Here is a 72089-nt window from a genome sequence, read left to right as displayed (position 1 = left end):
ATTTGTATCTTGAAAATGTCAAAGTATGGGTTTAGTTAAATGGTGTCATTGGTATGTTACAAGTAATATATATATATATATATATATATATATATATATATATATATATATATATATATATATATATATATATATATAGAAATACTTAATATGTAGAGTATGTTGTTGTATGAAAAAAATTAAAAATTGAATAAAAGAGTGTTTTGTGCCATTTGTGTCAATTTTTCTTAGTTCTTCAAATTACATATCCATTCCTCATAAAATTATAATTTAGTCAACAATTTTTACTACCAATAGTTATAAAAAAAAAAATTCTTTTTTTTATCCCTTTCAATCCCTAATGTAAATAACTTTCTAATTTATTCACTTTAGTCCCTGATTAGGATTTTTCTGTTTTATTCACTTTAGTCACTGATTAGGATTTTTCTGATTTATTCACTTTAGTCCCTGATTATGATCTTTCTGTTTTATTCACTTTAGTCCATGCTTTTAGGAACTTTCATTCTATTCATTTTGGTCCCTGATTTAATACTTTTTGATATTCACTTTGATCCACGTAAGCAGTGGCGGATGTAGCCCGGCGCCCGTGGGGGCGCCAGCCCCCACGGTGCCGGCACTGCCCCTAGAAACATATAGACCTAAAATTTTTTGTCCCCCCTTAAAAAAGTTGCAGACAGCGTATTCCTTCTCGACAGAGAATGAAACCTAATCTCCTTCTCTGTCGAGAAGAAGATGGCCTAGGTGCCCAGCCCATGGGCTGGGCACTTTTTTTTTTAAATTAGGCCCTTAACCAAAACGACGTCGTTTTGGTAAGGGCCTAATTTGAAAAAAAGTAAAATATGTTATACAGCTAAACCGTAACTTTCCTTCTCTTTTTCTTTTTATCACAATTACTTTTCTAATCCTTTTTTTTCTATTATTTTGTTCTCCTTCCCCTTTTATTTTCTTCTTCTCATTCTCTCTTCTTATCATAAGATTTATTGTAGTTTAAATTAATTTAGAAGTTTTGTTTGATGTGTTTAAATACAGGGGATTTTAATTTAAGAGTTTTTTTGCTTGAGATTTTAATTTAGGGGTTTTAATGTACGAAATTTTGGTTTGGAGATTTAATTTAGCTAGTATTGTTTCAATATTTTAGAGTAATTGAATTGGTTTAAAATGTATGTTTTGAGGCTAAAATGGTACAAAAAAAAAAACAAACTTTTAAGGTACTAGGAGCTGAAAAAAATTTGCCAGCCTTTACGGGCTGGATTTACCGTCAACCATAAGCCTAAATTAGCCCCCCCAGGAACGAATTCCTGGATCCGCCACTGCATCTAAGTATATTTCTATTATTGACATGTTTAAATCAATTAATCTTAGGTGAATTATTTTTTAGCATTATTTTCCACAAGTTAGTATTTTATTTAACTATTATAAGTTACTAATGTGTGTTTTGTGGAGTTTCGAGACAAACGGAGTTGAAAAAGAATGAGAAATAAATTGAGTAAAGTAGCAGGTCCTTCTGACAGACATTCTGTCTGTGAATTCCGTCAGAAAACGGAAATAGACCATTCCAAGACTTCTGTTACGAATCTGTGACAAAACCCTTCCGTCAGAAATGCAGAAACTCTCTTTTTCTCACTATTCTCTTAATTATTTGCTTCTAACCCGGATTTTGCAGGTTTTATTAAATAATTAGATATGATTAAAGACCTGGGGATGTCCGGATGTATTTGTAATTTAATTAATTAATTTGTACCCATTTTGTATAATTGTTTGACTTGATTTGATGGTTTTCATTTATTCGTGCTATTTTTCATACAAAACAAAACAAGCTTTTCTTAAAAGATTTTTAAACATAAAGGAATAGTGTGATTAGCCTGGTAAGACTCGGAATGTTAAGTAGGAGGCCGGTGGGTTCACCGGGCGTTTTGGGGGTGCCTAATATCTTCTTCCGAGAGGATATTAGCCTTCCCCAAAATGTACCAAATTTCCCGAACCCGCTTGCTTCCTGCAAGGAATCTCGGTAATATTTTCCCAAACCTTGTTTGGGTGGCGACTCTCATTCTCCGGTGCCGACCCTGTCGAAAATGCATCGTGATCTCAATTGGACCTCGAGCCCAAAACAGTCGTGTCGTCAACGGTTCTCCCCGTCGCTTGCGATGAGGCGCTGAATCTACAGTGGCGACTCTGCTAGGGACAGAGAAATTGATTCCGATTACATTCTGGATGTGTTACTTGAACTAATTATATTTATTCCTTTTTGTATGCATAGCATGAGCATTAGATACAACCCGGTGGGAATTGGCATTAAGCACTTTGACAATCCAATCGATAGTTAAAGGCTAGCTTAGTGTGAATTTCCCTTTGTAAGAAATTTCAAACTATCTCACTCCATTCGATAGGGGAAGTTTGGGTTTGTTGCAAGGTCCCCATGTTCCAAACAGAGCCCACATATAGCAGCTTAGTAATTATCCTTAGGAAGTATGACCCGTTAAGAGTTTTTGGTGTGAAGTATGTTTGGCTTTTTAAACTTCCTTGTTGTGGTTTGTGTCATTACCCAAAAAATTATTTAACCTTTTTCAATAGGAAAAAGGAAGGATGTTCTAGTTTAGTACAACCCATCGAAGTAAGGCCAAAGTTATGTTTTTAGGTATAGTACATGTTTTACCCAAAAACCTTAAACCAATGTGACTAAAATAGTTTGAATTACATTGTAAGAATGATATAATGTAAGTGTCAATAGTTTGGTAGCATAAACCTGAAGTTCCATATGTTAGTCTCTAAGATAGTGGACTTTGAATTTGTAGAAAGCCGAATAGACAAATTTTGACATATTTCACATTCAACCCAAAAGTCTTAGAGACCCCGAAAGAGATTTAACCTCTTTTATAATCAGGAGAATCGTCGATTCAATGGGATGAATTTGAATCATGTCAAAACAATGTAGATTCAACTTTCTCATATTTAAAGTAAACGATTTTAAAGATACTACACGTGAAATCAAGGTCAACACAAACTGTTTTCAAATACTCTATCTCGAGGCTTATGATGCAATTTAGGCCATTTTAGTTAATTTGTGTTTGGAAATGAGGGAAGATATGGCCTATTCTTATTGAACATATTTTTGTTCTTCCTTAGACATGAGTTTTGCTACGCCTATCTAATAATTTTTAGGATGACATAGTCCATACCAAGGAAGAAAGGGTTTCGTTTCTGTTTATGATGGTGTTTGTTATACCCAAAAATTTTGCCTAATAAAAAGAGGCTTCTCATCCCCTAAGTTGGAACAAAAGGCAAAGTCTAAGGTTGACATAGACTATCTTAAGAGAAACGAACGTATTCTTTGTGGTAGCTTTATCCCATGTCAAGAAAATTAAAAAAAAAGTTAAAGATATCAGCTCTATCCAAACATCCTCCTCAGATGTCGAATGGGATAACCTATTGCGAAGAACACGACTTGCTTAAAATGACTCATCCTATGTTTCAATCCCCGAGATCCGTTTGAAGGAAGCTTAAAATTCCTAACGTGGATGTGAATGTGTCTCGTGGGTTAGGCCTAGAATGGTGCCTTTTAAGCAACGACCTTATCCTTTAGCATAACCCATACAAGGGATATCCTAATGGTTTGAACAAAGTCATAAATGAGTGATGAATGTTTACATCAATTTTTCAAGAGTCAGGCATGCCGACAGTTTCGTGCATCCCATGTTGATGCAACACGAACCAGAACCAAAATCCTAAGGAAGAGACTTAAGCCAAACGTGTGCGGGAGGAATAAGGTTGGAAGAGGATCTTTTGTGCTATGTGCTACATGTGTTTGAACTAACAGTTTGCTTGTTTTGTTTTTCTTATTTTGTTCTTACTAATCCTTTTATGTTTCACATTTTACCTTTTTTTTGTGAATATTGAAAAAGAAAAAAAAAGCACACACCACGAATCATGCATAAATCATACATCCACATGTAGAATGCACAAATAGGTAGCTCTTGTATTTAGCTTGTACATGCATTGAATCATCAAAATTCACAACGTCTAGATTGTCTCACTCATGCATCTTTCCTTTCCATTGTCTAGATCATAGTCATGGCTCAAACTAGTGCTTTAGACCATAATCTCGAGACTGAAGTGCAAAAGGCCTTAATGACTTGCCTCTTTTCTGATGAGTTCAAGCATGCCCTTAACATCCAAAAGGCTTCTGAGAATGATATGACTGGTGAAGCAACTAGCCAATTTGGGGAATTAAGGAAGGAAGTTCAGAGTTCCAAGGGGGCAACTAGAGATCATGACATCCGAGAAGCAATTAAACAAGTCCTCCCTGATATTCTTGCTTCCAGCGAATTCAAGATTGAGCTGAAGAAGCTGGTACGAGTGGTCCTGAATGAGTCATTGGTCACTGAGACTCCCAAAGCCACTACTATGGAACCCATTTTCCAGCTCATATCGCAGTCTGCACCACCAAAGCTCACTTCACGAGGATCTACCTTGCATTTACCTACTCCTCAACAACAAGAAGTTCCACCTAATCGGAGTAGTAAGTTCAAGTTCGATCTTCATCACACCCTCAGCCCGTTGAAGTGAAAAGGAAATTCTCCACTTTTACTCAACCTTTGTCTAAAGTGTTTAGGAGCCTACAAATGCATGATTTGCTCCATCCCTTACCAGCTAGTGATGACTTAGCCCTTTCCCAAATGAAATGTAACGGATACTGCAATTTCCACCAAAAACATGGTCATGATACAAATAATTATTTGAGGTTGAAGCATGAGATTCAAGATCTTATTGGTGCAGGAAGGATAAGTGATCCAAATTCTCCTCGTAGGTGAATCCTTCAGCAACACCTAGAACAGTGGAAAAGGGGAATGAATCGAACTGAGCTGAGGAAGAAGTTCTCGTGATCGAGGACACTAATGAAGTAGAGGCACCTAAAGCTCCTTGAAGCAACATGAGAATGGAGGCTTACAATTTTGAGTCTTTTGTCTTTCCTATTCTTAAATAAGACATTATGAACATGTTCTTTTAATTTCAATAAAATTTTGTTTTTGCTTACTCATACGGTATTGATAAGTTTGTGCATTTTCATCCACACCACATATCAGCATTTGGCATTCACTCAATTAAAACACTTCCCTCTTTTTCATGGCACGGATGAAAGTCCCAAAAAAATATACTTATTGCTCAGAACCTAATTGTTGAAGAGAGAAAATTAATGGTGAAAAAAAAAGAAAAAAAATCATGAGAAATTATTTGCTTGGTGTTACATTGACATGTCGGGAATAGGTTCCAGAGCACAGGGTTTCTGGCATTATATAGAGAAAGCAAGCACAGACATGGATGATACCAGAAAGGGAAAAAAGATCAAAAGGCAGTTATGAACTAGATAATAACCAAGTGGTGGCCGGCCAACATTGCCCCAATACCGAAGAAGGAATGAAAGTTCAGAAGGTGTGTAAACTATGGAGACTCGGAAAAAGCTTTCATGAGAGGAAATTTCTCTATGCTCAATACAGGGGTGGTGATACACAATGCTTCCCTTAATATGATGCAACTCTATCAGCAAGTTTTTGAGATTAAGATGGTTGGAGCAGACAAGTATAGAATGGCTTTCATGACAGAATGGAGTACATACTACTATGAAGTCATGATGAAGCCGCCCACCAGTAGACAGTAATGACATTACCTATGACTTGTTTCACAAACAAGTAAAAGCGCATGTGGCTTGCATGATAGATTGCCGACCAGAGTGTAGCACTTCATTGATGTAGACAAGTCCCTGCCAGAAGAGAGAGGATAATCAATATGCTTGTATGTCTTAAGTGTAACTACTGAGAAGATTCTGAGTCATGTAATCAGTTTGAAAAGGGTATAGCTCGGGCCTAAAAGAAATCAAGACGAGTCAACGGGTGCCATCTCCCAAGGCAGAGAACGAGGCCAAAGGTTTCCTATACAGAACACCATATATCCAACTCACGACGATAGGTGCACCTTTTCTTCAAACTATTCGGAAGGAATCAACTAGTGGAAGGGGAAGGACATTGTCAACATCAGTAGGGAGTACTTGATCTATTCTCCATATTGCAGCCTCCAAGGTCAAAGAATCCCTTATTACTATCCAGCCGTTAAGGAAGAGTTTGTGGGGGCAACATTTCCCTAAGAAGAGAAAGGGCATGAAATGTACAAAGTACTATCTTGATGGTGCAGTAGAAGCAATAAAAAAGAACATCAAGAGCATCCTCAAAAGGACGGACAAGTCTTACTAGAATGGCGAGAGCAACTGCCACTTTATGGAGGTACATAACAACAATGTGAACTCTTTTTAGGGGCAATTCTATTTCCCTAGTCTATTGAGCAGAACGAGGGTTTCCTATCAAAATGAAGAAAAGATCTCTTGAAAGTAGAATCAGTAGAAAAGCAGTGACTTCTAAACCAGCATGATCAGTTAGTCTGGATTGATGAAAAGCAAGTGATGATGCTTTACCGCACCGCATTGTACCAAAAGAGGGTGACAAAAGTTTCTTAGAATGAAGTAGAAAAGCCTTATGGAAGTCAGAGACTTTGTGCTGAAACTGGGCGGACAAACACATATAGACCAAGGTTAGCAAGTTCAAACCAAAATGGGAAAGCTCAACTATTTGTGAAGAAGATTCTGATCGAGGAGCAGTCGAGTCGGCAACCATGAATGGTAACAACTTCACAAAACTGACGAACCTAGACAAGCTCAAGAAATAATTCTCATAAAAAAATAAAAAAAAAAGAAAAGAAAAGATCCCGATAGGTTGAAAACCCTTAAAGGGCGACCTATGCAACATTTAGGGACTTCCTAGTGGGTGAAAACCCCCAAAAGGGCACTCATTTGAAAATTCCGGGAATAAAAGTGAGAAAATAAAATAGCTAGAACGTGAAAACCTGAAAGGGCACGTTTTGGTTATAGTGATTAGGAATCTGAGCAATAAACAATTCAATGTATATTTGCCAAGTGTTTTGTTTGAGTTGGATAGTTAGAAGCTATATATATGATGAAATGTTTGAATCAATAAATATCACATCAAAAAAAACGCATAAAAGAGACTACCCCTTTTTTCCCATGTTCCCTGGAGCTTGGTCTCTCTGCTCCTCTATTGTCCTCTCAAGAGTCGACTTTGACTGAAACATTTTGCCTTTGGAATCGTCAAGAGTAGTGAACTCTGGTCCAAACTAAGGAATATATCGAGTTCTTTGCTCCTCATCGGTGTACACGGACTAGCCAGTATGGTGTGCAACAAGGGTTCACTCCCGATGGTGGTGTTCTATAACATAAGTGCATATAGAGGCTTCACCTCAAAACATTTCAGGAGTGACCACTCACATGAACCTTTGGTTATCACCCAAGCTGAAATCTCCAACAAGGACACGTCCACATGATCTAATCATCCACCAGCCTGTTCAAGAGGCTTCTCCATTGGTCAAGAGACTGAGAACCAATTCACATTCGATGCCGAGTACGGAAATCAACAACAAAGTGGTTATCGAGTCCATGCACTAAAAAAATACCCAATGTCTCTCACATCCATGAAATAAAAGAGTTGGATTGAAAACCTCAAAAGAGGTGGTCCAAAAAAAAGGAGAGATAGAGAAAAAAAATCTGTGAGAAGTTTAAAAGCTGAATGGAAAACCCTTAGGGGCAGTTCAGGCAAAAGGAGAGTTAGAGAAGAATAGAGAGATCCCGTTGAGTTGAAAACCTGAAAAGGGCAACTCAGGCAAAAATTAGGGGGAAAAGATGAACAAGTCGACACTTCCTGACAAAAGATATGAGCCCCATCAAGCTAAAACTTTACCCATTGAGCTTCTCATGCCAGGCATGTCTATCCTCATCATTTGTAGACAGTCTAAGCTCTCACAAACTGGGCATGTCGCTGAAATATCATTCCTTGATCCTAAAGGCATCACAACTCTCGAGTCTGAAAAGGAAAATCTATGATATCATTTCATTCATTCATTCATACATACACACACATCACCCAGTGTATCAACACAGAGTAAAATACACGTGTAGCACATATATACATTCATACTCAAACATTTATGCATACATGTATACACACATTTGCATATACCCATGGATTAGGACACACCCACTCACGTGCATCACTACACATAGTCATGTGTCATTTGATTCGATGTCAATAGGCATGCTTGAAATTCCAGTCTGATGTAAAGGAGAATTGCCACCAAAAGGAGAATTGTCTAAACTAGAAAATGGTTGATGGGATACTCAATTTATCCCTAGAAATAGGGGCAACAATGTCCCAAAAGACAATGTTCAACACATTTTTCAAGTTGTTTTGCAGATTGTCCCGACCTGGAGGTACACCAAAGGAATATCTTCTGAAGCAAGAAACCCATGGCCATTGAATGAGATCATCAATTGAAGGTCGTTAAATGAGAACATCAACTCAAGGTCATTGAAGAGATGGATTGGATCACTCCTCGAGGAAACAAATCCCAAATTTGAGAATGCTTGGATAAGCACGAGCTATGATGAATTCAGAACGACCTTAAAACTCCATATAAGTATTCTGTTTTCTTTATAATCCATTTTTATAACTTTTTCAGAAGCCGATAGTCGTCCCGAAGGGAAGCTAGGCTAAAGATAATCTAACTCCCATGAAGTGGGGCATGGTTTGTTCTCTATATGTAGAAAATCTTGTCCAAAGTGAAATGGTAAAAAATGTCAACATATAGACATAATTTCCCAAATAGCGACCTAGAGAAAAGTCGGCTAACATGAAGAGTTCCGATCAATTATTCAATAAATCCAGATGGCTCTCGAAGTGAGAGCAGGATTTTATAGCTCACAAGAAGATTGCTGGATAAGAGCAATTAATTGATGAGGTAGGCCATTGAAGAGACCTACAATCTAGGATCGCTCAAGAGATCCAAAAACTACAGGTCGTTGAAGAGACCTACAACCTGAGATCGTCGAAGGGATCCACAATTATAGGTCGCTGAAGAGACCTACAATCTAGGATCGTTCAAGAGATCCAAAACTACATGTCGTTCAAGAGGCCTACAAACTGAGATCGTTGAAGAGATCAACCACAACAGGTCTGATAACAAGCAGAGAAATTCTGATCAACTTCCGTCCCTGTGGGGGCGTCGTTGGGTTCGACGGGGGGAAGCTCCGATGCCAAAGTCAGTAAGGTGAATCAAAGGAACAAACTGAATTGACAATGGATGTGAGAATGTGTACCTTGATAGCCTAGGGATGTAGGCTATATATAGCTAGGAAGTCGTAACCTTCAGCAACTAGAAAGTCTCCATTAATGCTCCATTAATGGCGGTTACAGGTTATCTTTAACCTGGCGGTTAGCTAATTAGTAGCTCATTAATGGTCTTTATGGCCGAGTCGGCGTTCAGCCGTTACAGTGACGAATCAGGTGAATGAGGAGATTCGCCTCCTAGGTTCGCCAGCGGATCCCTTCAAACTGGATCAAGGAGATTCGCCCGCCGGATCTTCTTTGGGGATCTGTACACGGCGTTTCTCCAGGTGAATATCCCTTTCGGTCCTTGGGATAATATCTCAATGTTATCAAGGTCGTTCAAGAGACCTACAAACTAAGATCGTTGAAGAAATCAACCATATCAGGTCATTCAAGAGACCTACAAACTGAGATTGCTGAAGGGATCCACAGATACAGGTCGTTAAAGAGACCTATAATCTGAGATTGTTGAAGGGATCCACAACTATAGGTCGCTGAAGAGACCTACAATCTAGGATTATTTAAGAGATCCAAAACTACAGGTCGTTCAATAGACCTACAAACTGAGATCGCTGAAGAGATCAACCACAACAGGTCGTTCAAGAGACCTACAAACTAAGATTGTTGAAGAAATCAATCATACCAGGTCGTTCAAGAGACCTACAAACTGAGATTGCTGAAGGGATCCACAAATACAGGTTGTTAAAGAGACCTATAATCTGAGATCGCAGAAGGGATCCATAACTATAGGTTGTTGAAGAGACCTACAACCTCAGATCGCTGAAGAGATCAATCACTACAGGTCATTGAAGAGACCTACAACCCGAGATCACTGAAGAGATCAATTACTACAGATCATGGAAGACACCTACAATCTGGGATCACTGAAGGGATCCACAACTATAGGTCGCTGAAGAGACCTACATTCAACTCAGTAAGCCCAGTAACGTTTTCGAAATGGAAAACAATACATCGACAATTCATGTCATTATTGGAATGGGGAACGACATTCAACTCAGTAAGCCCGGTAACGTTTTCAGAATGGAGAATAATACATCGGCAACTCAGTAAGCCCGGTAACGTTTTTGGAATGGAAAACAATACATCGGCAATTCATGTCATTCTTGGAATGGGGAACGACATTCAACTCAGTAAGCCCGGTAACATTTTTGGAATGGAAAACAATACATCGCCAACTCAGTAAACCCGGTAACGTTTTTGGAATAGAAAACAATACATCGGCAATTTATGTCATTCTCGAAATGGGGAACGGCAATTTTATCATGGAGTCCAGTAACGTTTTCGGAATGGGGAACGACACTCTCTCTCAGTAAATCTGGTAACATTTTCGTAATGGAAAACAATACACCAACAATCACATGGTTCGCAATCACTTCGACTCCAGGTTAGTATTTACTTTATCCTACTTTGCTCCATTGCACACATTTTGCTTCATTCTCTTTAAAGTAGACAAACCACCGTTTTTCAAAACATTTACTTTGAAGTCAGTTTTATTTCAAAATGCACATAATTCACAAAGTATGATAAAGTAAGGGCAGCTGTAGACACTGGAGTCGTAGCCCTATGATGAAAACCTTCAAAGATGATTGGAAAAATACGATGGAAAATGGATCACGGAAAAATCCTTGGTAGGAAGTCTAGATCAACCCTTTCCCAGCCAAAACCAAAAATTTTAAGAGAGCTAAAATGAGTTTTAGGATATCTTAGTAGGTCATTCCCTTCGAGAGTGTCGTAACGCACTTTTTCGGGCTCAATTCGGAGGTCTAACGAATAAGTTATGACCAGATGAAGTTTCAGATGAAACCCGAGATGAAGATGAGTAATAACCTTAATTCGGGTAATTTTTATTCTTAGGTTGTTGGATATTAAAATGTCCGTCTTGTCAAAACGAATCCAGCGCAACAAAAATCGTCAAAATCGGAGGTCGAGAAGCACGTTTAATCCACGAAAACGTATTTAGGAGTCGGGACACGCGCCTGACGCGTGTCAGTAGGCTGCTGGTGTGTACACAGCACGCGCCAGCGCGTCAGACGCAGTCTGACGCACAGCAGCCTACTGTCCCTTATCTTTAAAAATAAAAAAAGAAATAGATAAATCCAAATTCAAATCAAAATAAAACTGTTGATGATGGATATCATCAGTAGGTTTCCGCGAAACCTTTACTCAAAAGGTGAAAAATCCCATTAAACCCCTGCTCCATTTAATTAATCCCAAAAATCAACCCTGAACCCTAATTTAACTCTATAAATAGCAGCTCTTTATACCAGTTAGGGGGACGAAAATTACACCAAAAATTAGCGAAGCTCTGCCAAAACATTCCGAATAAAATACGTTTCAGAGAAACCAAAACCCGTGTTCCATTATTGTTCCATAGTTCTTGATTTTCCAATCATCCCATAACCTAGGTAAAGGTTTCCGAGGGACAAATCCTGTCTATTAGCTTTATTTTTACACTGTAAAATCTTGTATGTTCATCCCTTTTTCTCTTTTATTTTTCAATATTGATTTTTATTATCTATAGGGTCTCAAATATATTTTCCATATATATTTGATACCTAAATAGGTTTAAATCAACCCTAAAACAATGATTTACGAGTTAAATCACTTGTTTTGACCATTTTTATTTGTTCTATTAACTTGTTCCATTTTTTTTGTACAAATCTAATATTAATAATATTACCCGTTAATGTTATTGATTCGATTGTTTTATTTTTTTGTTCATAACTATGATTTGGGGGGTAAACGAACCAATCCGAGATAAATCTTCTCTCCTGGTCATTTTTGTTGGTCCCGTGTGATTAGTTCCAAGGGGGGGTTAGGAACTAATATAACTTTTTCGTTAATTTATCTTGCTGACTTAATTATTTTGATGAGTTGATTATCTAACCTTTGGTCAGTTTGGCCGAACTTAGCGTAAGACAGCTTTAGTCAGATGCTGACTAAGACTGTTTTACTTGAGAGTTGGGAATTGACACTAGTGTGGTCAGTTTTCAACTCAACACTCCAATTTACTCAGTACCAGCTTCTTACAGTTTATATGCTGAGTAAATATAACAATCAACACAAGCGCGCGCGCGCGCGCGCACACACACACACACATATATATATATATATATATTTGAGAGAGTTTAGAAGTTACTCAGTATCACTTATCATGGTTCGGCCTCTCTACCTACGTCCAGTCCCCAGAGTCCTCCGGGCTTTTAGAATCCAATACTGAGCTCTTTAAGGGTAGAGCACAAACCGATTACAGGCAGTTGAATATGCAAGAGTACCGTCCTCTATTCTTCTACTCAACTCCTACTAAGCACCACAACCAGGTACTTAGATTTCTCTACCACTGAGTGTTTACAACCAAGCACTCAGCACACCACTCTCAATATCACGATTGATACAATTTGTTCTTTTTCAAATGAAGAACACTTTAGATGATTGCGAATAATCAATCTAGCATTTACACAGGAATAGAAAATGGGTGTAATTCTTGTTTTTGAGTGCTTTGAACTTGTATTTTTCTCTCTTGTATTTTTCTTGTTGTAATTCAGCAATGATCCAAGGATTTTGATTGTCCTTATATAGACGAAAATCTGGAGGTGGATCATTTGAAATGATTTAGCCATTAAGTCCAAAACGGCTCTTTTGGGAGACAACTTCTGGTCAGCTTCAAGTGTTAGGCCAATCCTGTCTTCTGATTTCTTCAGACGTCAGATTTGTCTTCTTGCTGCAGATGTTGTCTACTTGTGACAGTTTGTCTTTTAGCTAAATTCAGTTGTCCCATGTTTCTCGAAATTGACTTTTGCATAATCCCGAGATTTCTATTATTGGTGCAGACAGTTGTTGGATTTGTCTTTTAGCTAACGGAACACTTGTGAGTTACTAAGCTTTACTCCGATGATTTATTGTCGGCCAGTTTTCATACTGAGTTCTACTCACTCAGCTTCATTTTGATAGAACCTATCATTGTTTGCTTGCCAAACTTTCTGCTGAGTCTTCTTTCACTCAGCTTTCCTAGGTCAGCTTCGTTCCGCAAGACTTTGTTATAGAAGCAGAGTTCTCTTCTTTGATGCTGAGTTCCAATCTTCACTTAGCTTCTTTGACCCGCTTCATTCTTCAGCTGTTGTTCAAAGGATGACTTTATCTTTTCTTATGCCGAGTTGCCCTTCACTCAGCTTGTGTTCTCATGCTGACTTGACCCTGTCTTATTCTTTATTTCTTTTTGCATTTATATTTATACTCAATATTGAACAAATGGATTAGTACAATTAAATCAAAGCACTTAAATTTAATTTGTCTCTTTAATCATGGATTAAACTTAAATGATTTTGTCAAATCAAAATCTTGTGGAAAGGTGTTTCAACAAACTCTCCCATTTTGATGTTGGCAAAATATTTAATTTATGGAACTCAGTATTCCCATGATCGAAGTACATTTTATCTTTCTGAAATTACTCCCCCGTAAGGGTTGCATATACTGACTCAACCTAACTTAGAGTTTTGATAGATTAGGAAAGTATTTAGAAGAGTTCATTTTGAACTTAGCTTAATATGTTTCGAGAATATTATCGTTTTGATTTTTTTTGTTCAGGTTTAGACATATCAGTATCTCATACAGCTAAGTCACTTTGAATGAAAAGATGCTTAATATATATATATATATATTCATGCACAAGTACACGAGCACAAAACAAAATTAGCTAAGTCCTAGGTTGACTAAGCTATTACTTTCTATGGGCAGCTCGATACAATTTTCCCTTACCTTTCCCCTGCTTACTTCCTGAAGCCCTTGTGTCCTACTGAGTTTCATCCTCTTGACTGTTCTCCCCCATTTTGCCATCATCAGGCTGAGGAGCGATGAAGGTTTCATTAAGAGCAGCACGAGTCAGCTTTACAGAATAGGCTTTGAGACGCTTTGTGCTTTCAAATAGGCCATCAAGGACAGGAACTCCATCATCAAGAACTTCTCTAGGAGCGCGAAGGGTTGCGCTGATCATGCTGAGCATGTATTCGTGGGCCTTAGTTAGCCAGGATATGGCTTCTGTGAACTGGGCATACGATTGAGGATACATCTTAAGTACTGCCTTGTCGTAAATCTCACGCTGGTCAGTTGTGTAACGTACATGCCGAAGTATACTTTGAGTGGTCTGAAGGATAGTGTTGGTTTTGACCACATCAGTTTCCATCTCCTTTTTGCTCAGATTCAAAAGACGTACAGCTTCACTTATTTCGTCCATGGTACATTGGGAAGATGAAGAGAGAAGATCACGAGCACCCGTTAGCTCTGAAGAAAGTTTGTCAAAACAGTGATTTAACTCGGCAGAGGTAGTATAACCCGTGGTGATGGTAGGTAAGGCATTGATCTGGCCTTGGAGTGAATTCATGTGGTTCACCAGCATCAATATCAGCTCAGTCAGCTTGGAAAAGGAATCTTGCTTGGGTTGCTGGAGTTGGATGGAAGTCATGACACTGACTAAATCTTTGAGATGCTTGATCTCATTTAGAAGCTGAGTGACAGATGTCAATTCTTGTGACTCAGCATGTGCAGTCCCAGCAGCATCGTCATGAAATGTGTTTATATCCTGTAGGAGACGTTGAGCCGAGTCAATGATACGACGTCCGGACTTAGTTGCATTTAGATAGGCAAATTGTGCCTCAGGATGTACCTCAGTGGCCGAAATTCTAGTGCCATCGGATTTAGAAGGTGTTTGATGCTGCCCTTGAGTGGAGGTGCCGGTGTGGTCAGCATCGGAATTTTGGTTTGGATGGGCAGCAGGAGCTGACTGCTCAATGTTCTGCAAAACAGGATGTGAAGAATTTGGTGGATCTGTAGAGATAGTTACCTGCTCAACATGAACGTTAGTTGGTGCAGGAGGAGGTAGTTCAGGTTGAGAAGGGTTTTCCTTAGCTTGCTTTGTTTTTTGATCAGCCAGGACCTCAAGTTCTTGCTCGGCTTGGTTTGGATTTTCTGGAGTCTTGGCGTGTTGCTCAGTGTGAGTAACAGAGGCTTGATTTTCCTGTATGGAAGGCTCAACATAGGATGAGAAGAATTTGAAGTGAGTGGTGGTAAGGTCCGTGATTTCATTCATTGGAGGCGAGTCATCCAAGAGATCAATAGTGGGAGTTTTGTTGGCCTTCTTCTTGAGCCTTCTTAGCTTTCTTGCCTTTGGAGGAGGTGAGTCAGCAGGAATAGAATCAAGTGATGATTCAATTCCAAGATCAGTATTGAGCCCTTCCCTGACTATCTCTTGCTCTGCGAGCTCAGCATCACTTGTCATATTCTGTTCAGCTGGGCTTTCAACTATGTCAGCATGCTCTGTTTGTTCTTGCTCAGCATAGGTTTCTTGATGTTGCTCAACATCCTCATTATGTTCATGCTGGCCTTCATTTTCACTTTGTTCCTCTTCTTCCTCTTCTTCTTGATCAGCTGGAGTTTGCTCAAGGTCAATCCCTTGACTGGTGATGAAGTGAGCATCATCAGGGACAACAAATCTAAGAGGAACAGCTTCAACTGGACTCAGCTCAACATTTCTCATTTTCTTCTTCAGAGGAGTTTCTTCACCTTCTCTCTCTTCAGGCTCATCTTCCCTTTTTATTTTCTCAGCTGACTTACTTTGATCAGCATCAATTTTCTTCCCTTTAGAGACAACCCGAATTTTCTGAGGGACAGCATCGACATTCTTTGAGCTGGTCTGGATTGCCTTGCGTTTCTTTTCTTGCTTAGAGTGGTCGGCAGCTTCGACTGCAGCTATATCCTCATCCCGAGGTAGCTCAGTATCCCCTTCCTCCTGACCTTCCTGCTCAGCTTCCCCTTGAGCTCCCTCGACTACCCCTTCTCCCTTCTTGTGTTTGATGGGTTGGTTGTACACTAACCCAAATAATAATGCAGCAGTAATTTCAGTTCCCATGGTTTCTACATTAGTTGTCACGTCAATTTGGTGGTCTTTAAGAATTCGTGAAATAAGGGAACCCAGTCTGAGCTTGATAGTTCTTCGTTGGAGTGCACCTACCAGAAATACAGGCATGTTGAGGGGGCTGTAGGTCAGCATGTGCCATATGAAGCACTGCTCAAAGTTTGAAGCGGATGATGCTGAGTTGAACTTCGGGAAGATGAAGTTGGTCAGTATATAGTGCGCCATCTTTTGGTTTTGTCCCATGCACGTGCTGGGTATTTCCCCTTTGTGTCCCTCGGGTTTACAGAAGGTAACTGTGTGGTCCAGTTTTTCTTTGGTGGTCCTGAATTCTTTTCCGGTGTTTGGAAGATTGAGCAAGGTTGCGAGATAGGAAGGAGTAATGGTGAGCTTTTTACCTTTAACGTGAGTGACGAGATGGTCAACATCACTTCCATCAACACAGAGGTTGGAGTAGAATTCACGTACTAGCCTAGGGTAGGTTTTTCCAGGAAGCGAAAAGAGTCCACCCCATCCATTTTTCGCAATCCATTCACAAAAGGGTTGCTCATGGGTTATGAAGCTTGGAGAGAACCACCTACATCTGAGAACTTCATGATTCTTCACACTTGGGTATACTTTGATGAAGAATTTCTCACTTGGCTGCTTAGCCTTTTTCTTCTTTGTTGACGAAGTTGCTAGGTCAGTTTGGGGGTTTCTGTTTGGAGTTAGGTCATGCTGACCTAGTTGAGGCGGTGACTTAGGGTTTTCATTGCTGTGGTCGGTGTTGTTACCATCGCCGGAAGGATTTTGGGTTTTCGCCATTGTTATGAACTTTTGAAAGGATTTTGAGATTCAGAGAGAGAGAGATTCAAATGCAAAGGGTTTTCGTGTGTAAAGAGTGATAAGTGGGAAAACTTCCACTTTATAGAGGTGCTAATGAATCCTAAACGTTGAACTAGCCGTTTTACCCTCGAGATTATCAACCGACAGGGATTCTGTCATTTATGACACGTTCGGCGCATGGGATTTATCATTATTGCTTATGTTATCCTAGGTGGCCATTAATACGCGTGCCAGCATTTAATGTTTTGAATGTGTTCTACTCAGTATTAAGAATGTCAAACGTTTGTGATTTCTGAGTAGTCAGTTTTGCGTAGGATAGTTGTGCATTTTAGTAACTCAGCTTAGGGAGAATCACTCAGCATGTATATCTACTCAGCTTAGGGTGAATTCATGTCACTCTTAACTCAGCATGCAATAGTTACTAAATTTTCACAAGTCACTCAGCATGGCAATCACTCAACATTCAATTTAGCACATAGAATTTACTGAAGAGGATTAGACATACCGATATCTTCCCTCAGTATGTTGAATTGCTCACGAGCCAAAGTCTTTGTGAAGATATCCGCAATCTGTTCATTTGTTGATACGTAAGTCAGCTTGATCTCACCCTTGAGTACATGATCCCTGATGAAGTGGTGTCTTATGCTGACATGCTTCATCCTGCTGTGTTGGATTGGATTCTTAGATAAGTCAATGGCACTCTTGTTGTCACATTTGACTTCTATTGTTTCTGTTTTGACACCATAATCCTCAAGCTATTGCTTAATCCATAGGACTTGAGCCACACAGCTTCCAGCAGCAATGTACTCAGCTTCAGTTGTAGACAAGGCTACTGATGACTGCTTCTTACTAAACCACGACACTAGACAGATTCCCAGGAATTGACATCCTCCTGAAGTGCTTTTTCGTTCTAGCTTGTCTCATCCATAGTCAGCATCAGTATATCCAATCAGTGTGAAGTCACTTGTATTTGGATACCATAGACTTGCATTAACTGAGCTCTGCAAATATCTGAAAATTCTTTTTACAGCTAGTAAGTGAGATTCCCTAGGGTCAGCTTGATATCTTGCACAATAACATACTGAGTACTGAATATCAGGTCTACTGGCAGTAAGATAAAGTAGAGAGCCAATCATACCTCGATATAACCTGCTGTCTACAGACTTACCTTTTTCGTCAGCACAAAGGACCGTGTCAGTACCCATTAGGGTTGATATGGGCTTACATTCTTCCATATCAAACTTCTTTAACATTTCTTTGGTGTACTTAGACTGACTTATAAAGATGCCATTCTTACCTTGCTTGATTTGAAGTCCAAGGAAGAAGTTGAGTTCGCCCATCATAGACATTTCAAACTCAGTTTGCATCTGTTTCTTTACACATAGAATCGTCAGTAGCACCAAAAATTATGTCATCTACGTAAATTTGTGCAAGTAGGGTATGTTTACCCTTTTTCTTAATGAACAAGGTTGTGTCAGCTTTCACTCTGACATAATTCCTGGTCAGCAGGAAGTTGGTCAACCTTTCATACCAAGCTCGTGGAGCTTGCTTTAGGCCATATAAGGCCTTCTTGAGTTTATAAACATAGTTTGGAAATTTTGGATCTTCAAACCCAGGAGGTTGATTAACATATACCTCTTCGTTTATAAAACCATTAAGAAATGCACTTTTAACATCCATTTGATATAATTTGAAATTCATAAAGCTAGCATATGCACACAGTATACGTATAGCTTCTAGCCTAGCTACGGGTGCAAAGGTTTCTCCATAGTCAATACCCTCTTGCTGACTATAGCCTTGGGCTACAAGTCGGGCTTTATTTCTGACTACGTTTCCTTGCTCATCTAGCTTGTTTCTAAATACCCATTTAGTTCCTATGGTCTTTTGATTCCTAGGTTTAGGCACTAAATCCCATACCTCGTTTCTTGTGAATTGATCGAGTTCTTCTTGCATGGCATTGATCCAATACTCATCATGCTCAGCATCGTTGAAGTTCTTTGGCTCATGTATTGAGACAAAAGCCACATTGATTAGATACTTCCGAAGCTGATCTCTTGTCATTACCTTGTTTTCAGCAGCATCAGGAATGGATTTTTCTAAATGTCCTCTTGGAATTCTTATTTCTCTGGGCAATGTTGAGTTATTTGGAACAGGTGTTTCTACAATTTCTGCAGGAGTAGATTTGTCAGCAAAGGTAATCTCAACTTCTTGTTTACCTTTGGTCAGCCCTTGTATTGATGACTCAGAGGCTTCATTTTGATCAGCGGAAGCTGAGCTTGGTTCATCTTCAGTGGGCTGAGTTGTCTTTCCTGCAGGGTCAGCTTCATCGAACTCAACATGGACAGACTCTTCTACAATCTGAGTCCGTTTATTATATACCCTATATGCTTTACTGTTAGTTGAGTACCCTAAAAAGATCGCTTCGTCAGCTTTGGCATCAAATTTTGCAAGATTATCTTTTGTGTTGAGTACAAAACACTTACATCCAAAGGCACGAAAGTAACCAATGTTGGGCGTTCGTCCTTTCCAAAGTTCATATGGGGTTTTCTTAAGAATAGGTCTAACTAAAGCCCTATTCAGAATGTAGCATGCTGTGTGGACAGCTTCACCCCAGAAATACTTTGGAAGCCTATTTTCACTCAGCATAGTCCTAGCTATTTCGACAATTGTTCTGTTCTTTCTTTCAACAACCCCATTTTGTTGAGGTGTTCTAGGAGCAGAGAAATTGTGGTCAATACCACTGGTTTCACAGAATTCATCAAACTGTTGGTTTTTGAATTCTCCACCATTGTCACTTCTAATATGAGCTACTCTTAGGTCTTTGTCATTTTCTAGCTTTTTAATCAATGTGGTAAACATCTCAAATGTTTCATCCTTGCTACTCAGCAAGATGATCCAAGTGTACCGAGAGAAATCATCTATAATGACTAAGGAAAATTTCTTACCACCCAAGCTGAGTGGCTGGATAGGTCCGAAAAGATCCAAGTGTAGTAATTCCAATGGTCTCTTGGTTGAGACAGTATTTTTACTTTGAAATGACTTCTTAGTTTGTTTGCCTTGCTAACAAGCTTTACATAATTGATCTTTTTCAAATTTTAGTTTGGGTAATCCCTCAACTAGTTGCTTTCTAGCTAATTTGGCAAGAAGATCCATGCTTACATGACCAAGTCTTCTATGCCATAGCCAGGAGTTATCCTCTTTAGACACTAAGCATATATTTTTAGAAAACTGTTTTTCTAAACTCAGCATGTATACATTGTCTACACGAGGGGCAGTTAAAATTAATTCGTTTGTTTTTCCCTCGAATATTTGACACTTAGTATCATCAAATACAACCTTTCTGCCGCTTTTGCAAAGCTGAGCTACACTCACCAGATTGTATTTGAGACCTTTAACTAAGGAGACTGACTCAATAGATGGGTTACCTCCGATAGTACCTGAGCCGACTATCTTACCCTTCTTATTGTCTCCAAAGCTTACACTTCCACCTCGTTTAAGCTCTAGTGTGATGAACTGAGTTTCATCACTAGTCATGTGCCTCGAGCATGCGCTGTCTATATACCACAGTTTTGATTTCTCCACGCATCTCAGGCTCACCTGCATTTTAGACTATTCATTTTTAGGTACCCAATTCCTTTTGGGTCCTCGTTTGTTAGCATAAACAGGTGCAAAGTCATATTTTAATTTGTGACGGCATACTTTGATAGTGTGGCCACTTTTGCCACAAAAGTCACAATGAATTACCCTTTGGGGGTGGTCAACATTGTTGTGCTGAGCATGCCAACATACCTTTGTGGTATGTCCTCTCTTTCCGCAGAAGTCACATTGGACAGTCCGCTTATTGTACCAGCACACTTCTCTTGTGTGACCCTTTTTCCCGCAACAGTCACACTGAGTGAACTGTTTATGCTGACTAGTACTTGGGTACTCAGCATGGGTTTTATTTTTATTTGAGCCTTTTATTTGACTCTATAAGGTTGTAACATCCTTTCTTAGTTTCTTTGACTCAGATTGGACCTCCGTGACAAACTTATGCATTATTTCCATATTACTATGTAAATCTGAGTTGTCTTGGAGGAGATATCGGAGGTCACTCAGCTTGACCTCTTTAATCTCGTCACACCGCCTGCTGAGTGATTTTATTTTCTTGTTACATTTCTTAGTTAGTTTATATAAATCACTCAGGGCATTGACCATCTCATTTCTAAACAAGAGTAAGGGTCACTAGTACAGAAATGCTCACTTGTGTCGCACTTCTTGTGTCGCGCTTGAAGAGAAAGCGACACAACTAAGTAACTAGTGTCGCGCGTTCTGTAAACGCGACACAACTAATTATTCTGTGTCATCACTTGTGTCATGCTTGAAAAGCATGCGTCACAAATGAGTTACTTCTTGTATCGCCTCTCTTACAGTGTGACACAAGAGCAAGCTTGTGACGCGCCTTTACCAAAACGACACAAGGAGTATGTTATTTTTGTGTCAGCTTTTATAAAAGCGACACAAAAAGTGTGTTATCTTTGTGTTTCTCATTTTCAAAAGTGCTACGCAACTAATACCAACTACCACTAGTACAAAAATTCTATTGAAATTCGACCGACTTGTTTTTTCAGTCTCCCTCGTTTGATTCCTCTCGACTCTTCCTATTCTCTCTTTCATGTACATCTCATTCCTCCCTCGAATGAGAACTCTAGCCCTTCTCTCTTCCATGGATGTCTTCTCCCATCGCTACTTTCTCTGCTTTTGTGATGAGAACCATCGATTCTCACCATTCCGGCCGTGTCCTTTCTTCAAGAACGGTATTAATTGTTAACCCTAATTCTGAATTTCTTTTATTTTGATTTTAATGGTCTCTACTCGAAGTTGAAACCGCTTCTATGTTTTTTGTTGATAAATCCGTGCACTCTTGTTAATTTGCGAGTATTTTTGGGGTTAATTTGAGGAATTATTGCTTGTTAAAGTAAAATGGAGGATTTGTAATGTGTATGCAGGGATCTCTGCTCAAAGTTCAACTAACAAAATGGTACGCATTTCTTTAGCTTTTACTTCCTCTCTCTTTAGCTTTCTATCTCTTCACCAAGTGTTCGATAAAATGCCTGAACCAGACGAGGCAAAGTCAAAGGATAATAATTTCAATAATAGTTGTAATCAGACTCCAGGAGGAGTTGAGAGAGAGGATAATCATAATTATATGGATTTGGATCTTGATCTTGAGTCTTCTTGGCCTTTAGATCAGATCTCCTTTGCTTCTAATCCTTTGTCTCCGTTTCTTTTGTCTTCCTCTGACCAGCTGTTAGACAAGGTGCCGAACGGCCTCGCCCGGGCGGACCGGGGGGTGGACACCTCATGGCGATGTAAGCGGTGATTGGCGCCGAAAGCAACCAATCGTGGAATCAAGCTGCTCGGCAGGACCGGAGCTCGGAGTATGGAAGAGTCGCCACCCACGAATGGGAAAATGAACACCGATCCCTTGCGGGAGACCGGTGAGGGTTCGGGAAACTTAGGTACGAGCCGAGAAGGCTAGCTCCTTTCCGGAGAAAGGCTACTAGGCACCCCGACATCGCCCGGTTATGAACCACCGGCCTCCTACTCAGCGTGTTAGGCGATAACGGACTAATCGCATATTTCTTTAAGTTTAAAATTCATTTGAAACCTTTTCTTTCTCGCTTTGAAAACCGTTTTGAGCATGTCATTAAAAGCCAACTTAGTAAAGAATCACCCATTTTGCATAAATTTAGAGTACATAGGAGAGAGAGGGGGAGAAGAAAGAATTGATTTATTTACAGTGTGTTTGTGCTTTAATTTACATATTAACACTAAACTAAGCTCACTCCCCAAAACGAGTTTATTTACATGGTTCGTACCTTAATCGCCGTTGGAACGATTTAGGTACGTTTCAAAACCCCGTTAATGATGTTCACTCGAATCGTCGTTGGAACGACTCGAGCGTTTGAAAACGTTAAGCAAACAGTTAAAAAATGTGATTAATCATACAAGTCAATTTATTTGGTACAAAACCATTTACTTAGGAAAACAATTCAAAACTTCGTTATTCATAAGAAAAACAATTTTAATTACAATGTTCGCTTAATCCGTCGTTGGAACGAATTAAGGTTTTAAAACGTGACGTTTTGGAAAACGGTTTAAAAATGGCAAGAAAACGTTATTTACACTTTAGGAATATCTAGAAAAGCTTTAATTTAAACAAACAAATTAAACTCTCTTTTTTGTGGTTTATTTTCCCTTTTTCACTCAATTATCCCTTATGTAAATAAAATGGCAACGAATAATGAATTAAATCTCAAATTCACCCTCATCAAATACATTTGAAAGAGTATATATATAAGTAGGAAAATAGAGTAAATATACATAGATATACATATGTACAAAAAGTGAGTAATAATACCCACTAAAATAAAATAGAGAAAATAATACACATTAATAAGTAAAAAATAGTGATGAAAATACTACTAGATATAATATGTTCTTATTCTAACTAAAAACATATAAAGGAAATGAATAAAGTCCATAAACAAGAAAATAGAATTTACCCCCAAAATGGTTTATGATGAATATGTATAGAAAATACCCCTAATTACTCCAAAATGACAAATACGTATAGTTTAAATGAATTAAATGGCAAAATCTATATATATATACATATAATTTTATTAAATCAAATTAAATGAAAACAATATATAAACACATTGAGTAATATATATATACAAAATATTTAAAAATAGCTTGAAAGTAAATATTACATAACTATACTTATATATATAAAGGACCTAATGCCTAAAAGTTGAGAAAGGAGGACCAAAACAGCATTTTTTACATTCCAGCAGCTTTACCGACGGAAAATCCGTCGGTAAACAGCCTTTAGTGACAGAAAACGGGAAATTACAGACTTAGTCCTACAGTTTCCAGATTTATTCAAAAGCTTTAGATTAGATCTATTCTATCGTTTTGGATCCCCGAACTACCAAAATTGGATCATAGTCCATAACGGAGATCCCTAAAACGACGTTTTATTTTTAAAACATTATTTAGAAATATTTTCAAAAACTTATAATCACAACGTTTTTAATTCCCGAACTACCTTTGAATCGGATCACGGTTCGTATTGGGATATTAAAACGAGGTTTTTATTTCAAAACAAAACCGAACGTTTATTTAACACGTGACAAAAATTAAATAAATACGGAATAATAAATAAAACGTGATAAATAAAAGACTAAATAAATAAAAACTATAACATAAAAATAAATAAAGAAAAATAATTTAAATAAAATAAAACGAGTTTAGTCCTCGGATAATACCTCAAGATCGGTATCTGACAGTCGAAGTCGGTTGATTCCACGAGTTGTGATTTTCCGGCATTTTTTTGTGTTTTTGATAAAATATTCAACTTTGGAAAATTTGGATTTTTTTGGGAAAAAAAATATTTTCTCCAAAAAATTGACTTTCTCTCTCTAAAAATGTATAGAGTGAGAAAGTTCTAAAAATTCCCTCTGCCTCTAAATGCATGAGGATCCGTGCCTTATATAGGCATGGATCCCCGGAAACTTTGGGCGACGCCCGATTAAAATTGGGCGTCGCCCGAAGTAGGTTGGGCGATCGCCCAACACTAGTTGGGCGAACGCCCAACTTAGTTGGGCCGATGCCCAACATATGTTGGGCGAACGCCCAACTTGTGTTGGGCGGACGCCCAACATTAGTTGGGCGTCGCCCAACTAAGTTGGGCGGACGCCCAACTAACGTTGGGTGCGCGCCCAACAGGCGTTGGGCGTTCGCCCAGCGGACGTCGGGCGTGCGCCTCGCGCGCGCGCGCCCAGCGGACGTCGGGCGTGCACCCCGCGCTGTCGGGCGCTCGTCCAACTGTCGTCGGGCGCGCGCCGATTATCGCTAGGCGCTCGCACCACGTCGCTGAGCACTCGCGAGCTGTCCATTCGACGACCGCAACTCCTACTGACCTCACGTCTTTTTATTATTATATATTTTTGCTTTAAAACTTCCGGAATCAACCACTCCAACCATCTTGTTACGGGTTTTCGTCACAGGTCCTCCGACTCGGTGTCTACAGTTGCCCCTATTTTTCTATTTTGACAGTGATGTGTGTGTTTTGAAAACGTTTTTTGCTAACACGGCACATGCAATGGAAATATATTAAAGTAAAAGACACATATAGAGTAGGAGGAAGAATACATGATCTCCACGCCGCATGCTCCGGCTTTGTCTTCGATCTTCGCCTCGGTTGTCCCGCCCTTGCCTCTGAATCGACTGCAGACGAACGCTCCTTCCGGTGACCCTAGTCTTTAAATCGACCGCAGGTATATAGCTCTATCTAGCGACCCTAGTCTAAATCGACCGCATGTATATAGCTCTTTCTAGCGACCCTAGCCTAAATTGACCGCAGGTAAAGTTGCTCTTTCTAGCTACCCTAGTCTCCAAATCAACCGCAGGTAAAATTGCTCTTTCCAGCTACCCTAGTTTCTAAATCAACCGTAGGTAAAATTGCTCTTTCCAGCTACCCTAGTCTCTAAATCAACCGCAGGTACAATTGCTCTTTCCAGCTACCCTAGTTTCTAAATCAACCGCAAGTAAAATTGCTCTTTCCAGCTACCCTAGTCTCTAAATCAACCGCAGGTACAATTGCTCTTTCCAGCTACCCTAGTTTCTAAATCAACCGCAGGTAAAATTGCTTTTTCCAGCTACCCTAGTCTCCAAATCAACCGCAGGTAAAATTGCTCTTTCCAGCGACCCTAGTCTCTAAATCAACCGCAGGTAAAATTGCCATTTCCAGCTACCCTAGTCTTTATCTCGACCGCAGGTAAACTTGCTCTTTCTAGCTACCCTAGTCTCCAAATCAACCGCAAGTAAAATTGCTCTTTCCAGCTACCCTAGTTTCTAAATCAACCGCAGGTAAAATTGCTCTTTCTAGCTACCCTAGTCTCTAAATCAACCGCAGGTACAATTGCTCTTTCCAGCTACCCTAGTTTCTAAATCAACCGCAGGTAAAATTGCTTTTTCCAGCTACCCTAGTCTCCAAATCAACCGTAGGTAAAATTGCTCTTTCCAGCGACCCTAGTCTCTAAATCAACCGCAGGTAAAATTGCCCTTTCCAGCTACCCTAGTCTTTATCTCGACCGCAGGTAAAGTTGCTCTTTCTAGCTACCCTAGTCTCCAAATCAACCGCAGGTAAAATTGCTCTTTCCAGCTACCCTAGTCTTTATCTCGACCGCAGGTAAAGTTGCTTTTTCTAGCGACCCTAGTCTTTATCTCGACCGCAGGTAAAGTTGCTTTTCCTAGTCTTTATCTCGACCACAGGTAAAGTTGCTTTTTCTAGCGACCCTAGTCTTTATCTCGACCGCAGGTAAAGTTGCTTTTTCTAGCGACCCTAGTCTTTATCTCGACCGCAGGTAAAGTTGCTTTTTTCTAGCGACCGTAGTCTTTATCTCGACCGCAGGTAATCTTTCGTTTTGAAATTAATCACTCAACCCTAATCTCCACATCGATCGCAGGCGTCCTTTCGTTTGCGTATCTCCACATCCATCGTTCGACCCTAATCTCTACATCGATCGCAGGCGTTTTCATGTATTGCAGACCTCCAAATTGAACATCCGACCCTAATCTATACATCGATTGCAGGCGTCCTTTCGTTTGCATATCTCCAAATCCATCATTCGACCCTAATCTCTACATCGATCGCAGGCGTTTTCTTGTATTGCAGATCTCCAAATCGAACATCTGACCCTAATCTATACATCGATCGCAGGCGTCCTTTCGTTTGCACATCTCCAAATCAACCATTCGACCCTAATCTCTACATCGATTGCAGGCGTCCTTTTGTTTTGCATATCTCTAAATCAACCGTTCAACCCTAATCTCTACATCGATTGCAGGCATCCTTTGTTGATGATAGTTGGGCTTTATCACTCGTCCGAGAGTTTTTGACCGCAGTCGTTTTGATATTTGGGCTTTATCACTCGTCCGAGAGTTTTTTGACCGCAGTCCTTTGTTATTTGGATTTTATCACTCGTCCGAGAGTTTGGACTTGGGACCTCGTCCTAGAGATTTCGACCACAGTCGCTTTTTTTTACCAGGATCGTTTGAGTTTGACCGGAGTTGATGATGTCGTAGACCGGAGTCCGTTGCGGGTCCTGTGCCCATTGATGATGCCGTAGACCGCAGTCCGTAGCGGGGCCTGTGCCCGTTGATAATGCCGAAGACCGCAGTCCGTAGCGGGGCCTATGCCCATTGATGATGCCATAGACCGCAGTCCGTAGCGGGGCCTGTGCCTATTGATAATGCCGTAGACCGCAGTCCGTAGCGGAGCCTGTGCCCATAGATCGAATTTTAATTTGCCTATCGGAGCCTGCCTAAACTCGCACGGATTTCTTGGAGCTATCCGAGTATTTCTGCATGCGGCTTGACTTGAGTCACGCCCATCACCTGGTGAATATTTTTATGGTATGACCTAGTGTAGTGATATGTATGCACATGATTATGAATGAATATTTTTCTCTCTTTTTCTCTTTTTTTTTATACATTGCTTCCCTCCTATTTTCTTTACCGGGAGACCTCCATTCTATTGACCGAAGATTACAGGAGAACGTGGCGGTTGGGCAAGGGGAGTGGCTACTGGATACTGACGCTCAGATCGGACGTCGTTGTCGGGATAGGGAGGATGAGCGCTCCAACTGGGAGGAGCGAGGCCGAGCAGCCGAGGAGAGGAGCCGTGTGGATATAGAAGCCCGGCGAGCTGCTGAGGGGAGTTTGCGGATTGCGGTGGAGAGCCGCCGAGTTACCGAGGAGCGGGAACCTTACTTCAGAGGCTTTGATTCGTTTGAGGGCTTTTGGGACTTTGGGATTCCTTCTCATTGATAGTCCCGTCATTATTTCGGTTTACAACTTTATTAGTACTACCGTGATGCATGGCGGGTATATGTGAAAAAGATATTTGGGTAGGCTTTTTATTTGGTGGTGGGGAAAAGAAATGTATAACTCATGACTTACAATACCATGCATTCAGTCGATCATAATAATTCCAATCATTCTCTTCAAATATATTCATGCCTTTATTTATTTACAAACAACAGAAATACTTAGCCGCTTATACATTATTCTCATAATTGCTCAAAATATAACTACTGTTACCAGGATCCGCCTTTTTCGGTTTTCAGATTCCAGCGATTTTTCATCTCTCCTTTTACTATCCCGGAATTTTCAAATGAGTGCCCTTTCGGGTTTTCACCCATTGGGATGTCCCTTATTGTTGCATAGGTCGCCCTTTGCGGGTTTTCAACCTATCGGGAATTTTCATTTTTTTTTTTTTACGAAAAGTATTTCTTAAGCCTATTCAGATTGGTAGGTTCGGAGAACTCCATGCCGTCCATAGTAGTAAGCTTAACTGCCCCTTTGCTTAGGATTTTCTTCACGAGGAATGGCCCTTCCCAGTTTGGCCTGAACTTGCCCCTAGGGTCGGTGTGCATCACTCGGATCTGTTTCAACACCAGGTCCCCTTCTTTGATAGGGCTGGCCTTGACCTTTTTGTTGAAGGCTCGGGCCATCCTTCTCTGATATAACTGCACATGGTAAAGGGCCTCCATTCTTTTCTCGTCCACCAATGCCAACTGCTCACACCGCTTCTTCACCCATTCCGTCTCAGGAATTTCTGCTTCTACTGCGATTCTCAACGATCGCTTTTCAATCTCAATTGGGAGAACGGCTTCCGCACCATATACTAAGGAGAACGGCGTTGCCCCGGTAGATGTTCTAATGGTGGTGCGATAGGCCCACAAAGCAAGTGGAAGCTGCTCGTGCCAATTCCGATGCGACTCCACTGTCTTTACAAGGATCCTCTTAAGGTTCTTATTTGCCGCTTCTACTGCCCCGTTAGCTTGCGGGCGATATGGAGAAGACCTATGATGCTCAATATCGTATTCTTGGAATAGACTTTTCACTTCTCCTTGAAACTGGACCCCATTATCCGTGATCATGTGATGAGGCACTCCGAACCTGGTGATCAAGTGCTTTTCAATGAACTTCCTCATCTGTTTAGACCCCAACTTGCTAAATGATTCTGCCTCTACCCACTTGGTGAAGTAATCAATAGCGACTGCAATGAATTTGTGCCCGTTCAAAGCATTAGGCCTCACCTCTCCGATGATATCAATGCCCCAAGCCGCAAACGGCCAAATGGGTGCTAACACGTGCCGTTCCATAGCTGGTAAATGATTGTAATCTCCGTGGATTTGACAATCATGGCATTTCTTCGCATATTCGTTACAATCTCTTTCCATGGTGAGCCAATAGAAGCCTTGCCTTATGATTTTCTTTGCCAATACCGCTCCTCCCATATGGGCCCCACAAATTCCCGAGTGTACTGACTCCATTGCCTCACGGGCTTCTCCCGCATCCAAACACCTTAGTTGTAAACCATCGGTGTGCCTTTTGTAAAGCAAGTCGTTGTGGATGACGAACTGCTGAGCTAACCTTCTAATCACAGCCTGATCCCTAAGTTCTGATTCTGCCGGGTATGCCCCACTCTTCATGAAGTTTACGATATCGAAATACCAAGGCTTTTCATCTGCTCCCAATAGCATTACATCTTCATAGCATGGTTTGTGGGACCTCCTCAGCACCAAAGGCTTCGAGGCAAGGTTCCGAGGGTTATCCCATACTGACACCAAAGTGGCCAAAGCATCCGCTGCCTGGTTCTGTGCTCGAGGAATGTGATAAAAACGACATTCGCTGAATTTCTGCGCCAATCCCTCCAACTGGTCTAGGTATGGATGTAACCTTTCTTCCCTCACTTCCCAGTTTCCCTATGCTTGTTCGATAATCAGTTTTGAGTCACCCCAAATCTCAACATATGATGCTCCCAGTTCTGCTAACGACTCCAACCCATAGATGCACGCTTCATATTCGGCCATATTATTGGTGAGAGGGAAGGATAACTTTTTTGCCATTGGAATCCTTTCTCCTTCTGGTGAGATAAGTAGCACTCCTACTCCGGCTCCATTCGAATTAACTGCTCCACGGTATAACCTCTATGGCGTTCAAATGCTCGTCGGGGAAATCATAGTTCGTCTCCTCTTCTTCCGCACTTAGGGGCTGATTGGCCAGAAATTCTGATACGGCTCTCCCCTTGATAACCTTCTTCGTTACATATTCGATGTCGAATTCTGACAGAAGCAACAACCATTGGGCCAGTTTTCCGATTAAGGATGGAGTTCGGTACAGATACTTCACGGGATCCATCCGGGAAATAATGATCACTTTGTAAGACTGAAAATAGTATCTCAGCTTCTTCGTTAGGCATACTACTGCCACGCATGTCTTTTTGATCATATTATACTTAAGCTCGTATTCCAGGAACTTCTTACTTAGATAATACACTGCGTGCTCCACACTGGTGTCCCCTTCCTGGGCCAGCATTGCCCCAATAGATCGCTCCTCGATCGCTACATAGAGGAGAAGCGGTTTTCCAAGTTTAGGCGGTCTCAGAACCGGGGGATTAGACAAATAGTTCCGGACGCACTCCAATGCTTGCTGGCACTTATTATTCCAAACCGTGGGTTAATCTTTCCGTAGCAGCTTAAAGATCGGCTCGCAGATCGCAGTGAGTCGTGCTATGAACCGACTGATATACTGAACCTGCCCCAGAAATCCTCTCACTTCTTTCTCATTCTTGGGTGCTGGCATTTCCCGTATGGCCTTCACTTTGTCGGGATCTACCTCAATTCCCTTGTTACTGATCACATAGCCTAAGATTTTCCCCGATGAAACGCCAAAGAAGCACTTTGTCGGGTTCAACCTTAGCTTGAACTCTGCAATTCGGGCCAAAAACTTTTCAAGTGCCGCGAAATGCCCCTCTCTTGTCTCCGACTTGACCACCATGTCGTCCACATAAACTTCTACCCCTTTGTGTATCATATCATAGAACAGTGCCGTAGCCATCCGTTGATAAATTGCCCCAGCATTTTTCAAACCAAACGGCATTACCCTATAGCAGTATGTTCCCCACTCAGTTGTGAACGAGGTCTTTGCCTTGTGCTTTTCTGCCATCTGAACTTGCATGTAGCCCATGAAGCCGTCAACATTCGTGTGCAAGACGCTCGATGCAGCACTTTTGATTAATACGTCGATGTGAGGCAATGCGAATTCATCTTTGGGGCACGCCTTGTTAAGATCTCTATAATCGACGCCCATTCTCACTTTGCCGTCCTTCTTCGCGATTGGCACTACATTTGCGACCCAAGGGGGATAGTCGATTACTTCGATGAACCCTGCTTCTAACTGTTTCTTTACTTCCTCTCGGATCTTATCTGCCCATTCCGGCCTCATGCGTCGGAGTTTCTGTTTCACGGGCTTAGCATCGGGGTATGTCGGAATACGGTGAGTTACGATTGATTGATCGATTCCTGGCATGTCTTCGTATGTCCAAGCAAACACTATTTCGTAATTTTTTAATTATTCTCTCAAATTCTTTCCTCTCTTCAGTAGTTAATTCTTGAGCAATTTGTATAAGTTTAGGATTTTCATCCGTGCCAAGATTGAAAGTTGACATTTTTATTGTATTGATTTTAAATGTAGGCATGTTATATGAATGAGAATGCATGGAATGATCAGAATCAACATCAAGCAAGTAAGAAAAATCAGAATTCATTTCATTGATAGTATTGGTGAGTACATCATCAGATTCAAACAAAGTGGTAATCTAGTTGTTATCAACAGGGTTCTCGGGTTTCTCATAAGTCTTGGAGGTACTGGGCTCATCCACCGCTCCCACAGTGGCCTCAATAGTGATCACCTGCTCCTCGATATTAAGATCTAACATCATGATCTCCTCGATGAAACAGCTTGCTTCTCCTTTGCCCCAGTCGGTAACATCATTGAAGATCTCAAAACCTGGCAGAATCTTTCCTTCGGTGCTAGCAGCCATTTCCAGCTCATCATCAGACTCATCCCAGATGTTGATCGGAACTCTCTGATTGATACCATCCTCGTCGGAGGAACTTCCCCAAATATCCACGACCATCGGATCCATTACGTGAGGGACGTTCGGATCTACGTAGGAAGGGTCCGACGATCCATACCGAGCCCAGCCTATCAGTTCTTCATAGTCCCTGAGGAACACTCCATTCATTCTTCTAGCGACGAGTGGAATAGCACCCCTTCGGATACACATGAGTTGCTCCTGATCGCTCAAGGTGACCCGACATGAGGCATACTTGAACCTCCATCTCCTAGCATAATCCACGAATGCTTCCTCGGGAAATTGCTTGATCCTTTCTAAATCTTCCAACGACCTAGTCCACGGGATGTACATCTCATATCTCTGCATGAAAGCCTCCATGAGGGACCCCTAGTCCCCTTTTGCCTTTGCCGAGAGCATTCGGTGCCACATCAAAGCTTCTCCTACGAGTGTCTTTGGAAAATGCTGAACCAACTCACTTCGATAGAGTCCTGCGTCAAATATGTAGGCATGGAAACAGTTTATGTGGTCGATGGGGTTCTCATCTCCTTTGTACTTAGCCATGGTTAACACCGCTGTTAGACGAGGTGCCGCGGCCTAATCTCCCGGGCGGACCGGGGGGTGGACAACCTCATGGCGACGTAAGCGGTGATTGGCGCCGAAAGCAACCAATCGTGGAATCAAGCTGCTCGGCAGGACCGGAGCTCGGAGATATGGAAGAGTCGCCACCCACGAATGGAAAAATGAACACCGATCCCTTGCGGGAGACCGGTGTGGGTTCGGGAAACTTAGGTACGAGCCGAGAAGGCTAGCTCCTTTCCGGAGAAAGGCTACTAGGCACCCCGACATCGCCCGGTTATGAACCACCGGCCTCCTACTCAGCATGTTAGGCGATAACGGACTAATCGTATACTTCTTTAAGTTTAAAATTCATTTGAAACCCTTTTCTTTCTCTTTTTAGAAACCATTTTGAGCATATGATATTGAAAAGCCACCTCAGTAAAGAATCACCCATTTATGTTTATACATACACAGAGAGGGAAGAAAGAAATGATTTATTTACAACCGTATTTAAATGTTATGTTGTGTGTTTATTCTACACTAACTTATTTCCCCAAAACGAGTTTTATTTACATGGTTCGCACCTTAATCGCCGTTGGAACGATTTAGGAGCGTTTTAAAGCCTCGTTTGATGAAGCTTACCCGAATCGCCGTTGGAACGACTCGAGTATTTGAAAACGTTTGAGATAAAGAACCTTTTAATAAGAAAACGTGGTTAAACATACAAGTCAATTTCATTTTGTACAAATCCTTTAAGAAAATGATTCCAAAAATCTATTATTTGCAAAGAAAACGATTTTAATTACAATGATCCTTTAATCCGCCTTTGGAACGGATTAAGGTTTTAAAACGTGGTGTTTTGAAGACGATTTGGAATATTAACAAGAATGACTCTATTTATTTACATTAGAAAAAAACTCATTAGTTTAAATAATTCAATTGAAAACTCTCTTTTTGTGATTTATTTTCCCCACTTATTTAATGGACTCTCTAATTGTTATAATTACAACAATAAACTTATTTTAACTAATATTTACACTTAAATAAAGCCCATTTGAAATATGGACCCAAGAATGGGCTCAAAGGGTAAAGAAAATAATTTGTACATACGTATATACATTTAAATCAAAAATAGAATATAAAATAAGAGTTAATACAAAAGAAGCTATATGTATATATAAAAATAATAGGTACAATATATCTATACTTTGAAAATGTGAAAATAATAAGTAAATCCTATAACTAAGAAAATAATTCTTATCCAAAAATAATTTTATTCAATAATCACTAAAACAACCCAAATGTTCCAAAAACTATACATATACATAACTACTATAGTTTTAAATACCAAAAATACCATATGCTGATATATATTAATTATTTCTCAAAATACCAAATAACTAACATTTAAAACATAACCCAAATTAATAAAAAGGAATACATATATATACTTATACTTATATTGTAAAATGGAATAAATAATAATATACAAATATTCTAGAATGATTATATATGCTAAAGTTCTAAAATAATTTGAAAAACATATATTACATATTTATATATATGTACTAGGGATTAAAAGTTTAAACGTTAAGAAAAAGGGACTGAAATGGTATTTTTTACATTTTGGCAGATTTACCGACGGAAAGCCCGTCGGTAAACAGAATTTAGTGACATAATAGGTAAATTACAGCAGCACTCCTAAATGTTTCCAGATTTATTCAAAAGCTTTAAATTAAATCTAATTCAATCGTTTTGGGTTTCCGAACTACCAAAGATGGATCATAGTCGAAAACTGAAATTCCTAAACGACGTTTTTATTTCAAAGCATTATTTGGAAATTCCTTTTAAATTAAAAACTTGTAACTACAACGTTTTCGATACCCGAACTACCTTTTATCGGATCACGGTTCGTATTGGGACATCAAAACGAGGTTTTTTATTTTAAAACAAAACCGAATTTTATTTAACACGAAACGAAAATTAAATAAATACGCTAATTAAATAAAATGTGACAAAATAAATAAATGACTAAATGAATAAAAACTATAGCATAAAAATAGAAGAAGAGAATAAATTAAATAAAATAAAGAGTCTAGTCCTCGGATAATACCTTGAATTCGGTATCTGACAGTTGAAGCCGATTGATTCCACGAACCATGAGCTCCCGTTTTTATAAAAAAAATTAGTAAAAATTGAACTTAGGAAATTTAGAGATTTTCAATTTTTAGGAAAAAAAATGTTTTTTCCTAAAAAAATCAACTTCCTCTCTATAGAAAAATATCTAGTGTGAGAAGCTCTCTAAGGATTCCTCCTCCTTTTTTCTCTCCTCCTTTTTTTGCATGGGGATCCGTGCCTTTTATAGGCAAACGGGTCCCCGGACCAATGGGCGACGCCCAAAAGAAATTGGGCGGCCGCCTAACCTAGTGTTGGGCTACCGCCCAACCTTGTTGGGCGACCGCCCAACAATGTTGGGCGGCCGCCCAACATTTGTTGGGCGATCGCCCAACAATCGTTGGGCGCCCGCGCCCAACCTCCGTCGGGCGTTCGCTCGACGTGGTTGGGCGCCCGTCCGACGACCCTCGGGGCGTGCCTCGAGCCATCGGGCGTGCGCACCCCGCGGCCGCCGAACGCGCGCTTCGCGCTACCGGGCACGTGCGCTCAGCGGCCCACGAGAGCGCGCCCCGTGCCACCGGACCCGGGCATTGCTCGGACGTCGAGAGCGTGCCACTTGCGGTGCGTCCGACGGACGCCGAGCGCACGTCCCGTGCCGCCGAGCGGGCGTTCGACCATTGTCGTCCGCGTGCCGGATGCCGCTAAGCACCCGCACCGTGCCGCTAATTTTCCTTCGCTTATTATTCTTTATATATTTTTTTGTTTTTCAAAACTTTCGGAATCAATCACTTCAACCGTCTTGTTTTCAGGTTTTCGTCACAGGTCCTCCGACTCAGTGTCTACAACCGCCTCAGGTGTCTCCTCATCGGGTAACATCGACACTTCCTCCGGGTATCCCCCTGCGGTGTACTTCTTGATGAATCTCTTAGTCATTTTTGCCAAATCTGCTTTAACGTGCATTGGAAGAGACATGTACCACACCAGTGACTCTCCTGCCAATGAGTTGCAAAACAAGCTCGTAATCTCCTCCTCTTTGAAACCTAGAGGACCCATAGCCGACAAATAAAAATACAGGTGCTCCATGGGGTCCTTCCCTTCATTATACTTGCTGACAGTCGGAAACGGACGTTTGATAGGCCCAATTTGCATCGCGCTATGTTCCCCTGCCTGTGTTTTATCTCTTCGATACTTCATCAAAAACAAGCTTGACATCAGTGACCAATCATGCTTAGTCGAGTCAGGTAGCGATTGAAACCACTTCAAAGGTTCGCCCACCAGCGAAAGATAGAACCATGGATCGACTTTTTCCACTTTGTATGGCTCCCCAAACATAGCACACACATATCCATACAAATGAGGTTCGGGGTCTTCTACCCCACTAAACAATTTCAACACAGGCATGATCCTCCGAGATGATACTTCCTCGGTTTCCTCAGTTTTAGTTCTATCGTCCATCACTTCTTCCGTTGGCTCTTCCTCCAAAACAGACACGTATAAACCATTTCCCACATTCCTTTTCTCATTGGAGTCCAACGGCTCCTCCTTAAATTCGCAGAATGACTCCACCACAAAGCTCTCTTCCAACCCAGATCCAATTGCGCTCACCCTATGACTAGGCGATGGATTGCACCTAAGGGGAGGGTTTGCTGACGATGGGTCGACTATTTTCTTTTTATCAATCAGATCCTGGATCTCATGCTTTAGCCTCTGACAATTTTCAATGGTGTGCCCGTAGTTGCTATGGAACTCGCAATACCCCCTGGTTATCATCCGTGGTGTGGGTCCTGTCTTGTTCTTGGGAGTAAGGGCTTTCAGCAACTCCTTTTTCTGCAATCATTCGAAAACTTTTGCATAGGTCAGATCAAATTGGGCGAACTGCCTTTTCCCGATAGCGTTAAGTTCAAGCACTTTCACTGCGGTAGGTTCTATATTAGTACTTGGCCCTCCGGCACTATGCCCCGACTTTGTCCATTTAGTACAAGCTCTTTTTGGCTCTCCATCCCCCTCAACTGTCAAAGCGTAGCCGTACATCTGATTAAAATTGGTGAAAGGCATGCACCGCAACTCATTCTTAACATACGGCAAAGTGTTGCTGATTACCACCCGGATCTGATCCTGCTCCGACGGCTTTTGTTTCATAACTGCTGCCTTAGCTCTCCACCTACTCACAAAGTCGGACAAAGACTCCCTAGCCTGCTGCTTGGTGCTCTCTAGCTCCCTCAAAGTAACCTCAAACGTAGTGTTGAAGCTATATTAGGTGATGAATACCTTCGCTAGTTCTTTCCAATCTCTCTTCGTTCCTAGTGGCAATGCATGAAACCACATGAGGGCAACTCCTTCCAGATAGGCGCTGAACAACCCTAGGATTTGTTCCTCCGTTAGAATTATGTGTTTCATTGCTGCCACATATTGGTTCACATGGGCGGTAGGATCCCCAGTTCCATCGAACTTCTTCATGTTCGGGAGCTGGAATTTCAAAGGTAAAGCAGTCACCGATAAGCAATTCTTCAAGTTATAAAAATACTGACTCCCAGAGCCTACCCCGCATAGATCATGCACTTCCTGAGTGATGTGCTGCTTCCATTCCTCTTCCCTTTGTTTTCTCTTTCCCAAACTGCTTGTTACGCAATCCTGATAGTTATTTCCAAAACGGGGACCCGTGCTCACAATGCTCTTAGCTGGTTTACTGCCACTCTTGTTACTCTTAATTGCAAGCTCGTCCAGCTGGACTAAAATTGCGATTAACTGATCGTTGAGGTTGTTTACCACTCTTTCTAACCCTGATATTCTCTCATCTGGCGTAGACATACTGACCGAAGACTGAGCTGATTCGGACAACGATGATTCGGACGTTACAACTGCTGATTCGGAACTGACGATTCGTAACTGATCAAACTGCCTGACTAGCCGATTACTCTCGCGAAACCACAACCGCTTAATGATGAAGTCTGTGTGAACGTCATCTATTAGTATGTATGCATGATTTTATATGCATGATTCGTGGTGTGTGCGTTTATTTATTTACGGATATATAAGATAAGAAGAACAAACGTTAGTCTAATTACATGTATCACAACATCTCTCTTCCACCCTTATTCCTCCACACACTCGATGGTCCAAGTCTCTTTCCTAGGATTTTGGTTTGGGGCTCACCTTGCGGTCCAGGGGACGCGGGATGCCGTCGATTATCGTGGAAAAGTAAATCATCCATCAGACAATACAGTTCGTTTTGACGTATCCACATCTAGTGACTAAGATATCGACCAAATGGATTGTTCTTTCGAATAACTCGTCTTTTGTCATTTTGCGAGATGCATTAGTTCGGGTTTTGATTCCCTTTTGAGCGTATCTCGGATTTAGACGTGGTACGAGTTATTCTTCTGGTTCAATCGTTCGTTATTGACAATGACTCGTTCCCTTTTATTCGCGTGGGTTCGTGTCTTGATATTTGGATTACAACGGGATCTTTTGGATCTATCGAGAGACGTAACCACGTGTTAATTTAGTGATGAAAGCACTTTTAAGGAACGGACTCATCGTGTAACGTGTTTGTTTTTAGCGTTAAGAATCCGTTCGCTCGTTTTTGCTACGCGAAAAGACGGCGAGTCTTATTTGAGCGCACGATAATCTTTCGGCTAATAACAACTCTTTATTTCTTCCAATTTACGGGATATATCATCCTAGCGTGGTTATAGAAAATCAACGTTTCGTTGAATCGCATGCTTATTCGAAGCAGGGATATTACCGTTCTTTTTCATTTCGGCACGAGTTAAGCAAACACGCAGATCGTGCCATACTTCTTGTAGTTTTGGTAATGGTCGAAATGATCGAGCCATTAGTCAAACCCACAGTCTCGTCCATATGGTGCAATCATGCAGTTTAGCTTAATTCGGCTTTATGATTTTAAACGGCGTACATACCGGCTCGAGGCACGTATTTAACGGCATTGGTTCATTTTCTTTAACTACCCTCGAGATGGATATATATCGTAGGTACAGAATAATTTTGGTCATTTTTATCTTTTTACTTTTCTTTTATTTCCTTAGTTACTTTCGCGAATACGTCCATTTCTCTTAAGAACGACACAAGGCATAACGTAAGAGCTCGTCTTTTATTCGGAAGGGACGGGCCACGTTTGCGAAACTCTTTACGTTACAACGGGGTCATTCGAAACAGAAATGTTCTTTGTTTTCGTTTCGTCATAATCTCGTTTCATCCCAATGTATTTAAAGAATGTGAATAATGGCTATCGTTGATATAATCTTTTGAATCGAGATATAACTATCCTTAACATCAAAACGATTTGTACTAATACGTGCTTACGTCATAACGTATTTCCTGAACGTGTGCCTTCTTCGGGACACGAAATGGGGGCCAGGCGGGTCGCACAAGTTCATTCATACAAGATGACTAAGTCGTCTTTAGTTCGAATCGTTTCGATGTTTTGGGGCAGTTTGTATATCGGTTTAAGAGTATATATTAACGTATCGTTTCATTTTCTTTACAAATTTTAGGATTAGACACGTATCATGGCAATTTGAAAACACGAACTGATTCATTCATCACATCAAAAATGGTAACGGGTAATCCTATGGCAACTTCTAAGGCTACTATATGCTGACACGGCTGATCGCGGGACCTCACAGGACCGCACAAATTCGCCCCTAACGAGTGGATGGGGACCCTTTGGCGCCTTACTGTAAGGGGGAACTTACGCTAGCCTCTTTCGAGCGACGAATGGACTCTCGCTAGAGGTTTCGCGGAAATTACCCAAAAGGTTTGCAATAATGCGTATGAATGCATACGAAAAGAAATAATACGATCCGTCCCCGTTAAGGGCTTAATACACGCCTTCCGGAATCAAATTTCTCGCTTCCCCAGCAGAGTCGCCACTTGTTAGACAAGGTGCCGAACGGCCTCGCCCGGGCGGACCGGGGGGTGGACACCTTGTTAAACCCAAAATATACCTAAAATATCATTAACATTTACATCATTTTTATTACAAATTTATGTTGTTTATATCTGTTTAGATTACTTTTACTCTCGAATATCTTTCTTTCTTGCAAGGTACCTAAATATTTGGTAAAATCCAAATAGGAACGAAAAAGGATCAAAAACAGAAGAAAAACCCTACCAAAGGAGTCAAAGACGACGTAAATCGAAAGCACCAAGTCGAGGACACGAACGAAAGCAAAGAAGTGAGAAAACTCACCGTGCCGCAATAGTGAATCCCAACCCGCGGCCGCGACACGCGTGGTTTACCCATTTCTCCCCTTCGTCCAACGTTCAACTTAATGCTACGTCATTCACGGCCGAGGATTCCTATCCTCGGTAAGTGCAGAAAATTTGCCAAAAGCATTTAACACATGCTGAAATCCAAGAAACGCGTTCTTTCGGGTGGATAAAGACGTCCTTTCACAACGGATACGACTCTTCACAAAGGACACATCACTTCAGTCACAACCCTTCAACATCTATAAATAAAGAGTTGATATGGAGAGAAAAGTTGTTGTTGGAGGATAATATGTTATGTTATGTTATGTAATGTAATGTAATATTGAGAGAGTTAGATTAGTGCAGAGTTTATGCAGAAACTCTGACTCAGAAAAGAGTCAGAGTTTAGATTTTATTTCTGTTCAAAGCAATATGCTGTACACACATTGTTTACTCAATAATAACAAGTTTAGTAGCATTTAGACATTGTTCCAGTTTAGTTTACATTTTGGTGGTAGATGAGATTATTCTCCATTCCAAAGATTCGGCGAGAAGAATTAGTAAAAGGATCCGCCCCTGAACCTGACAACCTCTAAGGAAACCCAAGGAAGGGACTGATCATCCGTTCACTTGCACGCCCTCGAAGGGTCCATGCGATTTCACTCTGTAAACTTGTATCAATTTATATTTCATCTAATAAAGTCTGTTCTATTCGATAAATCGTTATGCAGCACTTATGGTAACCAATCCAATATAAGTGAGGCTGGTGTTTTCATTAATACGCAGTTGAATTCAAAATCATTACAAGGAAACTTTGTTGAACACTTAGGCAAATTATCATCTCGAAAGAGTTTTAATTTGATTAAGGGCAACTATCCCGAAAGGGTTTTGTCGCGTTCAAAGCCAATTAATTAGAGGTTCCATCATTTATTTCATCATTATAATTTGTACAAAGTTTAAAGTTGTTTTCTTTGCTTAATGCAAACGAATACATTTATTTGTTTTTCTAAAAGTTCTAAACGTTCCTGTCTTGCAAATTAACTTTTAAATCATAAATAATTTCTAACATCTAAATACTTTGATCTAATTCTATTTCTAGCAATTTCTAAACCAAATCCAATTTCAAATAACGTATATCTATTTAATAAACCTTAAGTCGTATTTAAACTAAATTAATATAAGTTTTTCGTTAAAAAGCGTTCTCTATGGGATCGATATTTTTATTACTACAAGCGAAACCATGCACTTGCGGAAATCGCTCAACACACCTCATGGCGACGTAAGTGGTGATTGGCGCCGAAAGCAACCAATCGTGGAATCAAGCTGCTCGGTAGGACCGGAGCTCGGAGTATGGAAGAGTCGCCACCCACGAATAGGAAAATGAACACCGATCCCTTGCGGGAGACCGGTGAGGGTTCGGAAAACTTAGGTACGAGCCGAGAAGGCTAGCTCCTTTCCGGAGAAAGGCTACTAGGCACCCCGACATTGCCCGGTTATGAACCACCGGCCTCCTACTCAGCGTGTTAGGCGATAACGGACTAATCGCATATTTCTTTAAGTTTAAAATTCATTTGAAACCTTTTCTTTCTCGCTTTGAAAACCGTTTTGAGCATGTCATTAAAAGCCAACTTAGTAAAGAATCACCCATTTTGCATAAATTTAGAGTACATAGGAGAGAGAGGGGGAGAAGAAAGAATTGATTTATTTACAGTGTGGTTGTGCTTTAATTTACATATTAACACTAAACTAAGCTCACTCCCCAAAACGAGTTTATTTACATGGTTCATACCTTAATCGCCGTTGGAACGATTTAGGTACGTTTCAAAACCCCGTTAATGACGTTCACTCGAATCGTCGTTGGAACGACTCGAGCGTTTGAAAACGTTAAGCAAATAGTTAAAAAATGTGATTAATCATACAAGTCAATTTATTTGGTACAAAACCATTTACTTAGGAAAACAATTCAAAACTTCGTTATTCATAAGAAAAACAATTTTAATTACAATGTTCGCTTAATCCGTCGTTGGAACGAATTAAGGTTTTAAAACGTGACGTTTTGGAAAACGGTTTAAAAATGGCAAGAAAACGTTATTTACACTTTAGGAATATCTAGAAAAGCTTTAATTTAAACAAACAAATTAAACTCTCTTTTTTGTGGTTTATTTTCCCTTTTTCACTCAATTATCCCTTATGTAAATAAAATGGCAACGAATAATGAATTAAATCTCAAATTCACCCTCATCAAATACATTTGAAAGAGTATATATATAAGTAGGAAAATAGAGTAAATATACATAGATATACATATGTACAAAAAGCGAGTAATAATACCCACTAAAATAAAATAGAGAAAATAATACACATTAATAAGTAAAAAATAGTGATGAAAATACTACTAGATATAATATGTTCTTATTCTAACTAAAAACATATAAAGGAAATGAATAAAATCCATAAACAAGAAAATAGAATTTACCCCCAAAATAGTTTATGATGAATATGTATAGAAAATACCCCTAATTACCCCAAAATGACAAATACGTATAGTTTAAATGAATTAAATGGCAAAATCTATATATATATATATATATATATATATATATATATATATATATATATAATTTTATTAAATCAAATTAAATGAAAACAATATATAAACACATTGAGTAATATATATATACAAAATATTTAAAAATAGCTTGAAAGTAAATATTACATAACTATACTTATATATATAAAGGACCTAATGCCTAAAAGTTGAGAAAGGAGGACCAAAACAACATTTTTTACATTCCAGCAGCTTTACCGACGGAAAATCCGTCGGTAAACAGCCTTTAGTGACAGAAAACGGGAAATTACAGACTTAGTCCAACAGTTTCCAGATTTATTCAAAAGCTTTAGATTAGATCTATTCTATCGTTTTGGATCCCCGAACTATCAAAATTGGATCATAGTCCATAACGGAGATCCCTAAAACGACGTTTTATTTTTAAAACATTATTTAGAAATATTTTCAAAAACTTATAATCACAACGTTTTTAATTCCCGAACTACCTTTGAATCGGATCACGGTTCGTATTGGGATATTAAAACGAGGTTTTTATTTCAAAACAAAACCGAACGTTTATTTAACACGTGACAAAAATTAAATAAATACGGAATAATAAATAAAACGTGATAAATAAAAGACTAAATAAATAAAAACTATAACATAAAAATAAATAAAGAAAAATAATTTAAATAAAATAAAACGAGTCTAGTCCTCGGATAATACCTCAAGATCGGTATCTGACAGTCGAAGTCGGTTGATTCCGCGAGTTGTGATTTTCCGACGTTTTTTTGTGTTTTTGATAAAATATTCAACTTTGGAAAATTTGGATTTTTTTGGGAAAAAAAATATTTTCTCCAAAAAATTGACTTTCTCTCTCTAAAAATGTCTAGAGTGAGAAAGTTCCAAAAATTCCCTCTGCCTCTAAATGCATGGGGATCCGTGCCTTATATAGGCATGGATCCCCGGAAACTTTGGGCGACGCCCGATTAAAATTGGGCGTCGCCCGAAGTAGGTTGGGCGATCGCCCAACACTAGTTGGACGGACGCCCAACATTAGTTGGGCGGACGCCCAACTTAGTTGGGCGGATGCCCAACTCTTGTTGGGCGCACGCCCAACTAACGTTGGGCGCGCGCCCAACAGGCGTTGGGCGTTCGCCCAACGCAGGTTGGACGTTCGCCCAACGGCCGTGGGGCGTGCGCCTCACGGTGTCGCACGCGCGCGCCCAGCGGACGTCGGGCGTGCGCCCCGCGCTGTCGGACGCGCGCCCAGCGGACGTCAGGCGTGCGCCCCGCGCTGTCGGGCGCGCGTCCAACTATCGTCGGGCGCGCACCGATTATCGCTAGGCGCTCGCACCACGTCGTTGAGCACTCGCGAGCCATCCATTCGACGACCGCAACTCCTACTGACCTCACGTGTTTTTATTATTATATATTTTTGCTTTAAAACTTCCGGAATCAACCACTCCAACCATCTTGTTACGGGTTTTCGTCACATGTCCTCCGACTCGGTGTCTACACCAGCCTTGTTCTCCTCTCTGGGATTTTTCCGATGCCGATGATGATAGACTTGTTGCTGTTTCTTCTCATCCTACTCCTCCTCCTCTTGCTGCTGTTGGTCTCCGTTTCACTGATTATCCATTCTTTGTTACATGTTCGTTGTTTCCTTTCCTTTCCTTTCCTCTTCATTTTTGTTTCTGCTCTTCTCTTTCTTTGCTTTTTTTTGAGTTGGGAATGGATCTTGACCTAGATCTCTGTTCGACAAAATGCCCCAACCAATCGTTAGTCAAATTTTGATAACAAGGGAGAAACTTGTGATCGGAGCTCGTCCCTGTAGGGGGCGTCGTTGGGTTCGACGGGGGAAACTCCGATGCCAAAGTCAGTAGAGAATATGAAGAATAAACTGTATTGACAAAGCATAGAGGATATAGAAAAGTCTGAGTACCTTGATAGCCTAGAATGGTAGGCTATATATAGTTGAGAAGTTCGTAACCTCTAGGTAACTAGAAAGTCCCCATTAATGCTCATTTAATGGCGGTTACAAGTTACTCTTAACCTGGCGGGTAAGACAGTTAATGATCCTTTTAATGATCCTTTATGGCCGAGCCGGCGGCCAGCCGTTACCAAGGTGAATGGAGAGATTCGCCTTAGAGATCCGCCAGCGGATCTCCTAGAGCTAGTCCAGGGAGATCCGCCAGCTGACTTCATTTGCTACGTGGCATACTTAAAGGCAGATATCTCTTTTGGTCCTCATGATAATATCTCGATGTTATCAGAAGCCCCCCCTAAAATGCCTTTAAAGTCCTTTAGGGCTTTTAGACTTCCGCGCGCCGTCATATGCTCCATCATTAATGTGCGCTCTGTTCAACGCCATTTGATGGTTGACATGTGTGGTGGCACACTGTCCTAGGCAAGTTCAAAAGAACCCTTTTTCTCCTTCTAATTTCTCTTTCTTCTTCGTTTCTTCATCTCTCTCTGTCTTCGAAGCTTTTCCTAGAAGTTTTCCAGAGCTCTTCTTCAAACTTCTACGTTTCCATGTAAGTGCCCTTTCCTTTTATCTTGAATGTTTAGAAGTTCATCCTCGTCTTCTGGGTCGACTTCTGAACTTTTTAACTCGTCATCTCCTCCTAAGATTGAAGTAGATTTTAGTTGGACCACTTCATCGTCGGAGGACTCCCAATCTTCTATAGGTGCGATTAATTCCGGTTTAGCTGAGTTTAATAACTCGGCGCGTAACTATTACCAGACTCGTTCAACCAGAAATCCCTCTTTCTTTTTTTCTGTTTCCGGTGCCGTTCCGGCCGGTGCTCGTAACCGGTTTCTAGGTTCCATGGCCACTTCTTCCCTCCCTGCCAAGAAAAAGAATCCTCGAGCGGAGTCCACTCCATCCCGTATGAATGCCGTGGATTTGGTGAATCTGGCGGATCGCTTTTCGTGGATCAAAAATTACGAAACCCAACTTGCTGCTTCTCATCAACGCCCCTCCAATCCGCCTAACGGCTTTTTTACTGTATTCGGTAGTCATGTAGAGAGAGGGTTTCGTCTTCCTCTTCCCAAGATGATGGCGGATATCCTCTCATATTTTGACATTGCCGTCAGTCAGCTACATCCTAATGGCTGGCTCGACATGGCCCTAGACTGCTATCTCGCTTCAAATTTAGGCGTTGTTTATACGGGCCGTATTTTTAGGGCCTTTCATAAACCTTCCAAGAGGAAGTCAGAATCCTATCTTACATTTGCCAAATTTGGTGTCTATTCGCCCTTTTACGACAAAATGTCCAACGTTCATAGCTGGGATGAGAGTTTCTTCTATGTGAAGATAAAGGAGGATGAACCGTTAGGTTTCCCTTCAGTTTGGAATTCTCGTCCGCTACATATGGCGGGTGACATACGGATCTTAACAAGCAGTGATGAAGTGGTGGCGGATCTCATGAAGCAGATCAAGGCGGATGCATGGACTTATGCAGATGCCTTAGCCTTCATGATGAGTGACATTCCATTGATTCACCGAGAAGGAGATCAATTTATTTATTCGAAAATTACTCAGTTTGATCAAGGTACCTTTCCGTTACTTCAAAAGTCTTGATTATCTTGATGTCTTCTTTGGCAGGGGTGTATCTAAGGCCAATCACGCTCTTGCAGAGACGTGCAGGAAGCTTTTGGAAGATGAAGCGCGCAAGAAAAGTCAAGCGGCTAATCCTCAAGCCGATACGGGCAAACGTCCTGCAGAGACAGCTGTTGATCCGCCACTGAAGAAGAGGCGGCCCAACACTATGGGTAGTACCAAGATTATGGCGGACGCGATACGATCCGCCAAACCTGCTGAGAAGATTGTTCAGGTAATTTATCTTTTGATTTCCTCTGTTGCTCATCCGATTCTAAAGTGATGTATGGCTCTTCTCTGCTTGTGCAGATGGCGAAGCCTGATATTGGAGGATACTGGTCCGCCAAATTGGGGGCCCAAGGTTCTTTTGAGAATGAATCCCTTCTGAATGATCTGGATGAGGCCTTGGGTCAGGTGGGAGAGGTACAAAGGAACTATAACCAAATCCCTGGGCCAACTCATATCCAGAAGGGGAAATCAGAGCTTCTTTCGGTGAGTTCAAAAAGACTGTAGATAATGATAATTCCTTCACCTCTTTTTCGCCCTTGGACTAAATCATTTTGTCTTTTATAGCTGTATGCCCGTCTGCGTACTTTGGAAAATGGACTCCTTTAGAACGTGGCGGACAGGGCAACCATTGAAAGGTTAGAAAAAGAGATAGCGAATGCCAATTCCACCATTGCCTCTGCAAACGCGGATCTTGCTTCCGCCACAGTGGCTTTAGTTCTTCGGGATGAAGAGATTAAAAATTTAAAGGCAACGATGGCTTCTGATGCCAAAAGCCATGAGGATGCTCTCGGAGAAGCTGAATACACGGCGGGTGTACAGGCGTTTTACTATGGCGAGATGCTTATGGCGTACTTCTCCCTGGCCCATCCCGAAGTTGACTTCACAGATCCTCTGCTCGCCGTCCTCGAACCAGAAGACGTGGCGAGGTTCAACAAAATGCCAGATGTCAGGGAATAGCTTCGCAATTATGTACGGAAATGGATGAAAGGACCCCGCAGGAGACCAAACCTTCTACCACAGTTGTGGCGGACAATTCTGAAGAGATGCCGCCCAAGGTAGGTACAGAGCCTATTCTTGATTCTGTCCTTCCACCGGGTTCTACCTCTTCGAAGGATAAGGAGGTATCTCCTGGTGGCGGATCTGTGACTGTGGAGAAGAAGGATCCTCAAGCAAGCATCATAGGCGAAGGAAGCAAAAAAGAGGATGCCCCTATTATTATTTAGTTTTTGTTTAAAGATCTTTTTGTAAAAAATCTTCTAAGTACAATCTGGTTAATCCTTTACGCTGTTATCTATTTATTTTATTCTTACATTTACGTAAAGAAGTACTTTGAACATAAGCATGTTTAGGATTTATGTTTGGAGTAGGTGGCCAGCCATACTCCATGGTATGAACCTTTGTGAAGGTTTGAAGCTGTTTTATTCCTTCTTGGAGGAAGTAAAGCTGCCCAGGGGTTCAATTTGCTACCTATCTTTGAGGTGAAATGATCCGCCCGCAGGACTTGTGAATCCCTCTCTGGGAGGGATAAGAGAGTGTAAAGACCTTGCGTCCAAGGATCGTTTTAACTCAATCGGTGATCAGGATCCGCCAAGTGGCGGATCTACATTGAATGTGGAGATCGTTGGATGCCCCCCTTCTTTTTAAGACTGGAATATTGATATTGCAGCAGTAAACTATAAAAAGAACATAGATGATAAAACCAACAATGTTTATTAATGGGAGAAACACCTTATTACAGCAAATAGGTCTTTATAAATGAGCCTCGTTAAAACCTTTAACAAGAAAAACCACATGGGAAAAAGCTTGCTAAAGGAAAAAGAGTGCTCAAGACCATGAACATACTTCATTTTTTAACAAAGTATTTGCGGAGGTTTTGGAGATTCCACGTGCGTGGCAGTGTATTGCCCTCCATATCTTGTATTTTGAATTTGGCCGGTCCAACCTTGTCTACTATCTGGTATGGGCCTGTCCAGTTGAGCCCCAACTTGCCCTTGCCTTCTCGAGATTGGACTTTGTCAGTTTTGCGAAGCACAAGATCTCCTATCTTTAGATCTACAAGCTTGGCATTTTTATCATGGTAAGCCGCGATCCGCTGTTTGTATGCTGCCATGCGTACATAGGATTGGTTCCTGCGATCCTCAACCTGATCCAAACGCTCCCTTAGTCGTTTGTTGTTGTCCTCTTCACAATAAAAGGCTACCCGATCACTGGGGACTTGTATCTCAACTGGGATCACGGCCTCCACTCCATGGGAAAGGGCGAATGGTGTTTCCCCGGTAGCTGTTCTTGGGGTGGTATGATAAGCCCATAAAACACTTGTAACCTGATCTGTCCACTTCTTGTCATGCTCTCCCAACCTCTTCTTTATCCCCTTAACAATTGTCCGATTGGTAACTTCGGTCATTCCATTGGACTGAGGATAATAAACGGAGGAGAATCTGTTCAGGATGCCCAACCCCTCACAAAAAGCCTTGAATTTGCCACAGTTAAACTGTGTTCCGTTGTCAGTGATGATGGTATGTGGAATGCCATATCTTCCCACGATGTTGTCTTTGACAAACTCCACCATCTGTTCTGCTGTAATAGAGGAAACAGCCTCGGCTTCTACCCATTTGGTGAAATGGTCTACTGCCACTATTACGTACCTCTTTTGCCGGCGAGTTGGGGGAAATGGGCCAACGATGTCTATTCCCCAGAGGGCGAATGGACGTCCCTCGATGATTGGCTTTTGGACATGTTTGATAGTATGTGACTCATTTGCGTGAATCTGACAATTGTGACAAGATTCTACCAAACTCTGGGCATCTAATTCAGCTGTGGGCCAGTAGAAACCTGCTAACCTGGATTTCTTCAAGATCGTGGCGAAAGCTTCATGTGACCCACAAGATCCCTCGTGCAGCTCCTTGAGGATCTGCTGCCCTTCTTCTAGTAGAATGCATTTCAGCCAAGGATGACTAAAGGATTTTCTGTAAAGACCATCATTGATCAAGGAGAAATAGGCTGATCTCCTAACTATCCTCCGTGCCTCTTCCTTGCCTTCAGGTAATGATCCATTCAGCAGATATTGGCGGATGACCGATCTCCAATCACCCTCCACCGTTGTGAGTAGGGACACTTCTTCAGAGGCAAATGCTGGAGCCATTTTTACTTCAAAGGGACAATCCGGGTCCGCCCATTTTTCCTCACAGGAAGCCATTTTGGCCAATTGATCAGCTTCTGTATTGGATTCCCTTGGTATGTGAATCAATTCCCACTTAGTTTCTTTAACTTCAAGGTGATCCAGCAACTTTTTGACTTCTGCTACATATTTGGCCAGAACCTCGTCTTTCACCTCGTAATTCTTGATTACTTGGTTGACCTTTAGTTTTGAATCGCTATATATCACGATCCGCTCTGGGGTGATCTCTTGAAGTAGACGTAATCCCAGTATCAGAGCTTCGTAATCAGCAGCATTATTAGTGGCATGGAAATTTAATTTTGCTGCGTATCGCAATCTTATGTAGTGGGGACCTTTGATCACAACTCCCACACCTGCTCCATCCGCCGATGAAGCTCCATCAGTGTACATCGACCATTCTTCTAACGGAGGCTTGGGATGAGATATCCCTTCGTCAGTGAATTCATTCACGAAGTCCGCCAGGACCTGACTTTTCAAAGATGATCTGCTTTCATATCTTACATCAAATTCGCCCAGGCGAATCGCCCATTCCATCAACCTTCCTGAAGTGTCCGGCTTCTGCAATACCTTTCTCATTGGTATATTGGTTCGAACTATTACAGTATGCGCCTGAAAATATGGCCTAAGGCGAACTGCCGTGGTTACAACAGCCAGTGCCATTTTATCCAGCTTTGAATATCTGGTTTCAGCGTCTTTCAAAACTTTACTCACGTAATAAATTGGGAATTGTTGGCCATCTTCTTCTCGTATCATGACTGTGCATACGGCTTTATCCGTGACCGATACGTACATGTAAAGATCCTCCCCTTTTAAAGGTCGGCTCATCATGGGTGGCTCTGTGAGGAACTGCTTGATTCCTTCAAAGGCATTTTGACAATCCTTATTCCACTCGAATGCTTTTGTTTCTTGATGACTTCGAAAAAAGGCTGACATCTACGAGCTGAGCAAGAGATAAACCTGCCCAAGGCTATGATACGTCCGTTGAGGCGCTGTACTTCTCTGATATTCTGGGGCGCTTGCATTTTTAGGACTGCTTTGACCTTGTCAGGATTTGGGCTGACTCCTTTTTCGCTGATCATGAATCCTAAAAACTTCCCATATGTTGCCCCGAAAGTGCATTTCTCTGGATTCAACTTGATGTTGTGGTGCCGAAGTACGTCCAATACCTCCTTTATATCTTCCGCATGCCTTTCTACAGTTGTGCTTTTAATGATCATATCGTCTACATAGACAGAATACTTACCGCTCTTATTGTCCGCAAATATCTTGTTCATCATCCTCTAATAGGTAGCACCTGCGTTCTTAAGCCCGAAGGGCATGACTTTAAAACAATAAGTAGCTTGATGCGTCACGAACGAGGTCTTAATTCTATCTGAGGGCTCCATGGGGATTTGATGATAGCTTGACTTCACGTCAATAAAGGAGTACATTGCGTGACTGGCAGTTCCATCCACAAGCATGTCTATGCAGGGCAAAGGATAATTATCCTTGGGGCAAGCTTTATTGAGATCTGTAAAGTCAATGCACATGCGGTAAGATCCGCCAGCTTTCTTGAGTAGCACGACGTTCGCCAACCACTGTGTGTAGAGTACCTCCTCAATGGCATCCGCCTTCTGGAGCTTGGCGATCTCTTCCTCTATCACCTTTTGCCTTTCCGGACCATGGTTTCTCCGCTTCTGAGCCACAGGAACTGCATCTTTATCGATGTTGAGCTTATGGGTGATCACATCTGGGCTAATTCCTGGGAGAACTTCGTCTTTCCATGCAAAGACATCTTCAGCTTCACAAAGTACTTTGGTGATTGCATCTCTGATCTTGCCCCGTAGCCCCTTAGCTATTCGTACCTGCTTCTCCTCTGCCATAAAGTACATTTCGGTTTCGCCTAAGGCCATTGTGACACGCTCCTCTTCATCTTCTTCCTTAGATTGAGGGCGAATCATTAAGGATGCCGAATATGTTTCTTGGGCCACCTTTTGACAACCTTTGACCATCACACCTCCCTTGACCGTGGGAATGTAAAGTGTCAAATGGCGAATAGAGATAAGAGCTGCAACTTCGGAGATAAAAGGTTGTCCGAGGATAATGTTATAAGCTAATTGTCCATCCAAGATCGAGAACTCCAAATCTCCTCTCCAAACTTGATCATTATCAACAAGCTCACAATCCAAAGTAACTTGGCCTTTCGTCTGAATGGTATGACCTGTCACTCCCAAAATATCAACCACCGTCGGCTCCACCTGGACGGGATCAATCCAGAGTCTGGCGAATGCTCCTCGGGTAATGACATTACATGAACTTCCCGTATCAATCATTACCCTCTTCATTTCCCAACCTTCGACCATCATGGTGACGACCAGTGCATCCGCATGGGGTGGAATCTCAGGACCTGCGTCTGAGAAAGGGCGATTTAATAATGTCCTATCAAGGGCGGTCGTCTTCGCCTTTTTCGATGCTGGCTGGTAACCAGGTCCTCCTGCTATGACATTGATGGTACCCTTTCCTTTCTTCTTTGGGTCCTCCTTGGATCTATCCTCTTCTTTTCCTTCAGTTTGGATGAACCGATCCAATTTACCTCTTTCAATGAGTCGTTCAATTTCTCGAGCTAACTCCCAGCAAGCATCCGTATCATGGCCATTTTTCCTGTGATACTTACAATAATTTTTAGGATTTTTACCTTTATTGGTGTACTCTCCCCCTTTTGGCTCGGGGTATGAAATGCTCCGCTTGTGCTGGCTGTTCTCAATCCACATAAGAACTTCACTTTTAGAGGCATTGAGAGGTGTGAAGGAGGTGACAAACGTTGATTTATTCCGAGAATCCCTTCGTTTGTTCCGAGAAGAAGAATCCTGACGTTTGTCCTTGTCCCGGTCCCGAGGACGAGATTTGCCTCTGTCCTTTTTTGGTGATGATGGCGAACCTCGGCGAATGTCATCCACTTCTATAAAGTATTTACAACGCTCCATTAACTCTGCCATGCTGGTGGGCTTTTTACGAATGAGATCCTCTTGCAAACTTTTACAAGTAGTGTTTCTCACAAAACACTCCACAGCTACGGAGATATCCACATCAACGATTTGTATACACAATTGGTTGAAAGTGTCCACATAGTCTCGGAGGGGTTCATTCGCCTTCTGCTTTAATTCAAAAAGTTTTCCAGATTTCACCACTGCAGGAATACAACCAGCAAATTTAGCACAAAATTCTCTGCTTAATTGATCAAAGCTGTTTATTGATCCTAGAGGTAGAGATTGAAACCACAAATAAGCTGGACCTCCCAGCGTGGTGACAAACATTTTGCAGAGCACGGGTTCGGTGGATCGATTGAGCCTGGCCAAGATTCGATATTTTCGAACATGAGCTTCCGGATTATCTTTGCATGTGTATATTGCAAGATTAGGAATCTTGAAAGCCCTGTCGGTTTCCTCTGCCTCGATCCAGGCTGCAAAAGACGAATCCCTATTGGCGAATGGATTGTGCCTAGCATTTTATTCGTTCATTTGGAGTACTAGGGCCCTCACTCTATCATCAAAATTCTCCGGATCCGCCCTGGGGCGACCCCTTCGTGGCGATCTACTTGGAGAAGAAGAAGAAGAAGAACTTGAATCAGACGATGGATCTGATGGCGAATGTCTTCCTGCATTACCACGTCCGCTCCCTCCTCTTCCTCCACCATCTCCTCCACCACTTCCTCTGCCCGGGGGAGTTGGACCATTTCCTCCTTGCTGGCCTCCAGACGAGGTGCGTCCAACAGTTCCTGAAGATGGATGTGGCGGTGGTCCACCTATATGAGATGTTTTTTCTGGCCTTTTACTTCTTCTACGACCAGTAGATGGAGGTGATCTGCCACGGCGTGGGGATCCTGCTTGCTTATTTTTATCCTTTTTATGCTTTTTACGAATGGGCTCCTTAAATCTGCCAAGAGACGAATTTGTCCGCAGGCGCCTAGGTACATTTGGTCCATCAAGATTAAACCTTGGAATCTCCGATCCGCCAGGAGGGACCGTATCATTCCTTCGACTTCCCTCGCCAGGAAATAACTCCCTGATAACCGGTCGTCCGCCACCCGATGCCATAGTAGTTATCATGGAATCAATGTTGTGAGCTTGAAGGAATGAAGAGCTATGGGCACCTGGTCCCAGACCAAAGTTTAATGGTGGCAAAGATGAGACAGCTGACGTAGATACCGTACTCCAACGAGGAGGAAGAGTCATGAATGCCCGGAGGCGGTTCCCAATTTCAAGCCCATATCGTGCCTCGATATCCCGAGCACACATATCGATGAAAGAAGCAGTGGGCATGTTTCCATCGATATTTGTTACAGGAGCAGTTGTGTTAGTGCGATCAGCACTAGATGGTGTAATTATCGGCGATTCAATCCCAGAGGAGGGATTTTGTCCTCCATCGGTCATGATGTTTCAGTGTGAACGAAAAACCCTTTATTTGATCAAGGATTCCACCTTCACCGCACCAACTGATAACAAGGGAGAAACTTGTGATCGGAGCTCGTCCCTGTGGGGGGCGTCGTTGGGTTCGACGGGGGAAACTCCGATGCCAAAGTCAGTAGAGAATATGAAGAATAAACTGTATTAACAAAGCATAGAGAATATAGAAAAGTCTGACCACCTTGATAGCCTAGAATGGTACGCTATATATAGTTGAGAAGTTCGTAACCTCTAGGTAACTAGAAAGTCCTCATTAATGCTCATTTAATGGCAGTTACAAGTTACTCTTAACCTGGCGGGTAAGACAGTTAATGATCCATTTAATGATCCTTTATGGCCGAGCCGGTGGCCAGCCGTTACCAAGGTGAATGGAGAGATTCGCCTTAGAGATCCGCCAGCGGATCTCCTAGAGCTAGTCCAGGGAGATCCGCCAGCTGACTTCCTTTGCTACGTGGCATACTTAAAGGCAGGTATCTCTTTTGCTGTTTCTTCTCATCCTACTCCTCCTCCTCCTCTTGCTGCTGTTGGTCTCCGTTTCACTGATTATCCATTCTTTGTTACATGTTCGTTGTTTCCTTTCCTTTCCTTTCCTTTCCTCTTCATTTTTGTTTCTGCTCTTCTCTTTCTTTGCTTTTTTTTTGAGTTGGGAATGGATCTTGACCTAGATCTCTGTTTGACAAAATGCCCCAACCAATCCTTAGTCAAATTTCTAGTAAGTTCGTTCTAATTTCACCCTCTCTTTTTGTACTTGTTTCCAGATTTTCAGAAATGAGGAGAACTCATGAATGATTCTGATATAGTTTGTTTTGGGGGATTGATTTCGAGATCTAGGTTGAATCACATCACTTCATGTTTTGGGGGATAACAACAACATCGAAGAAGCAGAGTCATCTCTTTGTGAAAGTGGTTACCTCAACTATGAAGTCAGTACTTTTTGCTTCTCTCTCTCTTTCTTTCATGTTTTCTAGTATACTCACATTGCTTGAATAAATTTGAGCAGTGGCTTATGTATTATTTCCTGATCGACATCTTGGTTATTTAGCTGTAACTATTTGGTTGAGTTTAGATGATGAAAATGCTTTGATGAATCATTTTAACATTGTACATTGTAACATTGTACATTGGTTGAATTTAGCTTATTCTGCTAGTCTATTAGCTTAGCACTCCCTACAAATGTATCAAATTTTGATTTTGGCAAATTGATGATCAGAATATTAAATTGGCTGAACTTTTTGCTCCATATATATTTATAAAAAGAGCATATATCCACATAAGTTTTGTGAGCATATTATGCATTAGATTTTTATTAAATTAACAGGCAGTCGAACATTCATGTAGTGAAAAAAGAAGACATGGTACCATTTGCTTCGAATTATGGATTCAGCATATTTCTACAAGGAACTTTATCTTTGAATGTAAAAGTAGATTTAGTACAAAATTTGAAGCAGTTCGGCTTGCTCCATGTTTACAGATTTATGATAAAAAGATTACTAAATATGCTTAATTCTCTGTTTGGACAAAGGGAAGAGATTGCTAAATATAGAACAATCAATAATATATTCAGCCATATGCAGCATGGACAGGTGAAAGGATCATTTAGATGATGAAAAGTAGTGATAACAGTGTCCGGTTGCTCAAGTTTTGAAGGATATATAATATACTTAAGCACTGCATGAAATTCATCTCTTTCAAAATTTTAGTATCATGTAAATACTTATTTTACTGCTACTTGTAAGATTTCAATACCTCATTTTAATTGTGTTCTGTGAGGTTGTTATCATGTCATAATTGGTAGTTTGGTTATCTGTATGCCTTCTTCACATGTCACAGCGTTTTTAGCATCATATTTTATAGGAAGCAAGAGCATTATTGGGAAGGCTCGAGTATCAAAAAGGAAATGTAGAAGCAGCACTTCATGTTCTGAAATGTAGAAGATCTAGTAACTTCATATTGGGAAAGATTGAGTTCAAGGACTCATGAAAGACGCAAATCTAGCTACTGAGCCGATAGGGCAAAATCTAATGAAGTTAATAAGCAATTTGTGTTTCTCTGTGTTTGTTTTCACAGTTTTGATATTCACAGTTATTGTTATCACTTATCAACCTCCAGATCCATGGCTAGAATCAACTCCTGCACTTACTAAACTCTTTACTCAAAGTGAAAATGCTACTTTTAAAAATGATAATTCGATTCTCAAAACTGGTGAGGATTTGCAATCCGTTTTTCCACCTGTAGTTCCTCCTGCTTTAGCGGTTGAACCAATCACTGAACAAATTGAGAATTGCTCAGACCCTAGGGTTTTGATTACAGTTGAGAAGTTTAATTTGAAATGGTTTAAGTCAATTGCGTTTTTATGTGTTTTTTTTTTGTTATTAGTGGCGAGTTGGGTAATTATTTATTTATTTTATTATGCAGCAAATAGTGATCATAGGAAATGAATTAATTATAATTGTAGGTACCTAGCAGCAAAAAGTGAAGCTGATCACTACATGAAAGAACTGAAATGGGAACAACAAGATATCATCACTCCTCCTGATACAGGTTAATGATTAATTAAAGTTTGATAGTGTTGCAGAGGCGGGTGAATGTGGAAAAATACTAGGTGAATATGGAGCAGTAATTAAAGCCCTGAGAAGAAATCTAGAGCAATGTATGATCTTATATTCCTTTTCTTTCTTCCTTATTAATGTGGACAATTTATTAATGTGAAACTGTTTTAACTCATCCGATAGTTGCAGGTTGTGTCTCTTGGTAGCTTTTTTTTTTTGCCTCTGAATATGCTCTAACTCATACTTTACTCTAGAAATAGATAAGCCAATTATTTTAGTGTGGAAATAGTTATGTTTCTCGAAAATTAGCGTTTATCTAATTTTGTACTGCAGTCTTGTAACTATATGCATTATTATTCATGTTGTGTTTGGTTTTCTGTAATGACTGATTGCCATGTGTTGGATTAATTTCAAAATTGTTTACAGGAAACAATAGATTCGATGGTGAACACCAAGTTTTGGTATTCGGAAATAGGCAGCTGTGCAGAAGGAAGGACTAAAAGTGGTAAAGAAAGCAAGAGATGGTGGCTTCCACGGCCACAAGATCAAATACTAAATGTTGATGTGCAGTCTGCATTGTACATATAACTTCACTTTTGTTGAGTATATTAGACGGGTAGTTGTATAGTTGAGATGCAAGAGATGATATAAAAAAATTTTGTATATAAATGTGAGGTTTGGTCTCAGATGCTACTTTATTTTCAACTTATATGTATGTTTGTATGTTATTAGCTTTTAGAAGTAGAACACATTCTGTACGGAATTTGTGAGCATTAAAAATAATTATGTAGCTCCCCTTCAATCCAATAATAATAATAATAATAATAATAATAATAATACAACAATCCATTAATTGGGGAGCTTGTGTCGCGCACTCTTGTAGCGCGTCACAAGAATTATTATCTGTTGTATCGCACACTCTAGAAGTGCGTCACAAGAGTTATCGCTCTATTATATCGCGTGCATGACGTGCGACACAACAGATAAGTATCTTGTGTCGCTCTCAGGAGCGACACAAAGTTTTTGTGTCGCACCCCTGTTGTGTCGCACAAAAGTGCGACACAACAACCTGAAAAAGTGCGACACAAGTAAGCATTTCTGTACTAGTGGGTGTTACCTCATTGTTGTGTACCTCCTGGTCAGTTTCATCAGAGAGGTCAGCTTGCTCAGATTGAGAGTGATCAGCATCATCGGCCATGAAGCATATGTTTGCCGTTTCATTTGTATCAGCTTCGGATGATGTTCACTCATCACTGTCACTCCATGTTGCTACCATTGCTTTCTTATTTCCCTTCTTATCTCTTTTGAGGTTTGGGCAGCTTGACTTGATGTGCCCAGTTTGGTGGCACTCAAAACATGTGACAGACTTGGAGCTGTCCTTCTTGTATTTGTCACTGGACTCAGCTTTGTATCTGTCATTTTTTCTGAATGGCCTTCTGCTGTTCTTTTCATTCTTCCTAAACAGCTTCTTCATTTTTCGTGTAAACATGGCCATCTCCTCATCGTCTGATGAGTCAGCTTCAGTCGAGTCAGCTTTCATGACAAGTGATTTTTGTTTCTTGTCTTCTGACTTTTTTTTCTCTTTAGCTTCAAAGTTTTGCATTGAGATCTCATGAGTCAGCAGAGATCCGATCAGCTCGTCATACTTGTATGTGGTCAGGTCCTGAGCTTCTTCTACAGCAGTTTTCTTAGCTTGCCAGCTCTTTGGTAAGCTTCTCAAGATTTTCTTCACTTGTTCTTCTTCGGTGAAGTTCTTGCCGAGTCTTTTTAGCTCATTTATAATATTAGTGAATCTAGCATTCATGCTGGAGATGTCCTCATTGTCGTTCATTTCGAACAGCTCATACAATCTCATGTGTTGATTCACCTTTGACTCTTTGACTTTGCTTGTGCCTTCGTAGGTCACCTCGAGCTTCTTCCAAATTTCCTGTGCTGACTCACAACCTGATATTTTATTGTATTCTGCAGCATCTAGAGCACAGTGAAGCATATTGATAGCCGAAGCATTATTTTGCAATTTTTTAAGGTCATCTTCTGACCACTCAGTTTCACTCTTAACAACTTTTACATTGTCAACAGTTTTGTATGGCACATATGGGCCTTGAACAATTGCAAGCCACACACTCATGTTTGTGGCTTGAATAAAGTTCTTCATCCTATTCTTCTAGAATGTATAGTTGGATCCAAAGAATAGGGGAGGCCGACTAATAGATAACCCCTCAGGGAGTATCTGTGTTGTTTGGTTCCCTGGAAGGAAACGAGTGCTGTTCTCAGCCATTTATGGGGATCCGCTCAAGATAGTTATATCTTAGAGTAGTGAGCTTAGGCTCTGATACCACTTGTTGGTCCCGTGTGATTAGTTCCAAGGGGGGGGGGGGGGGGGGTTAGGAACTAATATAACTTTTTCGTTAATTTATCTTGCTGACTTAATTATTTTGATGAGTTGATTATCTAACCTTTGGTCAGCTTGGCCGAACTAAGCGTAAGACAGCTTTAGTCAGATGCTGACTAAGACTGTTTTACTTGAGAGTTGGGAATTGACACTAGTGTGGTCAGTTTCCAACTCAACACTCCAATTTACTCAGTACCAGCTTCTTACAGTTTATATGCTGAGTAAATATAACAATCAACACAAGCACATATATATATATTTTTGAGAGAGTTTAGAAGTTACTCAGTATCACTTATCCTGGTTCGGCCTCTCTGCCTACGTCCAGTCCCCAGAGTCCTCCGGGCTTTTAGAATCCAATACTGAGCTCTTTAAGGGTAGAGCACAAACCGATTACAGGCAGTTGAATATGCAAGAGTATCGTCCTCTATTCTTCTACTCAACTCCTACTAAGCACCACAACCAGGTACTTAGATTTCTCTACCACTGAGTGTTTACAACCAAGCACTCAGCACACCACTCTCAATATCACGATTGATACAATTTGTTCTTTTTCAAATGAAGAACACTTTAGATGATTACAAATAATCAATCTAGCATTTACACAGGAATAGAAAATGGGTGTAAGATCTCTTTCTTGTTTTTGAGTGCTTTGAACTTGTATTTTTCTCTCTTGTATTTTTCTTGTTGTAATTCAGCAATGATCCAAGGATTTTGATTGTCCTTATATAGACGAAAATCTGGAGGTGGATCATTTGAAATGATTTAGCCGTTAAGTCCAAAACGGCTCTTTTGGGAGACAACTTCTGGTCAGCTTCAGGTGTCAGGCCAATCCTGTCTTGTGATTTCTTCAGACGTCAGATTTGTCTTCTTACTGCAGATGTTGTCTACTTGTGACAGTTTGTCTTTTAGCTAAATTCAGTTGTCCCATGTTTCTCGAAATTGACTTTTGCATAATCCCGAGATTTCTATTATTGGTGCAGACAGTTGTTGGATTTGTCTTTTAGCTAACGGAACACTTGTGAGTTACTAAGCTTGACTCCGATGATTTATTGTCGGCCAGTTTTCATACTGAGTTCTACTCACTCAGCTTCATTTTGATAGAACCTGTCATTGTTTGCTTGCCAAACTTTCTGCTGAGTCTTCTTTCACTCAGCTTTCCTAGGTCAGCTTCATTCCGCAAGACTTTGTTATGGAAGCAGAGTTCTCTTCTTTGATGCTGAGTTCCAATCTTCACTTAGCTTCTTTGACCCGCTTCATTCTTCAGCTGTTGTTCAAAGGATGACTTTATCTTTTCTTATGCCGAGTTGCCCTTCACTCAGCTTGTGTTCTCATGCTGACTTGATCTTGTCTTATTCTTTATTTCTTTTTGCATTTATATTTATACTCAATATTGAACAAACGGATTAGTACAATTAAATCGAAGCACTTAAATTTAATTTGTCTCTTTAATCATGGATTAAACTTAAATGATTTTGTCAAATTAAAATCTTGTGGAAAAGTGTTTCAACAATTTTTACTACCAATAGTTATAAAAAAATTCTTTTTTTTATCCCTTTCAATCCCTAATGTAAATAACTTTCTAATTTATTCACTTTAGTCCATGATTAGGATTTTTCTGATTTATTCACTTTAGTCCCTGATTAGGATCTTTCTATTTTATTCACTTTAGTCCCTGCTTTTAGGAACTTTCATTCTATTCATTTTGGTCCCTGATTTAATACTTTTTGATATTCACTTTGATCCATGTAAGTATATTTCTATTATTGACATGTTTAAATCAATTAATCTTAGGTGAATTATTTTTTAGCATTATTTTCCACAAGTTAGTATTTTATTTAACTATTAGAAGTTACTAATGTGTGTTTTGTGGAGTTTCGAGGCAAACAGAGATGAAAAAGAATGAGAAATAAATCGAGTAAAGTAGCAGGTCCTTCTGACAGACATTCTGTCTGGGAATTCCGTCAGAAAACGGAAATAGACCATTCCAAGCCTTCTGTTACGAATCTGTGACAAAACCCTTCCGTCAGAAATGCAGAAACTCTCCTTTTCTCACTATTCTCTTAATTATTTGCTTCTAACCCGGATTTTGCAGGTTTTATTAAATAATTAGATATGATTAAAGACCCGGGGATGCCCGGATGTATTTGTAATTTAATTAATTAATTTGTACCCATTTTGTATAATTGTTTGACTTGATTTGAGGGTTTTCATTTATTCGTGCTATTTTTCATACAAAACAAGCTTTTCTTAAAAGAATTTTAAACCTAAAGGAATAGTGTGATTAGCCTGGTAAGACTCGGAATGTTAAGTAGGAGGCCGGTGGGTTCACCGAGCGTTTTGGGGGTGCCAAATATCTTCTTCCGAGAGGATATTAGCCTTCCCCAAAGTGTACCAAATTTCCCGAACCCGCTTGCTTCCCGCAAGGAATCTCGGTAACATTTTCCCAAACCTTGTTTGGGTGGCAACTCTCATTCTCCGGTGCCGACCCTGTCGAAAATGCATCGTGATCTCAATTGGGCCTCGAGCCCAAAACAGTCGTGTCGTCAACGGTTCTCCCCATCGCTTGCATGAGGCGCTGAATCTACAACAGTCCTTTAGGCAATGGTACCTTCGTTTTCACAATCAAATGATTTCGAATGGCTTCAAGATGCTTGAAGAGGACCATTGTGTCTACACGAAACGGTCGGGTAGAAATTTTGTCATTTTATCTCTGTATGTAGATGACATACTGATAGCAGGAAATGACATAGAATTTATAAACCAAATCAAAGCTTGGCTAAACTCAAGTTTTGAAATGAAAGATATGGGCGAAGTCGCATACGTACTTGGGGTTAAGATTTCAAGGATCGATCAAAGAAACTATTAGCACTGCCTAAAGAGACTTATGTTAAGAAAGTCATTGATCGTTTTGGTATGCGTGGAAGTAGGCCTGTAGATAGCCCGATGACTAAGGACATCACCCTAAGTACCAAAATGTGTCCAAAGAATCCAAACGAAAAGAAAAGGATGGAAAAAGTTCCATATGCAAGTGTCGTAGGTAGTCTAATGTACGCCATGTTGTGTACAAGACCTGATATTTGTCATGCCGTTGGGATGGTGAGTAGATACTAGTCCAACCCAGGACTAGCACATTGGGCAGCTGTGAAGAGGATACTGAGGTACCTCAAAGGAACATCAGATTATTCTCTATGCTATCAAGGTAAAGACCTAAATCTAAGAGGATACACAGATGCTGATTGGGCAGGAAACTTGGACGAAAGAAAGTCGACATCAGGCTATGTGTTCTTGCTAGGAAATGGCACGATTTCCTGGAGTAGCAAGAAACAAACTTGTGTAGCCCTGTCCACCATGGAAGCTGAATACGTATCGTATTCATCAGCAGTTCAAGAGGCTGTTTGGCTGAATCAGTTCCTAAACAACTTGAATGTAACCAATTGTCAAACCCAAGTCATAGTTAATAGTGACATTCAATCTTCTATAGCTTTCGCTAAGGACCAGAGGTTCCACAGCAAATCAAAGCACATAGAGATTAAGTATCATTTTGTCAGGGACTTAATTGCACGCAAAGAAGTTAATGTGAAGTATATATCTACTCATGACATGGTGGCAGATCCCCTCACCAAACCAGTCAAGAGAGATGTTTATGTTAAACATGTTAGATCCCAAGGATTGTTTAGGATCTAAGTATACTTCTCATTCTTCATTGTTTTATTTGTAAGACATGAATTATTAATAAAGGTTTTATGAATTTTCATCAATACACGAGTGCGAGTATTTAATTGTAAATATTTGCTGTTATGAACTCAAAATGCATGTTTAGATAGAATGTAGCTCACTCACATGAGCAGTTTCCCCCATTTCGTCAATGTGATGATAAATGAATGATGAGGCTGTCTTTGAGCAATTTCGAGAGCTTGTTCAATGATAGAAGCCGTCTTGCTATAGACATGGAAAAGTGTTTCCATTACGGTGCAAGATAACATGTGTTACAAATACATGAAAAAGATTAATAAGTAATCTAAAAGGGCAAGTTTGCGATAACTTATAGCCTTCTGTCATAGCCAGAAGTGATCATCATAAGTGATGAACTAAAGTTAGATGTTCAGGCACATCTAGACCTATGCTTCTGTATGGTGTTAATAACATGCTCTTCTTTAGAAAAGAATTGAACACCATAACACATGACCCATACCATGTGTGCTTTAGCGCCCACGAGATGGAAAAGTAGATTGATCTCGCCTTTTCACTCACGTCATGAAGATGCGCTTCTTGACTATTGTTTATCCTTATAGACCCTAGACTTATTCTAAAAAGTTTAGTCTGATGTAGCTACCTTGGAAAGGGTTACCTCAAGGTTGATGAGATAATACCAACCAAAGAGACCCTGACTGGATAAGCGAATCAAATTATAATGGACAGAATAATGTTAAGAGGGAAAGACATCCATTTGAATCATATCTAAGTGTTTCTATACTTCACCGTCCGGACACTTATGCATATGTGCATATTTGTGGAAAATAGATGTACTGTAGAGATCCGAAGACTACAGTGGATATGATATGGAGTCTAGGATAAAAGCATACACCACCGACGATCCATGTTCAAATCTAAGATCTATATATCTCTAACGAGTACATAGTTCCAAGTTTGCTACATGAAAATCGAGCAGCTATATGTTCTAACGAGTATATAGCACTAGAGCTCTCGATAGTATGCCGGTCACACGAACTATTTGCAAGAGTATGATAGAGACCGAGATTGAGAAAGTTTGGAATAAGTTCCATTGTGTGCGAGTGGGAGATGTTAGAATTAATTGGATATGGATCCAATTAGGCCCGCCCGAAATGGAACGGGCCCAAACCCAATAAGAATTAGGGTTATGTGATCTATTTATTCAGTATAAATAGAAACCCTAATCTATCATAATTCAAAGAGAATTAGAAGAGAGTCAGAAATTAGGTTTTGAGATACAGGATCTCCAGAGAATTTTTTCTCTCCTCTTTTTCCCTAAGCCGTCGCCCCTCTCTTTATTTTTGGGATTCGTCGTCGCTTTAGTTCGTGAACCAATTGTCTTCCTCTCCCAATTCTATTTGCGTGGTTGAAGGCTTGACCGATGATACTAGATCAGGTGATTGATCTGAAATCCTTCCGCTGCAAATCAAGAACGGGATCTGCGCTACAAGAGGTAACCCGTAAACCCGTTTACTTATTCGGATAAATATATATGTTGTGAATATATGTTTATCCCGACATAGAGTTTAGCCTTTTAATAAGGCAAATCACACTGTCCTAGATGGACATGTATGGGTTGGATCGGTTCAGACTCGGACCTGATATGTAATTAGGTTATCCAAACCCAATTGAATTCGTACTAACTACGCATTATACTCGAGCCAGGTCGGACCAAATTAAGGGAACTGATTTTCAAATCCAATCCAGCCTGCCCAACTAATTTATTTTACATTAAAAAAATAAAAAATTTATGTTATGATTAGTTTTATAAAATAACAATCATCAATTTATTACCTATACACGTTTTTATATTCTTTTATAATCTTTTATGAAATACGAATTCAAATAGAATCTCATGTACTATTACCTATACACGTTTTTATATTCTTTTATAATCTTTTATGAAATACTAAAAGTACATGAGATTCTATTTGGCTTAATACATCAGATGTCTTAAACTTGTCCAAAAAGTTGACTAGCCACCTGAATTTATATGGTGTCTCGTTAATTCCTAAACTTATTTAAATTGTCATGATTAAATCCTTAAATCTCTAAAAATGTACTAAACAGAAAGTTAATTTTACTTTAAAGATTTAGAATAACGAATTATGTCTTTATTTTTTAAGTTTTGAACATTTTTATAAATTTAGACAAATTGCAACTTATATCACTTTAAACAAGTTTATGGGGCAAATGGATCATTGTGAGTAAGTTGAGGGGGCAGCAGGTCACTTTAAACAAGTTCAGATGACTAATAGGTTATTTTAAGTAAGTTAAGAGGGCTAATAGAACACCATGTAAATTCAGGAGGGCAATCAATCTTTTTGTACAAGTTTAGGAGGTTTTGATGTATTAAGGGCCCGTTTGTTTTATCTATTGTTTGCTGTTGCAATTTGCTGTTTGCTGTTGCAATTTGCTGTTTGCTGTTACGGTTTGCTGTTGAAAAAAGCTGCTTTTCTAAAAAGCAGAGATTTTATGCTTTTGTAAAAGGCTGTTTTTCAGGCGTAAAAAGCAAACATGAGGTTACAAACCAAACACCTAATGTTGCTTTTCAGATTTAAAAGGCAAACAGGAGGTCACTAACCAAACACTTAAAACTCTCATTTTTGAAATGAAAAGGCAAACATGAGTATGAAAATGAGCAAACAAACGCCCCCTAAGTCATTCTATTTTGTAGTTTAAAAGAAAATGCATGTGTTGTACATGGTATATCATATATATTATATTTTACTGAGTATATACTCTGTAACAAATTGAATATATCAAACATTAATTAGTTTTCAACAAAAAAAAACATAATATGTAATATACGAACGGGGCAAGCTTAGAACTTTTAGGCGAATCCCAAGCCCAACCAATTCGATGTACGTGTTTGAATGGGCCTAGACTGTACCGGACCAAATATAAAATAGGGCTATTTACATAAAATTCACAAATAGTGAAATAAATACAAATCAGTCTTATTTAAAAAAATTATCCACTATTTATCAAATATGATTGAATTTATTACTTGAAATGTCAAGTGATCCCTGATTATTAGGAAACGTAATAGAAGGAATTGCCATAGTAACTGTCAAATTGAAAGGAATTATTCTTCATTGATATAATTTAAATAACTACCTGACTTAAGTCTAAATAATTTTAGAAATTTGAATTTCTGTGTAAATTCCCCTATAAAATATACATATTCAAGCACAACCTGTAATGGACGGGCTGGCGAACCGGTGAGCTTGAACAAGTCTAGTCCCAGATTTTCCTTGGAAAGTTTTTATGTAAAAATATTGTTTTTATTTTGTCTTTTACTGTTATTTTTAGGGAAAATGTGCAAAAATACCCCTAATGTTTACAGACATGAACAACTTTACCTATAATGTCTAAAATAGTGTAATTTTACCCCCTAACGTTGGCAGTCAAGAGTAATTTTACCCCTAACATTGACAAGTTGTGTCAATTTGAGAAATAATTCATCAAACTGTCTTATCGGTCATGAATATTGTCATCTATACTTCACGTGTACGTTATTTATCACTCATTAATTAATCACAAATAACAAACATATGATTAAAAAAATATATTATGTTTGTACGAGTTGGACAAAAAAATCATACATTTCACCGAATTTATAAATATTAATCTTCAATTCTATTATTAAATCATAAAAAATATAAAATATTTTTTAGAACCAACATATATATAATTTGTACATAATAAAGAATAAAATATAGGGTAAATTTCAAATAAAATCTCTGTGGTTTCACTAATTTTCAGATAAAGGACTGTGGTTTACTTTTTGTCAAAACGAGGATTGAGGTTTCGCACTTGGATTAATGCTATTAAAACCATCTTTAACGACCTAAAAATGAAAATTTTCAAGAATTAGAGTTGTTCAATGTCATATTTTTTATGGAACTACATTTTCGATTTTCAAAAATCATCTTTTTTGGAACTTTCTCTCTCTAAACATTAACTTTCTCTCTCTTTACCAAACATCATCTAAATAATTTTAAAATAAAAAGGTTGAAGAATTAAAGTTGCTTAGAATATTAGTAGTTCTTAAAATATGTCATTTTTGAAGTCGTCAAGGGTGATTTTAATAATATCAATCGAAAAAGTCCTTATTTTGCTAAAGTTGAAAACCTCAATCTTCGTTTTGACAAAAAGTAAACCACAGTCCTTTATCTGAAAATTATTGAAACCACAGGGATTTTATTTGAAATTTACCCTAAAATATATGTGTTTTATAATAATGTTTGAATTTGACCAAACTTACCAACGCTAAAGGTAAAATTGTTCTTTACTGTCCATATTATGGGTAAAGTTACACCATTTTAAACGTTAGAATAAAATTATTACTGATTGTAAATGTTATGAGTATTTTTACACCTTATTTATTTTTCTTTCATATTTGTTTTTTTTATTATATACAAAATTGTTTTATGTGAACAAAACTGTCATCCCATCTATAATTGATTGGTTGGTATCATTGTTGTTTTTGTGCAGAGAAAAAACAAATGGCAACCCATTATTTAGAGATGGAGCACCACTAGATGATTGAAAATTGCAATCTGCCTTCATAAACTATTTATATAAGGGATAAGGTACCAAAATAGGTCTAAGATTTTTGGGGAAGTACCAATGTAGGTTCAACGTTCAAAATAGTACCAATATAAGCTTAACGTTTACAACATAATATAAATTTAGGCTTAACGTTTACAATATAGCATCAATTTAGGCCTCACGTACAAAATAGCACCAATATAGGCTTAACGTTTACAAAATAATACGAATTTAAGCTTAACGTTTACAAAATATATCAAATTTAAGCTAAACGTCACAATTAAATTAATCATATTATATTCTTTTCCTATTAACTTTATGTTATCTTTTTGTTTAGTTCTATTTTCTTATTTATTATAATAAATTAATTAGTATTCTTGTCCATTAAAATCTTATATTTGTTTTTCATCAACCATTCCATGACTCCTAAATTCCATGGCTCGTGTAATATATGCAAACTAAAAGTAATTGAATATCCACAATATTTCGAACACTAACATGTATCAATATTATTTTAATTAGTGTTCGAAATATTGTGGATATTCAATTACTTTTAATTTGCATATATTAAATGAGCAATGAAATTTAGTAGTCATAGAATCATTGATGAAAAACAAATATAAAATCTTAATGGGCAAGAATACTAATTAATTGTATTATAATAAATAGGAATATAGAATTAAATAAAAAGATAACATATAAAGTTAATAGGGAAAAAATATAATATGATTAATTTAATTATGACGTTTAGCTTAAATTGTATATATTTTGTAAACGTTAAGCTTAAATTCGTATTATTTTGTAAACGTTAAGTCTATATTAGTGCTATTTTGTACGTGAGGCCTAAATTGATACTATATTGTAAACGTTAAGCCTAAATTGATATTATATTGATGTAGATTAAATCGATCTGAGAGTTTTAATCGTAAACTCACAAAGATTACGAACTTCTCTAGCTAAACTAGAAGGTTGAATAAACCCAAAAGGATGATATCCTTGCTCCAATGGAGGCTTCAAATTCAATATTCATCAAAGTTAGCAAACATTACAAAATAAGGAGAATATATACTCCTCCCAATTAAAGACAAAAGACTAAAGGCCACCAACAACTAAGGAACCATATGGGTAAGGTAGGTATTACATAAAGATAGATAATAGGGTAATTAGGGTAAATGGCAAAGTGGTAAATGGTTGAGTGGTAAAACAGTAAATAGAAGGTGACAGATATTGTCCCTAACAAGAAGAACTTGGGGAGGAAGTATTCCTCAACCCAGGTATGCCCCTAAGGTTACCAACAACTAAGGAACCATAGGGATAAGGTAGGTATTACATAAAGATAGATAATAGGGTAATTAGGGTAAATGTCAAAGTGGTAAATGGTTGAGTGTCAAAACAGTAAATAGAAGGTGGCATATATTGTCCCTAACAAGAAGAACTTGGGGAGAAAGTATTCCTCAACCGAGGTACGCCCCGCGTGGTTGTGTCTCTGGCCTTGGTGGCTCTTGTTGGGCATTCATACGCGTGGCGTCCCTGGCAGTACACCCCGCGTACTTTACCTCCTGGGCGGAACTCTCCTTGAAATCCTGTTCGACGCTCCGCGCATTGAAGGGTACGCCCCACGTACATTACCCGCTGAGTTGTTTTCCTGATATCGGACTCTTCACACCCCGCGCCTCGTTACGTGCACCCCGCGTATTCGGCTTCTCGCGCTTGATCTTGTCTCCCTCGGTCAATTCTCTCCGAGTCTCATCTTTAGGTTCCGGGTCCGCCTTCGAAGGACGGATGCCCTCATCATACTCTAATTCTTTTAAAGAGTTGGACCTCAACTCAATGATAGAACAAGGATGACTCACTCCCAAGGTTGTTGTTCTGCTTACCCCATTAGCAATACTCTTCTCTTGGCTCGGGTTATCTGTTACTAGCAATCCGACGGTCTGCCCAACGCTTGTATCTTCTAGCGGCGTTGGTTCTTGGCTAGGGCACACAATCAAGGCGTCTTTCTTTTCTCCCTTAGTAGGACCCGTCAACGGCGTGAGAATGTACTTGGCCCCATCTTTGAATATGGTGTACGTGTTGTCCCTCCCCGCATGTGAGGCATCACGGTCGAATTGCCAAGGCCTCCCAAGGAGCAAGTGATACACATCCATCTCAACCACATCACATATAACTTCATCGTGATAGGCCCCAATAGAGATAGGAACCTTGCACCGGTGAATGACATTAAGTTTCTCCCCCTCTTTAATCCAACCCACTCGATACGGATTCGGATGTGGCTCGGGCACTAAGCCGAATTTGCTCAAAGCGGCCTTGCTAAGGATGTTCTCTTGACTTCCGCCATCAACAATCAACTCACATTTCAATCCGTGGATTAGACCTCTAGTCCTAAATAATTGGTGCCTCGGGTCATGTTCTTGTTCCACCGTCATAAGAACTCTCTTCACTACATGGACTCCCCGATCATCTCCAGATGATCTGCTATCCACGGGCTCACAATACACCCCCTCGTTCCCTCCATACTCATCATCCTCGTACCTCTCAACCATATTAGCGCTCCTCCTCTTTGGACATTCATTCGAGCGGTGGCCCGATTCGTTGCATCGTAAGCACTTAAACGGAGCCGGTTTGGTGTACGGGTTGTTTCCCTTAGGAGGTGCCGCTGCTCTAAAGGGTCTCACGTCTCCACTAGGTGATTTCCCCTCATTTAAGACGTTAGTTCCACTTGAGCTAGCACCACCTTTGTCCCTGTCCACCTCTTTGGACCCTTCTCCCCCTTCACATGCTTCCTCAATCCTCAGCCTCCGGTATCCATCACGTGCTCTAACATTCAATTGGGACTTGGCCTTCAAAGCTAGATTCCTTGCGTCTTGAATCCGGATTACCATTTGTGTCCCAATTCTATCTTGAATATTATACCGTAGCCCCTCTAGATACCTTGAAGTCTTTTGGCTTTTGGTTTCCAACAAGTTAGCCCTTGCCGAAAGCCTTAAGAACTCTGAAGTATACTCGTGCACGCTCCTAGGTCCTTGTGAGCAATTCCGATAGGAGCTGTAGATATACTGCTCGTAGTCGGGCGGCAAAAACCGTTCTCTCATCATCGACTTCATCCTCCTCCAAGACCTAATCGGCTCCCTTCCTCCCCTTCTTCTCTCTTCCTTCACATTATCCCACCATACTGATGCTCCCCTTTCAATCTATAGGCCACTAACCGAACTCTTCTATCCTCCGGTATGCCCGCATAGTCGAAGAACCTCTCCACCTCAAGCAACCAATCAAGGAACCCCTCAATATCAAGTTCCCCTCCAAATGAAGGTAGATCAACTTTCAATTTAAAAGCATCGTCTCCATACCCAACCCTTCCATTCGTTCCGTCCCTATATCCGCCCATATCTATGGCATCACCCTCATACGGATCATTCATCCCATAATTTCCCCTTCCGTGACCACCTACATCATCATCATTCAAAATATCCACATTCCCGGCACGCACATGCACGGGACCAACAACATCATTCACATGCATATAATTCATATGCATATCATTCAAAGCATCATCATCCATTCTAATCCCTATATTTCTAGCAATCTTAGGCATCTCAAAATCGTCAAATAGATCTCCATCGCTATCACTATCAACATTCCTAATGTTCACGGGATTAGTTCATCTTACCTCCTGAACTCGTGGGTCCATGGTTTGGGGTGCATACGCCCTCCTTGGTGGTGGTGGCGGTTGTCGGTCATGTAGAGGTCGGGCTTGCTCTTCTTGCCGTCGGTGAGGTCTTCCGGTTAGAAGAGCTTGAGTATTATGGGTTGCGATCTTTAGCTCTTCAAGGGCGAGAAGAATATCTCGGGTACTCGTGTCGTGCTTCTCCTCTAACGTTCTTAGGGACTCCGTTAGATGTTTCACGTTGCCTTCTAGCACATCAACTCGTTGCTCCATGGATCCGATGGTCTCGTTTGTGATACGTGGTTGAACCATTTCCGAGAAGAAGTCTCCGGGAAGGAAAACGACTCGGCTCTGATACCAACTAATGTAGATTAAATCGATCTGAGAGTTTTAATCGTAAACTTACAAAAATTACAAACTTCTCTAGCTAAGCTAGAAGGTTGAATAAACCCAAAAGGATGATATCCTTGCTTCAATGGAGGCTTCAAATTCAATATTCATCAAAGTTAGCAAACATTACAAAATAAGGAGAATATATACTCCTCCCAATTAAAGAAAAAAGACTAAAGGCCCCCCTTAGGGTTACCTGTTGGAAATAGGGCTAAGGTATAGCAGCGGAAATATAAAAATTTTAGCCTACTTCCTTTTAACCATAGGATCCGTTAATCGTTATTTCATATAAAGAGGAATAAGAAGAAATACCTTTCGTTGATCAATCTACTGTTGCAAACGAAGTACCCACAACTTCAAAGGAGAGGTAAACTGTTTACCAATCTTCCCCTATTCGAAACAGACCTTCCAGACCTCTGAACGACAATCCCTTCGGTGTAAACGTGGAAGAATATGTCTAGAAGATACTGTCCAAAAATCGCGACGATCCGACGGTTCAATCTCCGGGAATCCTCGAAATAGTTAACTGACCTGATGTAGGCGAAGAAAAACGAATTTCTCCCTTTTGATTGTTTTTCTTCTTTCGTGAAGACGGTGAGGTTAAATTAGAATCAACCCTTATGAGATGTAACCAAAATAGATTACCTCTAATTAACCAACACAAGATCAAGGAGAAAGATGGATGAATTAGATTAATCAATCGATGGAATGCCGAATGAATTCTTGTCCACGAACTTGGGGATGAGAATTCTTTTCTCTCTCTAACTAAGCAATTTCGAAAATCACTTTAGGGGAGGGTAGAGGCTTGTATCGAAATTCCAAAGGGAAGGGGGTATATATATTAGCTTGTCTCTAAACCCTAGTTAGATAGGAATAGGTTACTTAATAGGAATCCAATTCGGAATAGGATTTCTAATTATTATCTTACTATATATCCAATATAATTAGGATAATAATAAATAACCTAGTTAGATAATAATAGAAGTATATTAATCTAATTAAAACTCCTAACTTGATTATCTCTTAATTAATTTAATTTCACAATCCTAATCAAATTAGGAAGAGTGGAATAAATTAATTCCTTCCCTAATATACATAAATTTCGACCCCCTCCTATATGTGGGCCTTATCGGGCTCAATTGGGGTTCCATCTATTAATCATATCCATCTCTCTTTTGTTTCCAAG

General features: G+C 40.1%; 1 long non-coding RNA gene across 2 annotated transcripts; it reads left to right on the top strand.

Annotated features, from left to right (window-relative positions):
- Positions 1-54128: 54128 nt before the first annotated feature.
- Positions 54129-56885, top strand: LOC136206577 (uncharacterized). 2 transcript variants are annotated; one of them, XR_010676330.1, is made up of 4 exons: positions 54129-54182; positions 54378-54542; positions 56075-56269; positions 56595-56885. It is a non-coding gene; the product is annotated as an uncharacterized lncRNA (long non-coding RNA). The 2 variants fall into 2 exon arrangements; XR_010676329.1 differs by having other exon boundaries at positions 54140-54542.
- Positions 56886-72089: the final 15204 nt, after the last annotated feature.

This window comes from Euphorbia lathyris, chromosome 9 (assembly GCF_963576675.1).
Source record: "Euphorbia lathyris chromosome 9, ddEupLath1.1, whole genome shotgun sequence".
Classification (NCBI taxonomy): Eukaryota; Viridiplantae; Streptophyta; class Magnoliopsida; order Malpighiales; family Euphorbiaceae; genus Euphorbia; species Euphorbia lathyris.
Note: the sequence above shows the minus strand (reverse complement) of the source record. Positions and strands in the feature narration are given on the sequence as shown.